The 72,089-nt window shown below is 38.0% G+C and overlaps 1 pseudogene; it reads right to left on the bottom strand.

The window, feature by feature from the left end:
* Positions 1 to 22,301: 22,301 nt before the first annotated feature.
* On the bottom strand, positions 22,302 to 23,636 carry LOC134361520 (decreased expression in renal and prostate cancer protein-like; annotated as a pseudogene).
* Positions 23,637 to 72,089: the final 48,453 nt, after the last annotated feature.

The following is a 72,089-nucleotide window of genomic DNA, read 5'->3' as shown; positions in this document are numbered from 1 at the left end:
GACTGCTTGTTCCCTTCTTTGTTCTTCACACATGCTCAGGATGGCGCCTGGAGGATGTAAAGGGGGAGTGACTATGGGGTCGGGTAAAACCTCACCCCATTTACGAGGCTTAGCATCACTGGTGCAGAGAGCCTTCCTGGCTCGTGGACACTTCATGATCTTTACTACAAGCATAGGCAGGAGCCATGCGTGCACGCGTGACCTAGAGGGTGATTGGCTTGTTAGGTGGAGACCCCCGCCAGAATCCCCCGCCCATGTAGCCCATTTATGCATAAATATGTAGGCTTTGAGTTGAATAAACGGAACTGCTTGACAGAACCCCCAGCGCCTCTGAGTGTTCCTTTGTGAGCCCGGTTGGGGCCGGTGGCTGCACTTACCTGTCTCCTGGGCTCTCCCGCCCCGCGCCCTCTTGCACAGGGAGGTGGAGGCAGGGGGTCATCTTCAGTCTCGTTCCCTGGAGCCAGCACGGTTTAGCTAGTTGTCGGGGCGCCTGCACAGACACCGACTCCCCCCCACCCCGACAATCAACCAGGAAACAAATGAAAGCATAATATCGAACTAGGACCATAACCACAAAAAAAAAATCAATTTTTTTTTTAATTATGAAAATGATTACACCTACTGGATGAATTTGGGGATGAGAATGAAAAAGGAATTTGACATTTTAATTTATAAACTTCTCCACTATTGAGATTTTCAATGCCATCTGAGTTTTGGAATAAATAAACAAATCTACACATGTATAAACAAATACTTCTAAAATGAGTTAAAATGGGTTAGTATTCCAAATCCCAGTTATCACTGCAATGCTGTAACACAGTGGTCAGCAACGTCTTTCTGTACAAACCCAAACGGTAAGTATTTTAGGCTTTCTGATCACACTGTCTCTGTGGAAACCACTCAGCTCCATTGCTGTGGGGTAAAAGCAGCTGTAGAGAACACATGAGGGGACAGGGCTTGTTCCAGTAAAATTTTATTTATGAACACTCAAACTTCAATGTCATATAACTTTCATGCATCCAGAAATTTTTTTCAAATTTTATTTTCAATGATTGAAAAATGTAAAACCCACCCAAACTGAGCTCACAAGCCATACAAAAACAGGCAGTGAGCTGGATTTGATGCACGTGCTGCCATTTGCACTAATATGTGATGGGAGGTACTTTTCACCAGTCCAGCACTCTTTTCTATTTCTCTCCTCTGGGACTAGACCCTTTTTGATGAGGAAAACATTCCCTTTAAGTTATGATAGTTGCAACTGACCACTCCTCTCTGTAACCGCAAAAGAAAAGTGAAGACAGCCTTCCCAGTAAGTCAACCTCAGCCCCCAAACCCAGGTATTGATTTAGACATGTGAGTCACATTAAACCAGGAACTCTGGTATATCAGAAGAGAGGCATTCTCTTTCTCTGGGATTGTTAAACTATAAGGACAATGTAAGCCTAAAGCTACCTGTCACAATCTATGTTATGAAGAATGACTTTCCCAAAAAGGATAATGTGATGGTTAATTTTATGTGTCAACTTGGTTGGTACCCATGGTACCCAGTTTTTGGTCAAATACCAGTCTAGAAGTTGCCATGAAGGTATTTTTTAGATGTGATTAACATTTATCTCAGTAAACTCTGAGTGAAGGACTCTCTAACGTGGATGGGTGGGCCTCATCCAATCAGTTGAAGGCCTTGAGAAAAAAAGACTGAGATTCCCTAAGGAAGAGGGAATCCCACCTCCACACCACCTTCCACTCAAGCTACAGCATCAACTCTTCCCTGGGTCTCTAACCTGTCAGCATGCTTTGCAGATTCCATCTCTCTCTATATATATTTGCATGTGTGTATAAAAATATATATATATGTATGTAAATATATGTGTGTATAAATATATATGTATGTATGTGTATATATATATATACACACACACAAATATATAGAGAGAGATTGAATCTGCAGAGCATGCTGACAGGTTAGCATATATATACATATATATTTATACACACATACACACAGGTACTAAAGATAACACAAATATTTCCATGAACTTTTCAAAGACCCCTCGTACCATATTTGATCTGTTTCTCAGACCAGAATCAAGAGTAGAGGGGAAAGTCTACTTTTGATCACTTTGAATCAGATCACACGACATCTAAAACTGTCATCCTTGAATGCGCCAGTTGGAAAGCCCATAAATTTTCTTTTTAAGAAAAATAGCTTTAGTTTGATTTTCTTTACATACCATTGAAGGGTTTTTGATTGATTTCCTAAATAATCCAAGCCAAAAAACAAATTGCTGATGATATTTTGCTCCTCCATAAATATTCTTAAAAGCACTGAAGGTATATAAGTCAGAAAACCATTCATAAGGGCAAAAAAAACCACTCATATACACATACACCTATATAAACACTATTTCTATATCTGAAACTGTCAAAAATTCCAATCAAATAGGACAGGTACCCCTAGGCTTTAATGCACCAGAATTGTTTCAATTGGTTGCTTCTCATAAGAAAGATTTTATTTCCCCAGTTGATCAGAGAGCACACTTGGAGAAAAATCTGTTGATATTCCCCTTGCTGAGTTTTAAATAGCCTCAGTATGTGTGATATATCTTTTGTAGTGAGTACTTTAAAGAAAAAGCATTGCTTTTAAATCTCATGCATGCCCCAAATGTAATGTGAAATAAATTCCACCATGAATGAGCTCCTGCCATGTCTAAAAACTGAATTGTGATATGCAAGGTTTCTCTAAGACAGGCCATTTTTTGTGATCTTAAAAGCAGCAAAGCTAAGAAGATTGATGAAATTTAAATCTCTCCAGCAGGTTTCATGTAAAGCAATGAGTTTATGTCTCCATGTAATTTTAGTAGCAGAAAACCTGAATAATTCACTGTGATATTTCTCAGGAACTCAATTCAGATCAATTAACAAGATGCATTTTATTCAACACACTAAAGTTGTAAGTAATAATAACAGTGATACCAACAGCCTCGGGACTGTCCTCCAGGAGTTTGTATTTAGTCTTTGAGGTGAACCCAGTTCCAGAAAGAGGTCTCTGAATTTTTCCAATATGTTTTCAGCATGCCTCCAAAACTATCAGGGTTGTCATTAAAAGCTCCTAATCAATCAATCAAATTCAGCTGCTGACTACCGCAGAGAGTAAAGAGACAAAGTTTCCTTTCTGATTCTCTCATCCCTCAGTGTTGATGGGTCTCTTGTGAATTCTAAAAGAACATCTTGCCTGCCTCACAAATACTTCTCAAACTCAATATGAATAAAATTAAAATGTCAATATCATCTTTCATTTGTTGAGCACGTACTACATGCCAGGCCCTTCACCAGCTTTGTACATTGTCCCCTGTAATTCACACCATCATCTCAGGAGTAGAGTCTTATTATTTTCGGTTGAAAGATAAAGAGGCTGAAGGTCAGCCAGATCAATGAGCTGAACTAAGGTCACAAAGCATAAAGGAGCAAAATTCAGACCCAGAGCTGTCTGCTCACCAAAGCCCCTTCTCTTTCCACTATGCAACAATTGCCTAAAAGACCACCTCCAGCAACTAATATTGATGCTGTGAAGTAGTCCATTATAATAAATGCAGTTATACAAGCTCTGGCTTGCTTTCTTCTTCCATTCCTCAGATCCCTCCATGAAATCCTAAAGGTTACTCTGTAACCTTAGAGTCTGCCCAGAGACACTTCCACTGCCATCAACTGAAGATAAGAAAGAACTCCATACACCATGCCACTCTTCACTCAACCCACAGAGCCCACCCATTCACCTTTACCAGGGTTTCATGGCTGAGCAGAATGGTAACCAGTGGACCAAAGGGACATTTGTGTGAACAGGTAAGACTTGTAGATACTGGCCCTGAGTAACAGTCGTATGCAATGAACCAGCTGCTCTGCATGCCCAATATGAACTGAAATATGCAAAATAAATAGCTGAACATACAAATTGTTTTTCAGGAAAAAATCCATTTGCAAATGCAAATTGAAGCTACACAGGTATGAATTACACAAATAAGGCCTAGGACATTCACGATCCATCTCTTCGGTTCCAAGAATTTTAGAGCTGCTCTTAATGTATGCATGAATATTTATGTGTGCATTTTAAAGGAGGTAACATATTACCTTTCTTAAAACTCTCTATGAATGACAGATTACAGCAGGAATTTTTTCTCAAATGCATAAGCTTTCCTGAAATGTTGAACCTTATTCTCAGTGCCCAGTGTGTTAAGAATGAAGTAACCCAGTGTCATTTCTCTTAAGGGTTTTTCTGTTTTCCTTTCAAATCATTTTTTTTTTAACATTTATTTGAATCATTAGATTTTATAGGTTTTTCTGTTTTCTTTTCCAAGTTCTTACTAATTACATGCCATTGAAACTGACTGGGTAGTTTTATTAGTTAAAATGACAGGAGAAGATTGCATTATAATGCTAAATTCCACTATATTGAGCTATGTTTCTTTTACTTTTTAAGTGTGGAAAATACACATATCATAAAATTTATCATCTTATTTTTAATTGTACAGTTTGGTGTATTAAGTACATTCACATTGTACTTAATCACCATTGTCCATCTCCAAAAATTTTCATCTTCCCAAACTTAAACTCTGTATCCATCACACACTAATCCCATTCCTCTCTTCCTCCAACTCCTGACAGTCATCATTTCACTTTCTGTCTCTACAAATTTGATTATTTTATGTACCTCATATAATTGAAATCACACAATATTCAATTTCTTGTGACTTAGCACAATGTCCTCAAGATTCATCCATGTTGCAGCATGTGTCAGAATTTCTTTCTTTTATAAGGACAAATAATATTCTATTGATGTATACACACATTTTGTTTACACGTTTATTCATCAATGGACACTTGATGTCCACCTTTTGGCTATTGTGAATAATGCTGCTATGAACATGGGTACAAATATTTCTTCAAGAGCTTGCTCTCAATTCTTTTGGATATATACTGAGAAGTGGAATTACTAGATCCTATGGTAATTCTATTTTTAATTTTTTGAGACAATGCCACGTTATTTTACACAGAGGCTGCACCATTTTACATTGCCACCAATAGTGCACAGGTGTTCATATTTCTCCACCTTCTTGCCAGAAACTTATTTTCTGTTTTTTTGTGTGTGTTGTTTTGTTTTGTTTTTAATAGCAGCCATCCTAATGGGTATAAGTGGAACCTCATTGTGGTTTTGGTTTGCATTTCCTTAATAACTAGTGATGCCAAGCATCTTTGTATGTGTGTACTGGCCATTTGTATATCTTCTTTGGATAGTATCTATTCAAGTCCTTTGCCAATTTTTTAATTGTTTGGGGTTTTCTGTTGTTAAATGTGTAGGAGTTCTTTATAGATTCTGGATATCAACCCCTTATCAGATATATGATTTACAAATATTTTCTCCCATTCTGTGGGTTGCCTTTTTACTGTTTGATAGTATCCTTTGATGCACAAAAGTTTTTAATCTTGATATAGTCCAATTATTTATTTTTTCTTTTGTTGTCTCTGCTTTTAGTGTCATATCCAAGATATCATTGCCAAATCCAATGTCATGAAGCTTTTCTCCTAGGTTTTCTTCTAACAGTTTTACAGTCTCAGCTTTTATGCTTAGGTCTGTGATCCATTTTAAGTTAATTTTTGATATATGGTGTAAGGTAAGAGTCCAACTTCATTTTTTTGCATGTGGAGATATATATATGCAGGGGGTGTATGTATGTATGTGTATGTGTGTGTATATATATTTATTGCACACTGTTGATTCATTAACACTGAAGTAACAGCCAACATCCCTGTAACTCATACCTGACTGAAGCTTATCTCACACACTGTTTTCTCCATAAGGCAAACTACAGCCTGCTTACACTTAGGAACACTAGAGAGAACTTCAGCACTATGCTTGCAGGCCATTTTAAAGAGTGAAATCACCAGCAAAACACACAGAAATGAGAAAAACATTGTGCTAAATAGAGTGTGAAAGGGCACTTGCTGCTGGGAGGGGAGCAAACACAAGAAGGCAGAGTATCGCCTTGTTTGACTTCAGCTGGGAACACGTGTGTGGATCGGCTCGAATTTTTTGCCACTGTGCACGTGCCCACGATGGCTGTGAAAGCACCACAAGTGATTTTGAGATCACAAACACATTGTAGCGAGTAGGTGAATTTGCAAAAATCGAATTCAAGAATAATGAGAATCCAACATACAGATATACGAGGGTACTTCAAAGAGTTCGTGAAGCAATGGAATTAAAAGATAATACAAATCTTTCCATGAACTTTTTGAAATACCCTTGTTTGTGTGTATGTATGAGGGTTGTTCAAAAAGTTTGTGGAAAATAGAATTAAAAGATAATACAAATCCTTCCGTGACCTTTTTGAAGATTCCATGTACATATTCTACTTGGCTTCATGTATCCTTGTCTCTCCGACATCCATTGAGACAGAGAGAACTTAACATGCAGAAGCTGTTGAGAGTAAAGATGTACCTGCTTAGTCTTGGTCCCCCTGTCAGGGCCTTGGATATAATTTATTTGGACCTGTCCCCCAAAACTAACTGGTTCTCTCTCACCCACAGACATAATTTCAGGAAGCAATGAGAAAAAGATGTTTATTCTAATACTAAAATTATAATCTGCATGGTTATTTGGTTTAAATGATTGAATTTTTCAAAGTGAGGTCAGGTTGATTCATGTATTTGAACCTCTTAACAAATATGTGCTTATTGTGGAGAGAGATGCACTTGACTAGCAAAATCCAATGTCCCTAAACATTCACAACACATAACTTCAGTACTCTGGGATGTAGTTTACTATGGGATGAGGCTGTTGGAACAACTATTGCGAGTTCTGGTCAGCTTGGCCATACAGTGTGTCACTGGAAATTGACAGGATGCTGCATCACCATCTTCATTGGTTTTGAACTGCACTAACTTGAGAGTGTGTACATGAGCTGCAGAAATTCTGAAATATTAATAAGAGCCCAGTCTCTCAGTACTCAAGGCTGAGGGCAGATATGGGCCTGTGGTGAACCCAAGTGAAAAATAACCTTGTGGAGGCTCCCAGAATTTTCAAACTTATTTCTCCTGTTGAGACCTCCCTTGTGCCTTTCCAAGCAAATGATTTTATTTAAAACTAAAATAGGGCTTCATGTGTGTTTGATTTTGTATTTCTAGCATGCACAACAAATGCTAGATATGTCTATGTATGTGTTCACACCTTTGTTATTGAAAAGATACAAATTATATTCATATTGTTTTTCCATCTTTCTTCTATGTCTGTATCTCAGAACTATTGCACTACTTTCTTTGAGACTTGTGGCTCCTTCAACAGAAAGGGATTGTGCTCTCAAGTGTAGTTGTGGGTTGAATTGTGCCTCTTCCCACCAAAAAAAAAAAAGAATGTTTAGTCTTAACCTCCTGAACCTGTGAATGTGACCTTATCTGCAAATAGGGTCTTTGCAGATGTAACCAACTCAAGATGAGGTCATGCTGGATTTTGGTGGCCCTAATCTAATATGACTAGAGTCCTTATAATAAGAGGAAAATTAGGACATAGACACACAGGAGAGAAGACCACATGAAGATGGAGGCAGAGATTAGAATGCTCACCCACAAGCCAAGGAACACAAAGGATTGCCAGCAACCATCAAAGGCTTTAGAGAGGGCATGGCCCTGCCTACAACCTGATTTCTGACTTCCAGCCTTCAGAACTGTATGAGAGAATCAATTTCTGTGGTTTGAAGCCACCCAATTTGTGGTTATTTGTTACATCAGCCCTAGGAAACTAACACAGATGTCTTTTCCGGAAATGTTACTAGTTACACAAAGCTTTGTCTCTTCCATTCCAGAGAATATTTTTTTAATTAAATGTATCATAGTGAATATCTATATAACTTTCTCACTTTATGGAAAAGGAAACAGATCCAATGGCATTATTTGTAGTAGATCACAGAGATATAAAAGGGATGAGTCAGAAAAATAATGCAATCTCCTATTTGTCTTGTGATTTTTTTCAATGCACACTCTTGCAAAGGAATTTAGAACTAATGGTTGAAAGATCAAGCAAACATGAGATTCTTTATATCCTCTCAAACTGTACTCACAGATTTAGCTGCCATCAAGCATATTCAGGGCTATCAGAGCTATCATCTTACTGTTCCAAATGTAGTTTGTTTAATTTTTGCTTGGCTCCATAAATTTTTTTTTAAATGCAACCTATAATATTGTCTTGGATTTTGTTCATATTATAATAATATTTGCAACTAGTTTCAGACCTGCATCATTTAATTCATGACTCTAATAAATGAAGCATTTTTCAACTTCCCTTGTCCAAATGCACACCTCACACACACACATAGGACACGTACAAACCCACATCAATGTTTAGACTTTGATCGGACTGTTCGATAAGTATGAAAAATCCATACATTGATGTATTTTCCAGTGACTGAGATATATTTTATTAGACCTATGTCCAATGTGCAAATAATAATGGAAGGCTCGGTGTCAAAGATGAAAGGTGGAGAGGACGTTGTCCCTAGTGATGGTGAGAAGCCACACGCCACACACCAAAGACAGGAATTTGAGCTTACTTGTCATTTTACTCTTTTTCAAATTAAACAAAAAAATCTTGCTTTACAGGTTGATCAGAGATAAAATTTGAGTTATTTTATTTACATTTTAGATTAAAATATGTAACTATCATAACCCACAGGTTAAAGGTCATAGAGTTATTAACACTTGTTCACCTATTAGGAGTTATAATCAATGATATATTTACTTCTCTGAATGTCAGAGCATGACACTGAACTTTCTTTAAAATTATTACTTTGATGCATACTTCCTGTGGCTTTTTGATGAATTAATTGTCATTATGAATCGTGGTTAGCTTAAAAGGAATTCAATCAAATTTATTTTACACTACCTTATTTGTTAGTTACCAGAATTCACTGAAATGTAGTACCATTTTTGCTTTTTGGTACCCCCTGTATGGTGGGACTTATTTTACCATTCAGTTTGTTGTGTTTTATTGCTAGATACATACCAATATTCTCTGGTTCCTGACAACAACATGTTTCTTAGCCATGCAATTTTTCAGTTTTTGCATAAAATTACTATACAAACAGATCTTATGAACTCCTACATACATATGTATAGAAATATATATACACACATGTATGTGTATAAATATATAGATATTCGTATATATTTATTATGCCATACCACTTTAAAACTACTATAAAATCACTACAATGTATGTACAATGACAAGTACTTAATATATTTTCAAAAAATTTTCCATCTGTAATTTAAAAATATCTTACCCACTTTAGCTTGTCTTAAACACTGTCAAATAGATACTCTGAATAGTCTGTAGCATTGCTAATATGGTAGTCATTAACCACATATGGCTATTTAAACTTAAGTGATTTAAAACTAAATAAAAACAAAAATTCAGTTCCTCAGTTGCACTAGCCACATTTCTAGTGTTCAATAACCACATATGGCTAGTGGTTACCTTATTAGACCATGTAGATAAGGAGGTGTCTGTCTCTCCAGAAAGTTCTAGTGGACAGTGCTGGTCTACAGCATTAAATATTGAAATAGAAGTTTTTTTAAAAAATGGATTCTTTAAGAAGCATATGAATGTGGCCATTTATGTATTTCAAAAGAATAGATTTTAAATCTTTCTATAACAAATGCGAAAAGAAAATTAAAACTAAAGGATCTAGACATTTTTTGTATAAAATACTAACTCTCCAGATGTCCTACACCAAATTCCTTCTGTTTCTTCAGTTTGGGCTCACTAAATTCTCAGTTGAATTCATGTGTACCTAACAGCTATACTGTCCATTGTCTTTTCCACTTATTTCAAAAATGTGCATGATTTCTATCACATACCCAGCCTGTGTGCCATAGTGTGATAAGCCTTAGTTACATTGCTTAGAGTGTTCAATTAGGGATTTAGTAGCTTTCTGCAAACATCCAGATCTAATTCTAAATCTCATGGTACATAAAATAGTAGCATATAAACATTAAATATAGGTCTCTATTTATTCATGTTACAGATAAATGCTAGGTGAAAATATGAATAAAATATACATAATTTGTATGGTATCTGCAGCAGTACATCTCTAAATATATATATACAAGTTTTAAATTAATGCTTTATTGTTATTGTATGTTAATTCAAGGTGCACATTAATTTTTATAGGAAATTCATATCTGCACTTTGGAGAGAGGAAGGGAAGAGTAAGAAAATTCATGCAAAATGACACTTTTGGTAATGAAAAAGAAATTATTGAAACTGAGAGTGAAAAGAGATAAACTTGGGCCCTAATTTAAATTTCCCCTTCCTGTCATTCATAATTTCTAGCTTTTAGTTTCGAGATGACTGTCAGATAAAAAAAATAACCAAAGCACGCCTTTACTGTTTAATAATTCTTTAATAATATGTCACATACATTGTTCAGGGGTCAGTGCTCAAACACTATAGGGAAGGCTGGTGGCTGTCCAGGGAGCATCTGCCTACAAAACAAAATAACAATTTCAAAGATGCAGGGGTACCCGAACCAACAACGGGAAGAAAGTTGTTGTTGGTGGTGGTTTTTTTCCTACAGATATTAGTATTTAAAAGTTACATGCTCCTTGGAAAGAATCTCACTTCAGTAATGCAACAAATCTGTCAAAAACACACAGCAACATACCAAGGCATCTGGCAGGAGACATGAACTCTGTCTAGCAGTGGAGAAGACATTCCCATCTCTTTTTCCAGTCACTGAAATGAAGAGTTTCATTTCACTATTTCTCAGCAGACAGTTCTTTCTCATAAAAATTTAAAACAGTACATAAAACAGGATCAAATTGTTAAATTCATTAAAGTTATGTTCGTGTAAGAGGACACACAATGAAATTGCCTAAATACAAGAATGCCATTCAACTATCACACAGCAAGTTACCAGGGAAGAATTCTAATGTTCGTTGTTGCACAAGTAAAGGCCAATTGATGAAAATAATAAGAGAAGAGAGACTAGGTGGGTACCAATTATCAATACCTTTTTTTAGTTCTGTTTCTTTCTTTTTAATCTCTTCTGATTTCCTTGACTTCTTCAGCTATTTCCTCTGTATCTGTAAGATTCAGAAAAGAAAAAGATGAGCAAGATAATTAAAAAGAAGGTATGTGTGTATGAGAAAGAGAGAAGTTGATATTAGTGTAAGTTTTACATAATCAATAAATTGTACATGTGTGTATTAATATTTTACCATATCCCCAGTACCATACTGTGCCCTAAAAGAGACACTGATCTTAGCAGATTAAATCTAATTTCAGTGTGCATGTATATGACATATCTTAAATAACTTCTGGAGTCTAATAGGGTATTAATTAATTAGAACACATCAATAATTACATAACAAAATGTATACACAGCATCAGATTGTCTAACGTAGACATGTCTTTATCATGCAATAATAGTTCAATTATAGGTCAAAGAAGGGAGAAAGCCACAATTAGCTACATTCACCTTGACTGATTATTCAAATACATAAAGGAAGAAAAAAAGAAGAATGGTCATCCGGGGCTAGAAACAAACTGAGTCAGAAGTGAGTGTCTCAGTTCAGAAGGCAGTTCAGGCTTGATTAGAGAACAGAATTTTGCACATGCACTGTATAGTTATGGAAAATCAGGTCACAAAGATCAGACATCTTAAGGACTCAACAACACTTAAGAAAGCAGACAACACTTTCTAAGTTGCGTGGCAGATTAGACATATGCATTTGCCCCCTATTTGTTTTCTGGCCTTGATGAAATAAAGCCTAGAAGTACAGTAAGGAATGAGCCAAACTCAAAGACAACAATGTGGATGAGGGCTCACCACCAGCTGAGGAGTGATTTCGACAGATCTCTCAGAGTCAGTGAGGGGCGGGGGCCTGCAGAGCCTGCTGTCCTGCTACTCTGTTGAGAGCCTATAGAGGAGGTGACAGCCAGCCCACCTGTGAAGTCCTCAAGGGGCTCTGGGCTCAGAGTCTGCAGTACTGCTGAGGGCTGACGTTGAGACACGTGAAGCTGAAGAGAGAGAGATTAACTGAAGCAGCACTTACATCCCTCAATCCTTACCTCAAATAGAAAGCAAATACAAGCTGATACTGCCTCAGTGCCAAACCCCAGAAGTTCTTTCCTAAAGAAATTGAAGAGAATGTTTGGGGGAAAGCTGATGTTCCTAACCTGGATGTTGACATTCCAGAATAAATCTTTCTTTGTTCTACTATCTGGAGGATTTGCATCTGACAGCTAGCTCCTCATCCACTAAAATAAAGAGAATCTTCTGGTTCTCTTATTTATTTATTTAAAATAAGTAAAGAGAATCTCCTGATCAGCACTGCACCCCTCCCTTTAACATACCTCCCCATCCTATCTTTTAGTAGGGTAGGAGACCTAGCCAGAAAAGAACCATACCTGCACAGCAGCAAATGAAACTCACACCCAATCCTCCCCCTTCTATTTTGAACATGCATTAATCAGCAGTTGTGTAGAATCGTCTGTTAGCGTCTCAGCAACAAGTCTGCTTCTTTTTACACCTAGGCGGGAAGCCTGGAAACGACATTTCCTAGACTGACTCAATGGGAGGCATTTGCACAGGTTCTGGACGTCATACTTCAGGGGCCAAAAGAACACAGCTCCTCCAAGGGTTTGGCAAGCTTCCGATTCCCTGTGTTCACTTACTTCCTGCAAAGAAATACCTAGTTGTTTCTCTTTTTCTGAATGATGTTTGACCCATTCAGTAGATATTTAAAGAGACTTAACAAATAAAACAAGTTTTAAAAAACCAATATCAAAGTATTCTTGGCACTGGAAAAAAGAGAACTAATTTAGAGGAGAAACAATAACTGAAAAAATTAACTAAAAAGTTGAATTACTGTGATTCAACAAATTTAAAAATACAGAAAATCCATTAAACACAAACAAGTTACTGTGCAAAATAAATAGAGAACGAAGATTTTTCAAATAATTAAATACAGTATCTGAGAGAAATGACTCAATGGAAGAATTTAAGAAAAATTTAAGGAAATCTAAAACAAAAAGTGAAAAGACAGTAAGATTGGAAAATATGTAAGAAAACAAAAAATTTTTAAAGATGTAAAATTACCAAGGAAGTTATAAAATAAAATGTCCAAGAACTAAGAAAATACATAAGTATTTAGAACAAAAGAGAAAACTAATTTCCCAGTGCAGTATATAAAAAAAAAAAAAAAAAAATGTTAATAGGGTATGAAACATAGTGTTTGATTTATAAAAGACAGACTTTTAAAAATCTACAGATAGACTGTGTTATAGAATGAACCATGGAAATATTTAAGCAAAATCAAGTTACACAAGATTCAGAACTCTTTTTTATATTGTAAGTTAACACACGGAAAAGTCTCAATGCTTTAAAAATATCGAAATATACTCTCAATGGAAGAGAAAATGATTCATAATTAAGGCTTGGGCACGAATTCAATCTGTCGCTCTTTACTTAGTAGTGAAATGGAGCCTATGTTTTAGAACAAGGTCAGTGAACCAAAGACAAAGGAAATGAATGCTCTTTACCACAAGGGTCAACTGCTAGGAGGAGGAACGCTCAGTTGAGGATGGCATGTAAGTTTCATTGCACATGCCGACACCAGACTACTGGTTGTGACAGTTTGGAAGGCTTTGCTGAGAAGGATGTTAAGGTTTAGTCTCGGCTCAGTGAGAAAGTGTCATTATCAGTTAGCAATTTCTCCTTCATATTATAAAATGGGAAATAGCTGCATGTATTGGCCACCTTGCCCTTAACCTTCTTGATAGATATACACTGTTCTCAAAATTCCTTCTATATTTTCATGTTAGACATATGCTAACATAATGAGAGAATAGCATTGGAAACGTATGTATATCATCTACATGTCATTTTTTTTTTCTGTCTTTTTGTGACCGGTAAGGGGATCGCAACCCTTGGCTTGGTGTCGTCCGCACCGCGCTCAGCGGGTGAGCACACAGGCCATTCCTATATAGGATCCCAACCCGCAGCAGCGGGAGCGCCGCTGCGCTCCCAAGTACTGCACTCTCCCGAGTGCGCCACGGGGCCGGCCCTACATGTCATTTTTTCAGGAGGCTTTAGATCTTTTGAGGGTAGTTAACAGGCAACATGGACCTCATCCATTAAACAAAACAAAACGAAAGCCCTGAATGTATGGATCTGGGACTGTGCTAAGTAATAGAGATATCAGCACAAATAAAACATGGTCCTTGTCCTCAAGGAGGTGGCAGTCTATCTCTAGAGAGAGAGAAATAAATAAAAAGTAAGAATGCAGCGTGAGAAATATTTCCATTTATGTTGCGCACAATGCTACACGATCACAATGAAGGGCAACTAACCTTGGTGAGGGAAGGGGAAGGGATCTCTGTAAGAGGGAAAACTTTAGAAAGGAGGCTTGAATGATAAGTCAATATTTGTGAAACGGACAAAGACATTGGGTGATGGAAGGTGGCATTCTTTTGTATAAACAAGGAGATAGCATGTATAAAAGTGCAAATGTGCTAAAGAATACAGAATGTTCTTATCTGGCAGGTGTGAGGGTAGATGGAATGAGTAATAAAAAAGTGAGAGAAATAAGCCAGAAAACAACAAGTTGATTCAGACTGTGGAAGGTCTATGCTCTGCTAGGGAGTTGGGGCTTTCTCAAATAGTAGCACGGAACTTTGAAATCATACAGTCTCTTGGAGTCCTAGTTTGTATGAGCTGGCTTCCATAGCATCGGAGGAGATGAACATCTCTGAAGTTCTTGGTGTAGCACACAGAGCTGTTATCTTGCGCATTCCACTCACATGTTTTATCCCCAGGTATCCACTACTCCAATTCATAAACTGTCCAGTAATGTCACTTTTAGTAGATGGCAACATCACTAGGAGACCTGTACATTTTTTCTTTCACTTGTTCTTGACCACCTAAAGGTGATCTTTCATTCTTTCCATAGCCTCTTCCCCCAACACACGTTGCCCCATAACAATGATGGTTAATATCTACTATTCCCAGTATGTTGATTCTTCAATGTCATCAAAACTTTAGTCTCTCAACATCTCTGCTGTGTCTATCTAATCGCGATTAAATGTAATCACATCACATCAAATACTCTCTTAGCAATATTCTTACCTCTCTTGTCCCTTTTTTGTACCATTCACTGCACCAAACCACAAGCTTGGGCAAATCTAAGAACTCTCCCTGTGTTCCTGCACTGTGCTGAGGAGGAAATCACACGAGCACATGCAGCGTAGAGATGCACTGGAGTCAGATCATTTTTTTCCTGAGAGCATGTGGTTAAACATTCAGAAGTTTTTCAAGCCAGTCATTAAACCATCAGTAGCTTGACATCAGCCATGTTGGGAGTGTTTGCACCAACAAAATTGGCAAACACCCCAAATCAGGGCACTTGATTATTTTTCCCCCAAACAGCCAATTTACTAACTTAATGCTACCATTTTTTTCTGTTCTCCAAACTCACCTGGGCTCTCATCTCCCCCAGGAAATCTCTCAGAGTTTTATTATGCACCTTTCCCTCTATTCTCTACGATACTTATTTTTCAAAACTTCGTTCACCTCAAAGCTCTTATTTCACTTCCTCCTTCACTCTCCTCAACTTCACAAGGAAAATACATATATCAGCCAAAAATTCTCTCAGCATTCTGCCACTCCTCCTACCCTGCAATTTCTCCACATTCCTCCATTCTTAGCCTTTCCTCCTTCCCTCTTGTTACAAACTTGTCCCTTCACCTGGATTTCACTGCCTTCTACCTCCTAAGAGACTTCTGTTTAACTATCTTGTTTCTATCCTGTAGATACACTAGTTCTTGTTATTAGCTTGCAAACTCTCAAATCTTTCTAGTAAAAAAAAAATGTCCCTTGGCCCCCTGTATCCTTCCAACGATTACACTCTCTTTTCCTTAGGACAAAGCCAGCCTTTCTGAAGGATTTCTCTCTACCCACTGCCTCCTCTGCAATCCTGTGGTAGCATTGGACCCTGGCTGCTGCGGTTGAGACCCACTGTCTATCACTTAGTATCTCCATGACCTTGGACCCTCTTTGCCTCAGTGTCCTTATCTTGCTACTAAGGAATATAATTATACTTAACTTAATAAAAGAGTTGATACAGCTAGAGCACTCAGATAAGTGTCAGACACATAGCGAACAGCAATTATTAGCTACCGACTGTGAACCCTTACTTCTGTTACTCACTGCCCTCCACCCACCCAGGTCATCATGAGCCTCATAGTGCTAAATCTAATGTGCACATTTCAGTCGTTATGTCATCAAACTTTTTGCAGCATCTGATACCCCCACATCCCTGCAATGCCCACCTTCCTTGGCTTTCATGCCACACTATTCTCATTTTCTCTCGACCTCTTATGATGTATCTGGTAATGCCATGTTCCTCCTTGACTCTGAACTCATTGAAAATGTCCCAAGTCAATGGGTCACAAACAAATATTAGGGTCTTTTTAAATCATTAATGACAATTATTACCTATAGATAGAGGTAGGTGAGTGACAGTCAGCCAACAGGTTCAAAACATCCTTATTATGTGTTATGTCAGCTGATGTGAAGTCCCAGTTTCCTGTTCTGCTTGGTGTTACTATATCGTGCATGGAAGTTCACTGGAGACAGAATGACCACATGCTACAGGAGAGATCCAGCTAATATTATAGTTGGTATTTTTTGACATAGTAATTGGATACAGAATAATTAATGGGTCAGGTCTCAGACATGATCCCAAAGGGATCAGGTTATATGGACTGCATTATTCTTTCACTATGTTCTTACAAGGATTGGAATGTCTCCAAAATACTTTTGCCAATCCATAATTCTTGAACACCACTAATTTTATCAATGGATGCCTGTTTCTAACATCCACTATTTCAACCTGCAAACCTCTAATTTCACCAATTGCTATGAAATGAAAGTTTGTGTTCTCCCCAAATTTATATGTTGAATCCTAATCCCCAAGGTAATGGTATTAAGAGGTAGGACCTCTGGGAGGTGACCAAGTCACAAAGGTGAATCCCTTATGAATGGTATTAGTGCTCTTATAAAAGAGATCCCAGAGAGCTGCCTTGCCTATAACACCATGTGAGGACACAGCAAGAAGCCATCTCTGAACCAGAAAGTGAGAATTACCAAACACAGAATCTGCTGGCACCTTGATCTTGGAATTCTCAGCCTCCAGAACTGTGAGAAATAAATGAATGTCGTTTGTAAGCCACCCAGAGTGTGGTATTTTGTTATAGCAGCTTGAACAGACGAAGACATCTATGAACACTCATTTCTAAGACTGATTATTGTAAGTAACAGGCCTCTTTGGTGTTGATGTAAGATATAAAACCCGAAACACCTGTAGGAGCTGCCACTGCAGAATTAGCTACCTCATTCTACACTAGCTGAATACTCTTAAAGTGTGTGTGCCTGGTTAGAGCAACCGTCTACCCCAATGTGACATAGATAATATCACACTATCTCCAGTGAGGTTTTATAAAGTAAATTATATGCATCATAACCTGATCTTGTCATATCTCTCTCCAAAGTAAGCCATTCTTTTTCCTGTCCCCCTTCCCTTCCTTCTTCTCTTGGCCAACCTGCATAAGCCTGGCACATCTCCACAGGGATGTTGCCTCCTCTGAGATGCCTCCTCACCTCCAAACAAATCTAGTAAGTGCCTCAACTGTGAGCCCCTGCAGCACTTTGCAGTAGTATTGTCACGTTTTATTGAAATTGTTTGTACACTTATCTTTCTCTCTCTCACAAGACTATAAGTTTTTTAAGAGCAGGGGTTGGATCATTATTCACCATTTTATTCCCCGTGGTCTGCCTTACACCTGGTACAGAGTAGGTGCTGAATGAGTGATCTTGGAATTGATGAAAAGGAACAGGCAGCTTATATCGGAAAGCTGCTACTTTATTCACACTGAACAAACATTTTGAGTGCCTATGATGTGTAGGAAATGTGCTACAATCTGGAAACAGGAAGGAAAATAAATCTGAGTCCCTGCTCTTATGAATCACACTATAGGTAGGTAAACAGACACACAAGATAGGCGATTTTCATAGAACATGGGTACACCCCTACTTCCAGGGATAAAAACGGACTGGTCGAATCAATCTGGGTAATACCATCCTCTTGTTCTTAAAATTGATTCCATTATTCACACCTAAGTCAATCGGGTTTAACCATAGCCTGCGGATGTAGTTTGGATGTGTTTGTTCCCCCAAAGCTCATGTTGAAATCCGATCCCCAGCATGACAGGGCTGGAAGGTGCTTGGGCCACAGGAGTAGATCCCTCCTGAATAGATTAATGCCCTCCCTTAGGTGGGGGAGGGGAATAGTGAGTGACTTCTCACTCCGTTAGTTCCCACAAGAGCTGGTTGTTTAAAGGAGCCTGGCACTTCCCCTCCCTTTCTCTTGCTTCCTCTCACCATGTGATAAGCAGTGCCAGCTGCCCTGCTGTTTTCTGTCATGAGTAGAAGCAGCCTGAGGGCTGTGCCAGATGCAGCTGCCCCAGAATCGTAAGCCAGATAAACTTCTGTTCTTTATATATTACCCAGTCTCAGATATTCTGTTGCAGCAACACAAAAATGGATTAACACACCTGGTTAGATTGTTTCAGAAATGAGCACATGACACATATCAGGGTCAATGAGACACAAGGGAAGTTTTAATGGGATCTCTGGAAAATAAACTTTCTCACCATTTTAGAACCACCAAAAAAACATTTTCTCCTTTTCTAGTCTGTGTAATGTACAGATCAAAGTCTGGTACTGCAGCATTTTGCTGTCATGGAAGCAGTGAGTATTAAAACCAATCTAACCATGGAAGACAGAGAAGAGAGCTAGAAAGAACCAATTCCTTTGTACACAAGAATGAGCTGCTGAATCAAACCAACACTGAAGCTGTGTCTTATGTAGGCTTTCCATTATAATTGAACTGTTCTTTATCTCAATTTCCTTCTTATATTCCATTATTTATATAGGAAGGCCATTAATTATAAATATGAAATCCAGATTACAAAATTTGTACTTCATTTATTCCCCTGTATGTACTGGGTAATAAAGTAACTGTTTTGACTAATATGGCCAGTCATTTAAATTGGATTAATTGTAATAAGTACACACAGATACTAGAGGTTATTTGGTGGAATTTATCAAACCACCAATATTTTTAGCATCAGGTAAACACTTAATGTAGTTTGAACTACTAGATGTTCTCTTATAAGATATTTAGCTGTAGAAGATGAAATCAATGGGGGAAAAATAATGCTACATAAATCCTGAAGAGGAAATTGTAATGGAATAACCAACCCTCATAGGCAGAATGTTGCCTTCTATAAAAAAAAGAAAAGAAAAAGAAAGTCTACAAAATTCATATAATGGAGCAGAAAAATTCAAGAATACCTGTAAAATCAATGCAAGATGATTAGAAGGGAAATCTATTTAAGGCAGAATTCAAACATATCTACTACAAAATGACCTATTCTCAAGCTCACGAGCTTTAGCTGAACTCCTTATATGACTCAACATCAAATAAAATGAGTTTTCAAGTACTTTGAGAAGTTTGAGCAAATGTCCTCATGCTTGTTTGGAAAATTTAACACAGCAGCAGCATTCAGAAGTAAATCCCAGCTCTACAACATGCATAGAAAAAAGAAGTAAACTGAATTTCATTATTTCTACTGCTTCTGTTTTTACCCAGTCACAGTAACTGAAAAGAATTAAATTAATATAATTCTTACAGTTCTTCAATAAATTTCCAGAACATTTGTATGTGGTTATTTTAGAATATTAGTGTTTGGCAATTACTTCACCTGTAATAAAGTTGGAAGGAGGGGTGTTCAGACAAGATGTTCTGGAGAAAGACTTGAGGGGTCAATTGAAATTGACCAGACTAATGCAGATCAAGATGGGGTTTAGAGGTGACATGAAAAATGAAGAGCATTGCGTGGAGTGGACACAGTAGTTACAAGTGCCAGGAGTTAAAAGAGAACATCATGGCTAGAGAAGAATGAAGGGAAAAATTGATCATGCTTCTGAGTGTGTCTTAGAACAAAATGATGAGCTGGAAACAACATCAGTTATTTTCCAGGTCACTCATCACATGTTGGAAAAAGCTGTAGTCTATCTTCAAAAAGTTGGCTGTGGTCTACATTACTGGTGCTTCCAAGGAAATCCTGGACTGCATAAATGGACCAGCAATGGGATTTGTTTGGTAATAGGAATAATGCTGTGTTCTTGATTAAGCACTTAAAAAGGAATAATCATAAAAATACTAGTCTGAGATCATCTCAACCTGTTGAAAATAGGAAATACTAAGGACTCGCTAAATGTTAATATTATTCATTTTATTTTAGTAATGTTTTACTTATCTCCATATGACCCTGATTTTTTCAGAATATTCACACACACATACTCATCTAATGAAAAAACATGCAATTTCATCAAACCACAAAGGGTGTCTGAACTGTGTGTTGCTCATATTATTAAATAAGAGACATGAGGGCGCTCAGAGGTTTATCTAGAACCTGAGGGTCTCTGTTACTGGGATTGGTTTAAGTAAATTGTACTGAGAAGGCAGACCTTTGTAAAAGCATGCAAGTACAGACTGTTCTTTATGGTGCACTTCATGTGGAAGAGATTGTATGTGTGTTTCATGAGCATACTTTGTATATATTTAAAGTAATTTCCTTCATATGAGAACAAAGAAAACATCTAACTGGATCTCAAGATGTAAATGAGCCAAACCTTCTCTTTGATGAGTCAAACCTTCTGTGTCTTCAAGTTGTACTTTCAAGCTACAAACTTTATGATTATACTTAATGGATTCAGGAGACAAGGGAGATGTAGTATGGTTAAAAAAAAATACACTGGCATGACAGGAGATCTGGATCTCTTGATACTTTATAAATAGCAAGATTGACATTGTGTTGCCATAGATAAGTCACATGAACTGATAGGCAAGACAACCTCACCAGATTGTCGTGGGGAAAAAAATTCATATAAATGTGCTTTAAAAAGTGGGATGAGTAATGAAAATATCTTTGCATGTGATGTTTGAACTTTATGCTTCCAAATTCTAAGCATCTATATGTGAAACATTTCCAAGGTCCCCTTTGCTTCTTTGAGAGAAAGAGACCACAGGAATAGTCTTCCACTAGGACCATGAAGGAAACTGATTCTCTTCTAGGCGTCTCTGGATCCTTCACCCAATCTCTTTCTCAGGAATTGGCCAACATTTTTCGTAGTGGTTCTCACCCTCACTCAACCTCCTTCCTCTCTACAAGATTAAAACCTTCATAATTCCAATAACTATAATTTCTCCTCTATTTAAAAAAATAAAAAACAAAAATGAAAACAAAAACCCTTCTTTGACTCTACTTTTTCCTTCAGCTATGAATATTTTTTTCTCCTTTACAGCCAAATACCTTTTTTTTTTCCTTTCATCCCATTTATTAAAGAAAAAGTAAGAAAAGGTACAATGCAGGGAAAACACCAACCAACCTTTCACATCTTCCCTTCACCACCACCCCAATTTACATATTCCCATCCACATCCATTTAAATTGTGAGGTTCTTTGATTGGGAACACCACTGGAGATGGAGTTGGATGAGCAGAGGAGCCTTAAATCTGACCACCTCTAAGTCCAAGGAGAAGGGAGCCATAGGCCCAGTCAGTCAAGCAGAAATTGTACTTGGTGGGTCTCTGAAGTAGTTGTCCACCTCCCTGTTCTGTGTTCAAGCTCCCAGGGAAAGGGATGGCAGCAGAGGATGACCAGGTCCAAGCTGCCCAGGTCAAAGCTATTGAAGTATGGTCCATTCACCAATGCAACATTTACAGAGCGCAATGAACTGATTTCTCCAGTGGTGAGCAGGGAACTACATGTGAATTGGGACCTGAGGGCCAATGTATTCCTGAGGAAAAGTCCACAAGAACAATTCAAGAAACTTGTAAGAAACAAGGGGCAGAAAGCTGTGGAACCAAAGCACAGCAGGCTTTTGGAAGGCTGGAGATCCTTTCTCTCAAGGCCAGGATTTTTCCCACCTGCTATTGTCCATGACCTACAAATAACACTTACCTTCAGTCAAAAAAAAAGCAGAGGAAAAAGATCACTCATTTGAACTTGAGCCCAGCTACATTCTTTGGACTGTAGCTCCATTTCTGCCCTTTTACTTAAGATATCCTCTGCCCAGAACCACAGTGCCCAGAAAGCAAGGTAGTCCTGGAGGGAAAACGGTGCTTAAGGAGGTAAAATTCCATTTGGGTACATTGCAGCCATTGGACACCCTGGTCTGGGGAAAGCAACTGAGTTTGTGTTAGAGAGGCTCCACACGCTTGGAAATGGGAACAAACTCTTGCCTGCAGGGCTGTTTATCTTTGAAAAGGAAGCTGGGTTTAAGCCCAGGGCCCCAGTTGGCCTTGTAGAAGGAGCTGGGTTAATACCCACAGGGCCTTCTGAAAAAGAGCTGAGGTGTGCAGCAGCTGACCAGGAAAGCAACTTGACCAGGGTCTAATAGGCCAATGAACCTTGGGAAGGTAGCTGGACTTGGACCCTGCAGGCCAGTAGTCCTTGGGAAGTAAGCTGGATTGGGGCCTAGTGGCCCAGAGGCTTTTGGGAAAATTGCTGTACTTGGGCCCTGGAGGACAGCAGATCTTCGGAAGGTAGCTGGGTTTGAAGCCAATGTGCCAGAAGACTGTGAGAAGGCAGTTGGGTTCAGTCCCTGTGAACCTGTATGCTTTGGAAAGAGATTGGCGTTTACCCCCCTGGGGCCACCTGGCCTTGAGAAATGAGCTGAATTGGGGCCTAAGGGGCCAGGAACCCTTGACATGAGAGATGAATTTGGCCTTGAAAGACCAATTTCCTGAGAGCCAGGACCTGAGTTTGGTCCTATGGGGCCAGGTATTCTTGCCATGGAGTATGGGCTTGTGCCCATGTTAGAAGCCTGTGAGAAGGAGCCAAATTTCCTCCTAAAAGAACTGCTGCTCTTAAAATGGGGTCAAGATCCAGGCCTTAAGGTCCAGTCATTCTTAAGACCAGATCTTGTGCCCAAGAGGCCACCCATTCTGGCATCCAGATTAGGGCCTGGGCCCAACCCACCTGTCCTTGGGTTGAACAGATGACCTGGTCCTGGGAGACCCCATAACCCAGGATTAAGCAGAGGTCCTAGGCCTGTAAGAGCTCCTGTTCTAGGAGTTAAAGCTGGACCTGGGCCTGGACCCAAGAGGCCACATTGCCTTGGGTAAGAAAACTGCATCTATGCAAGTGGGATTCATCCCTCTTGGAGAAGTCATGCTTGGGTCACAAGTACCAGCAGCGAAAGGTGTGGGGTTTAAAGCCAATGAGCCTGATGAAGTTGGAAAAGAAGATAAGTTCCTTTGAAACGGGGCCAAACTTCCACCAAGAGAACCAGCTGTCATAAGGTAGGGACTGGAGTTCACACCCAGTGGTTGAGGGGGGGTTCAGAACAGGACCCCCTTGTGGTCCCAGGAATCCATTGAGCCATCCTAGAGGCAGCAGCAGAGCACGAATCCAAGGAGTTGGCTACTCTCTAGGGAAAATCTGGGGTTCTTTCATACTTTTTTGGGGACATTGGTGATAATGGGCTGAGGGCAGGTTTTGAAAAGGATCTCATTTTTGATGAGTGTTGTCACCAGCTACTGGATGCACATCTCACAGCTGAGTTCATCACACTCCTACTCCCCAGAAGTGTGTTTGACAAGGGCTACAAAAGCTTTCTCTAGGTGGATGATTTTCCCATACAGGATGTGATGCCCTACAATGAGCACAAGGATTCCCTGGCAGTAACAATTTTCACCATGAGCTTTCTGTCTTTAAAAAGCAACTGAAAATAAGCTGCAATGGCGGCCACCAAGCATAGCCCTGCGGGCCCACGGGTGACCAGCCAGATAGCTTTTACAAGTGATTTATATAAGTGGTCTCTGTTTCCTCCTCTCCCATTAATTTGTCAACCCTCTGCAATCTGCAAAGGCTGTCCCTAGATTTATTACCCATGTCACTAAACACCAAGGGTGTTTTCCACTCCTCAACTAGCTTGACCTGACTTTGGTCATTGTTGCTGCCCACACTCTTCTTCTAGAAAAGCCTCCTTCCCTGGCCTTCCACTGAACTTCCCTCCTACCTCTCTGGCTGCTCCTTCTCAATTTTCCTTGCAGCTCATGCTCTATACTTGACCACTAATTTTTTGAATTGAAGGTTCTTATACTTACCCAGATTCTCTTTTTATTATACAATCTTTCCCAAATGGATGTCATTGGTGACTACAGTTCCAGTGACCTCTCTGGCAGACTGCTCATTGACCCCCACAGATGTTTTCTTCTCTCTCAGCAGCCTATATATTTCCTTCATAATACATGCCACAGTTTGCAATTATATATGACGGTACTTCAAAAGGTTCATGGAAAAATAGAATTCAAAGATCATACAAATCTTCCCATAAACTTTTTGAAGTACCCTCATATCTCAGTAATCTATGAATTAACAAAGGCGATCCTCATTGAATTCCAAAACAAATGTAAGAAGGGACACACATGTTTTATTCACTCTTAAGTTCCCAATGCCTAGCACAGAGCTTGGCACCTAATAAGCATTCATAAAAATGAATTAACTGAATGACTAAAGGACAGAATATAGGAAGGAATACATGATTAAATTTTCAGAGATGGTAAGCTACAGTAGGACACCCACACTCTAATTTTTTTCTATATTTTTCTGATTATAAAAACAGTGCATGCTTCCTCAATTTATTCTGGTCTCTATTTTTATGTCACCTTTTAGAGAGGCCTTCATTGATTGCCCTGCTTGAAAAAAAAAAAAAAAGTGTCCCTTCCCATCTTCTGCTGTCTCCTTAGATACTGCTTTTTTTTTTTTTTTTCAGAACTTATCACTACCTGACATAACTACGTGTGGACGTGTGTGTGTTTATTTTCTATATTTTTTATATCTCTGAACTAACCTTGGTGCACCAGTATAAGCACAATGAAAACAGACTTCTGTTTTGTTCATGACTTTTTTCCATATTAAATAAATGAAAGATCAATATCAGCATTCTGAAAAATATATATTAACATATAAATAATAGGAAAAAAGATAATTCCTTCACCCCAAAATTTAATTTTTTTAACCATTTTCTTCCTCTTTTTTCTATGTATTTTTTAACAAAACTTGGGTCCTAAAATGTGTTCACCTATCTGCAATTTCAATTTTTCCCTTAATGTTTTCCAAGTAGCTAAGTGGTTACAATTTGTGCACATACTGTCATAGTTCCAATCCCTGATTAGCTACCTGTGAGCTTTTAAGCCAGATACTTAACATCTTCGAGCCAAAGCTTTTCATTTTAAAAATAGGATAATCATATTAATTGACTCTGCATTGTTATGAAGATTAAATGAGATCTTCTGTGTGCCTGTCTTGCTGTAAATGTTAGTTTTGGAGGTGTGCTGCCTCTAAAATGGTCCGCAATGAACCTCCCCATCCTTGTGTAATCTCCTCTTTCGGTGAAGGCTGAAACTAGTGACTCACTGCTGGGGAATAAAATAAGGCAAAAGTAATAGGGATGTCACTTATGAGATCTGGTTACAAAGCAACTACGGTTTCTATCCTGCACATCCTCTCTTGTGCTCTCGAGTACTCACTCTGAGGGAAGCCAGCTGCCACATTGTGAGCTCTCCTGTGAAAAGGCCCAGAGGCACAGAGCTGAGGAAGGCCTTGGGCCAACAGCCAACAAGAAACTTAATTCTGCCAAAAACAACATGAAAGAGCTTGGAAATGAATTCTCCCCCTATCAGGCTTTCAGATGAGACCACAGCCCTGGCCCAAATGAGACTGCAACCTCTTGAGAGAACTTGAAATAGGTACACTCAGCTAAGCCATGCTTGGATTCCTGACCTACAAGACTGTGAGATAATAAATGCATGTTGATGTAAGATTACTTTTGCATTTTGAGGTAAGTTGTTATGTAGTTTTTATTAATGCACAGTTTCAAAGGTTGACTTTCCTATAGAGTCCTTTAGAATATAACACTTTTTTCCCACCAAGCCTTTGAAAAAGAGATAGAAAACAGGAAGATGGGAAATCAGTATACCACTTTTACTGATACAGGCTAAGCTGGAGTATGTGGCTTTGTGTGATAGCCTAATAATCTTTCTGACTGAATCTCAGAAGTAGGCAGCCTTAGGCCCTGTATTGGGCAATACTGGACAGAACTGACTTTCTCATATGGGAGGAAAGAACACGTTTCTGGAGAAAGTATCAGTCACTGAGAAGAAGCAAAAAACAGAAGCTCTCTTCAAGCAGCTAGACTCCCTAAAGAAAAAGGATAGAGCAGATCATATTCAGTTTTCCATCCCAAATTTACCAGTCATACCAGGGGCAGCATGGGTAACAGGACAGAGTAAGGACAGAAGGCCACACCTATGGACTTCCCTGCACCTACAGGTAACTTGGTCAGTGCTAGTTAAGTAATGTTCCCAGACTTACCTTTGAGTCATTACAAACTACTTATCAGCAGCACAGTAAGGGTTGTACAATATCCATCATGTGATTGTACTCTCATTTATTGAACTAATCACCTATTGTTAGAAATTTAGATTATTTCAAATTTCTAGTGTTATAAATATTGCTGCCATGAATGTCCTTCCTTTATTGCCTTAGCATAACTCTTGGAAAAGAGCTACTAACTCAAAGGTCCTAAGCTTTTATGTGTTTTTTCCATATATTGCTAACTTGCTTTCGAAGAATTTGACTAATTTGCACTCCCATCAGCTGTGCATATGAATGTTCTTCTGACCCTTGAAACCTTGGGATTTAGCCTTTATTTTATAACCTTTGCTAATTTGATAAGTGAACCACATCTTATCTTTACCTTAATTTGCAATTTCTTGATTACCAGTAAAGTTGAGAACTTTTCATTGTTAATTGGCCATCTATATGTCCTTTTCTCTAAATTATCTGCTTCTGTCCAATGCTTGTGAGTCTGCTGGAATTGCTCACCTCAATCCATGGAGCAATACTCAACTGCCCTCTCATCTGGAGCAGTGAAATCACACACAGAAAAAGTCCTAGGGAAAATGCCAAGGGATGTTTCAGGTTATTTTTAATCTTTCCACATAATTCTTCTTTTTTGAACTTAGTTTTTCCAGAGTGTTTCATGCTTTGTAGCTCAGAATAACACCTAACATAGCATTACAGAGTGCTCATGGTGTACCAGGCATCTTTGTAAGGACTGTGCATAGTAATGCATTGAGAACTCACAACAACTCTAAGAGTTAGCTAGTATTTTTTTACCACCATTTACAGAAGAGGAAACTGAGGACACTGAGTAATTCTCTCAAGATAAAACAGGTAACAAGCAGCAGAGCTGGTGTCTGGTCTCAAGCACTCCCATGTCAGGGTCTAGGAGCTCATCCGCCAAACCACCCACCTAACCCTAGAGGACCGTGGGCTGGATTTTTCCTAACAGGTTATTCATGTCGACCCATGAGCAATGTGCCTACGACATTAAACAGGGTAAGGATTTTCCCTCACTCTGATAAGGTTTCAATAATAAAATAACTGTTTTCAAAATAAGAGAGCTTTATTTCTTTCTGATTATAAATGATATGAATATTTCCATGTTTAAAAAGTTCAGAGAGTACACAACACAGAACACAAAGATTATATAATCTTATCCCCCAGAAGTAGAAAAAGCACAGTGTAAGAAAAATGAGAGTGATTTGGAAATTCCATTTTCATCCTGTTACAACTAAATCTGATGGGGTGAGGGAAATGATTACAAGCATGAAATTCTACATCTTTAATAGATTTTTGTACCACACTTTGACTGTATATATTACACTGCAACATTTAGATGTTACAAAAGAAACATGTACATTGGAGGGTAATTTAATTATTCAAATACAACTATTTTAATTTAATTATAGAAAGGAGATTTAACTTAATTAAAGGGAAGGAACAAAGCTTTTAAAAACAGCCCAGATAATCTAGGATATTTGTGTTTGTCCCTCTATTCTATTTCCCCTTCTATTTAGAGCACTAATTTGTTCCATTTATGTTAACAAGAAAGAGCTTACCAAGCATTTTAAGTTAATCAAACTTATGCAGTAAATCGTGAGTGAGTACAATTTAAGTGTTTGCTGAATCTCCAAAGCTATACTTTTAAAAACAGAAGATTCCCACTTTACTAAATGCTCTTAAAAGTATGGCAAATATTTGAGATAAATTGAGATTGGGTTTTAGTTAATGGGGGCATTCAAAAATAATGCAATACAAAAGTAAAAGGAAAATTATACTGTTTTAAATGTCATATTTAATTTTTAAAAATTTAAACAACAATAATTGTTAAAGCCTAAAATAGTCTTTATTTGAAAACTCTTTTAAACTAAACATTGATTATTCCTCTACAGTCATTAATTATCTTATGCCTTAATTGTTAGTGTTACAAAGTGAGATTTGATCTGAAATACATATTTTCTAGTCTTAAATTAATACCTATTTCACCAGTCTCAAAATACTGTGAAAAATTATACTTCACAATATATGGACCTATTATATTCAAGTAACGGCAGGCACCATATCTTTCCTCTCATGTTAACAATGTACATGTTACATCCAACCCATAATTGCTGCTTATTTATTTATTTATTTAATGGTAAATAGATTTAAAAGGGAATATTTTCTGTCTTCATGCCAGTAAATCACCAAACTTCTTTCTAAGTATTTAAAATGACAGCCTTAACCGAACTGAGGTTAGCAGAGGTGGGAAAGGGAGTTTGGGGGTAAGGGAGGAATTGGTAAAGGGCCATGCAAATCGATTACAGTGCGTAATGTTGACTATTCTTCTTATCTTGATTTGAGCATCACAAAAAAATAAATGAAACATAAAATCTTTGTAACAGTTTAAAAATTTAAAAATGCATAAATAAGCTTTTAAAAGCAAATAGATAAATAAAATGATAGCCTTAATAAAAAACAAAAAACGTGATCAATGATTTTGACCACAATCAAATAGCTCCTCTACACTTGACCCCTTTTGACCCTCTTTGATTAAAACTCAAAATCAGCTAATTGGTTACATTTAAACTGTAGGGGGTTTTTTTGCTTTTGTTTTTTTACTTTTTCTGTTTTTATTCTCTCTATGTCCCACCCGATGTGGTAAGCATTGAACTATAGTAGCATCACATGATATAGAGAAAAAGGGATGATCTAGAAAAAGGGCAGAATTAAATTACATCACAACTTCACCTCTTAAATGTCATGTAACTTTGAAGAAATTACCCATTTACAAAATAATAGGACCTAATATTGTTACCTCATAATACTACCTAACAAAATCATAACACTGCGTAGCATAATATTTAATACTGACACAGTTCCTGTTTATTCTTGGGTACTGTGTAATTTTTTTTGACATTATCTTTATTTATAATTATTAAAGATAATGAAAGATGTGCTATTCAAAAACAGACTTCACAAAAAATAGAAAACAATTCTAAAAATATTGATTGGAAAAAATCTAAAAAGATAGACATTTTGGAGAAAGTTGAAGAAGACTTGAAATGTCCCGAAACAGATAATATAATGAGATTCTATGAGGCAATGAGCAAGACCCACCTTTTCTGTTTCTTATTTTGTTCAGGCCCAACCAAGAAATATAAGGGTATCAACAGCTAATGTGATATCATATTTCTAGCTCTGTTCCTGGGTCTAAAGGTCCTTTGATATGTTTCTAGATACTTAGAGAAGCTGTGTTTGAGCCAGCGTTAGGCTAACCTGTAGCACGGTGTGGGGAGTGCTTTGGGTTGTAAAGTCAACCTGTCAGTTCATGGAGAACACTCTGTGCTGAAGCCTGAGCCATGGTGCCTAGAGAGCAGCCCTTCCAGGCCTATCCTGGGGAATAATGAGAGACAAGGGTGCTGCGTATACCCAACTCTGCTGCTCAGGTTTTCCTTATTTACCCTCTGTTACATCCATACCCTGTGTTGCTTAGTGGTGGTGCTGAAATGAGGTGCAAGTCCTCTGAGTCATTGATTTTTTTTTTAAATGTCAGAACATTGTCACAAATCATAATACTTTGCTGGACAAAAGTAAACCCTGGTCAATATATATGTCTTACCAATTTACAAACTAAATCAAGGCATTTAAAAAATAATAATAATATACCCAGAAAATAATTCAAACAGAAGCAAAACTACTTATGTTCTAAATCTATTAGTTATCAAAATATTCCTCAAAATGAAGCCAAATTAAACCTATGCTGCCTCTGCTCTCCATCCCCGGATAATCCCACGATAGTGTATCAGGAAGAGCTTTGTGGGAGAAGCAGCTTTGTGCAAGCCTGCAGTCTTGAGTGAAAAGCGCCACATTTTCATATATTGTATTTGTTTTCCTCCTCATTACCCTGAGGCTTGAACTATTACTCACACCTGGGGGAAAGGATCTGCTCCCTCAACATGAAATTCTGCCATACCCTTTCCAGTCTCTCCATGTTCAAAGACTGAAAGCCACGAATGTCCCATGGGATTGAAGTCTTCTGTTGCTTTGCCTCCCACGGATTTGTCACCCCTTTTCCCCTGGGTGACAGAGCCGCCAAAGATTACTCAAAGCCCATCTCTCTGAGCAGTGAGAAGCCCCAGAAAGGGGCTAATCTCCCAGACCTCTCAAGAGTGAGGCATTCCTTCCATTTGGGAAATTAACCCCAAATTGGGGTTCTCTTCCTGCATTTATTCTCCAACCCAGGAAGTTACAGGAAGAGACATAGTTTTAACAAGTTTAACAATAGAAGCTGGTAACATTCAGTAAAAACAAGTCAGATGACATTCTATTAGGCAATTAATTGGTCCACCAACAAAGGCTTGATCTTAGCAAACATTCCTTCTCCCTCCAGAAGTTTCCCAGTAACTTTACATATCAATCAGTAACTAGTCTGTCTTTGAACCAGCAGCCTTGCTGTGTTACAACTCTTTATCTTACAACAGAGACTAAATGGCCTGAGGAAAATTTCCTGGTTTTTGTAAAGTCAATATTTGAAACTGCAAGGCTTTAGAAAACCAGGCCCTGTGAAGTACATTTGCTTTGTGCATACTCCACAGTCTTCCATGATTTTCTCAATTGGAATTCTCTCTCCTATTTGGGAACTTATCTAAATATCTTATGAATATCACTTGTGACACACTTCATACTATACTAAAACAATATTAAAAACAAGCAGTAATTAACAGTCATCCGTGAAGCCCTACTAAGTGCAGGGTTCAGCTGAAAATACAAGTATGTCCTAACAATGGTCCTGAAATGAGATAGGTTTTCCCACCATGAAACAGTAATTCTGGCAGTGCTGGTACTTCTCCTGGTCTTGTCTTCTCAATCACTAGACAGGTGGAGCAATCCCATGCATCATGTTCTCATGCAACAGTGTTCATAGGCAGGATGCAGACACCAGCACGGGAAGAGTGTTTTCCTGCTCTTTCCCTCTTTGTAGGGAGGCAAAACTTCCCAGAAGCTTCTGCAAGACTTCTCCTTATATCTCATTGCACAATTAAGGTCATGGCTACCTCCAGAACATACCTCTAGAAGAGGTGCTGGGCCCAATTACCAGATCAAAGTACCTGGACCAAATCAGAGTTCTGGTGAGAAAGAAGGAGAGGATCAGGGGTAAGATACTGAGGGTAGGCAATATCTAACTTAGAATTAACTTCTGTAGTACTCACAACAAATCTTGAGGTACACGATGATTTTAACCTTTTGGCAAAGAAAACAGTCAAATAGAATAAGATTCAAATACAACGAGTAACTTGTCCTAGACCATGCAACTAGTTAGTAATGGAGCAAGATTAAAATTCAAGTTCCTTTCACTCTAAGTAGTGAAATAAGTCCATGTATTATTTCCCCTTCTGACCATCAAATAATTTAACTGAAGTGGATATGTTTGCTTCACCTTCATATGTATACATATTTATTGTATAAATTTTAAAAACGTCCTCAACTCCTTTTAGTAAGACATTAATTTTCATAATGATATTGAAAGACTTAAGTAGAATTTATAGTAGAAATAGGAAAGGGACATCAAGAAATAATAGAATTGTGTATGGGGTGGATAGGGAGCAGTGGAATTTATGTTTTGATATACAAGGCTAACCACTAGCTATATGGCAAGAAAACGATTACTATTAATAATGTATGACAATCATACACAATGGTAGTTACTGCAATTCCCACAAAGAGTCTTTTTCTTTTGCCTAATGATGTAGGAAACAAGATATAGTTGATTTTAGCTTTGCTGTTGACTTCTGCACTTCACTAGTGATGTGTCTAATAGCTTTTATGATCATCTGTGATAACTAAAGACACCAACATATTCCTAAAGCAGTGGGTGATTCACCATCCTTTTACAAAAGAATATTTTTGAGGTAGACTTGTTTTGCTTAGGCTGATGTTAAAAGAGGTTTGCTTTCTTTGAGCACATTTCAGCTGAATACAGGAGAGTCCCCGAAGGAAGCCGCCATTAATTTCTTTTCCAGAAAAGCCACAGATATGATCATCTCCTCATGAAAATTGACTCTCCTTTGTATAGTTTAAAATACATTGATTACTTCATTTTGCAATTTTTCTTTCTTAATTTTTAACTTGATTTTGCAAGGAGTTGGGTGCACTAAACTATTATGTTCAAAATTGGAGCTGCTATAAATAACTGCAAGCATTTACCCAACAATTATTTGTGCAATGATTTATATATTTTTAAATAAGATCAGTCTCTCTGTTGAATGAGTACTAATGACTTTGACTTCCATATTAGAATTAATTAAACATCAAGAAAAAGCAGTATGCATTCATGAAGAATCGGTGTCTTTTTTCACTTACATCAAGTCTCATGTTCAAAGCTAGGATTTATGTAGAGTCTCTTTTAGAAATATATCTATAATCACTGTTTTTCTACCTTTAAACTGAGCACAAAGCTTCAGACTGTGAAATCTTACACCCATACATTACAGCTGCCGTAGTTCCCCCATCTCCTTTTTATTCTCTCCTTACCTTTAATTAAAATGCATTAAAGAAAGAAAAAAGAAACAAATGGTTGTAGAAAGCAGTACTTAAATGGAAACGATTGCTCTAAATGTTGCTGTTTAGGAAATCTGTGCCACGGTGTGCAGCTTTACAAGACGTCAAAGAGCACACATGAGATAACGTCCACATTATTTATTATACTTTTGGATGGAGTAAAAGGACGGTTCCTGAGATCTGACTTTCAGATGGAGCTCTTGAATTTTTCACTTTTTGAAATCATTTGAGTTTTCATAAAATTTAAAAGTGCCTATGCTGTTGTATTGGTTTTCTATTGCTGCTGTAAAAATTACCACAAACTTAGTGGTTTAAGCAGTACAAATATATTATCTGGCAGCTTTAGGGGTCAGAAGTCTGAAATGCTTCCATTGGACTAAAATAAAGGTGTCAGCAGGATTTCATTCCTTTCTGGAGGCTCTAGGAGACAATCCATCTCTTGTTTTTTCCAGCTTCTAGAGGCTTCCCTCACACTTTGGCTTCTATCTCCAAAGCCAGCAAGGGCTAACCATGTCTTTCTCACATCATACCACTCTGACACTGACTCCTTAGCTTTCCTCTTCCTCATTTAAAGAACTTTTAATTACATTGGGCCCACCTACATAATTCAGGATAATCTCCCTATCTTAAAATCAGCAAAATAGCAAATTTCGTTTTGTCTGCTACATTAATTCCCATTTGCTTTATAATCAAATTTATTCACAGGTTGCAGAAATTAGGACATGGACATTTTGGGGAAGCCATTGTTCTTCCAACTATAAGCATAGATATACCGCATTCTGATACAAATGCAAAACAGAAATATTTACTGGCCACTTTCACTTATAGATGTAGACGCATTTAAAGATCTAGAAATGAGGCATATTTGAGCACCTATATGACCTATGATATGCCAATAAACATCACTTTGATAACAGAGGGTCAGGGACATTGAGCTTTAATAAAACGGGTCATGTGCTATATGCCCAAGAGTAAACCTAAGCTCTGCAGCCTCTCTGCCCCAAGTTTTGCCTTACTCCATATGAGGGGTTGACCAGCAACCTCGCTTCCAAAAAGCAAAGGCATATATCACATTTGTGTACACACAATCCACTTACAGGCACACACCCACACACCTAATCAGTTTCTGAATCAATCCCATCTGAAGGAGGGCAAGCTTTTTCATCCTGATTTCATTTTTAGTTGCTGCTGCTGCTGATGCTGCTGCTAAATCCACTCCATGTTGTTTGTTAGGTTCAAGCCCTTCCAATCCCAGTGATGCTTAATTCTGATAAGAAGGTTATGGCTGTACCCGTATTTCTAAGTCTGAGTACCCTTCCTCCCTCCAACATGTGCATAAACCGTGCACCCCCATTCAAATCCCATTGCTGGTCACATGCTGAGGATCTAGTGCCTCCATCAGCCTCCATATAGTGGGACCTGATTGGCCCTTATGGGCTTGAAATCTTGTCACCTCTTCTTTCTGGGAGCTAGATTCACATGCTCTTGCTCCTAAGCTCCAGAAATGGGGACTCTTTTTCCAATTAATACAACTCTCTACTGCTCATGCCTGTTTGGACTGTAAAATATCACTAGCTAAACACCCCATAACTTTTCCTGACTTTGCTGAGGACCATCTGTCACAACTTCTACTTTTGAGGGCCTTGGAAATGACAGAGTGACAGGAAAGCAGGGCTTGGGACCTGCTCTGATGTTGCATTGTCTAACAAGTGCATTGTTTTTATTTAGATTATTTAGAGTGACTTGGGAAAAGGCCAACGCCATTAGACAGCCCCATCACAGCCTCTGTCTCCTTATACCATCATAAACTACAGGTGCCAACTATTGGCTGAAATGGCATTTTGTCTTTTTGGTCCACCAAAAATTCATGATGAGCACCCTGTATCTTTCCTCTCAGACTTCAGGGCATTCTAATGATAATGGGAATCATCATTACAACAATGATAAGGATAATTTATAACATAACAATAGTTCTATGTACACTAAGAAGTTATCCTAACACTTCACCTATGATATCTTGTTCAATCCTCACAAAACCCCATGAAATATGTACTGTTTTTATCTCTATACTGCAGATGAGCAAACTGAGATTTAAAGAGATTAATTTGCCCAAATTGCCCAGTGAATTTGCTGAACTAGAAAATAATAGAGTTAATATTTGAGACCTGATCATCAGATTTTAGAATAGCAAGTTCTAAATTGCTATTGCTACCTTCAATGTCAACTACAGTCCCATTGGAAATAATCAGCCAAACCCCCGTGAGTTATAATGGGTGACTACCTGGATTATTCGAGGAATCAGAATGTGTATGAGAAGGAGCCTTTAAAGAGTTTGTTTCAAGCACAGGCATGAGCACACACTCACGCTAGTGTGTCTGGGGATAATCATTTCACGTCTCTGGGCTTCTCTTTGTGGGCAGGAGGATTGAAACTCCTGATATTTGAAGTTATTAGCATTAACATTTTATAATATAACAAATCCTTTTGATCAACAAATAATGACTGCCTAAATTCTCCCTTTCATAAATTTAGAATTTGTGCTTTGATACCATAAGGCTTTAAAGGAAACTCTCATATGCCCCAAACAGGGTGGCAGTACTCATGAAGCATAAAGCCTCTCATCTTCCCAGCATCGTGTTGGGTATGTTCACCTTGTAGCTGCCACAGATCCTTGGCACAACCAAGCAGACCAAGGATACCTGTATTTATGTCTGTATGCATGATGAGATTGATTTCTTCTTTATCTCAAAGACAACTGTTCTGAGATCTCAAAACATACTTCATATTCTGATTCGGGGAGGATTTTAAAGTCCTTACTGCATTTTTAGTACACTGGTTTTAGCACGTAAAATCTTGCATACATAGATGAATTTCTAGTATGGCTATTGAGAAGAAAACCATATTTATTACACAATGAGTTTTGAACTGTTGATAATGAAAAGAAAGTTACACTAGCAGAATTCACTGTCTTAAATAACACACTTATCTTAAAACAGCTGAAGAATGTCAAACTACTTAGGCAGCTAAATCCATGAAAAATTTTATTCTTCTGGGAATTTAAGTCACTGCAATAAATATTTACTAAATGCAAATTGTGTATACCAGGCTTAGCTCTGGGCACATGGGATATATAAGTGTACAAAGGAAAAAAATGATCCTTGTCTAATAAGTTTTATGTTTCAGTCCAGAGCAGTGCATTCAGGTAACCTCAGATCACGGACTTTGTTCTAAGGATTTATTGTGCAGGGAGGAAAGAACAGCAGGCCACCTTTCTCACAGTCTTGCTCTTCCCTAGGCCTGCTTTCCCTGCAACTTCTATTGTATTTCATAATTTAACTTTTTGTGTGTTTGTTATCAGTCACCCCACACTAGAATGTATGTTCCAAGAAGGCAGGTAATTTTTTCTGTATTGATCACTTATGCATCTTAATGGCCCGGAACAGTAACCTCCATGTAGTAGATGTTCAATAATTATCTGTTGAAGAAATGAATAAATGAATTCTGCCTCTTTATCTACTCCTGACTGCTCTATTTTTTTATTCTTATGGTCCTTATGTGTTGTAAGCAAATGATTATTAGTAGCTTATAAATTCAGAGTCAGGAATGATGGTGATGCCAAACAATCACGGATTGTCTGCGGTTGGCTGAGATAGTGGTGTCTTTGCTTTCTGATAGTCCTATGTACATGAACTTTGTTGCATGCACAGAATTATTGAAATATTATATAAAATTATTTTCAGTCTATGTATTTATAGTATATCTAAAACATAAATAAATTCTGTGTTTAAACTTGGATCCCATCCAAATATTCCAAAATGTGAAAACATCTAAACTCCAAAACACCTTTGGCCCCAAACATTTTGGATAAAAGATACCCAACTTCTAAAAGGTTTGTATTATCTATCTACTGCCAGGTAATAAATGGCCCCAAAATATAGTAGCTGAAAACAATAAATATTTGTTATTTCATATCATTTCTGTGGGTCAGGAATCTGGGAGCAGCTTAGTTCTGGTTCCACTAGAACCAAGGTCTACTAGGTAGGTTCTGTCTGACTTCGCAGAGAGGAAATCAGCTAGAGCAGAAGCCATCTGAAGGCTTAACTGGGACAGGAGAATTTGTTTCCAGGAGGCTTGCTCACATGCTTGGCAAGTTAGTGCAGGCTGGTGACAGGAGGCCTTGATTCCTTAACACATGGTCCTCTTCTTAGAACTACTTGAGTGTCCTAATAACATGGCAACTAGCTTCCTCCTGAGAGAGTTATCCAAGAGAAAGCAAGGCAAAAGCCATAATGGCTTTTATGACCTAGCCGCAAAAGTCATACTTATTTCTACGGTATCCTACCGGTTATATAAGTCAGACCTATTTACTATGACAGGAGACAACACAAAGGCACAAATACCAGGAGGTGGGGATCGCTGGGAGTCATCTTCAACTCTGCCTACGATGAGATACTTATTAGGATGACTGTTGGTATTTAAATAAATATCATATTAAAATACCTAGCATGGTGCCGGGCACACAACACGCAACAAGGAAATGTCAGCTCCTTTTACTTGCTCAGGAATTTTTGAGCTTCTCTCATAGTGGTAAAAGATTATCTCTCGGTGCTATCTGTAGAAGTCTGTGTTTATCCATGGAATCAGTATAGCTTTCTCATTCATTCATTCATTCATTCCACAAGTCTGCTGTCCTCAGATACTGTGGAATTATGACAACCTTATCCACCTAAAATGTAAGTTTTTGGCAATAACCACATGGTAAAATGACGACCCCCCCATTCCCCCCCCCCACTTTCTGGCCTACGCTTGTAGTGTCAGAATGCCCTATTTCTCTGCACCTGTGCAATGATATCATCTGGCTTTCCAGAGTACATCTGGGGTTTGTCAATGGTAAATAAGCTGGCCATCTTCTCCAACCCACCCTAACAACTTTGACCCTTTCAGCATTACTTTCCATGCCTTCAACCTTCCCACACACAAAGAAAAATCTATGATGCCCTTAGCCTGGGTGTAGTGAAAGCAATACGCTACAGAACAGGCAGGTGGCCCACAGTGAAACTGCTCTGAGCATGACTAACACAACCTGCATAGAAGTGAAAGAGATAAAGAAGAGGATGTGATCCAGACTGTAACAGAGGACTGAAGAACAAGCTTGGGACATAGGGAGGGGAAAAATGCCTTTCCTAAAAGGAATTTTTCATGCAACCTCAATCAATTAGTAGGAAAAGAAGAAATTTTGTAAACCTCATGCCTTTCTATTTCTTCAAATTTTAAGCTTTTTAAGAGACTCTTTCCTTTAAGCATTATTTTGCACATTTGAAGAAACTAATCATAAGCTTCCCCTAAAGCTGGCACCTGTTCAGTTCTGTATTGCCAGCAAGGGATGCCACAGGAATAAAGGTCTCACTCCAGGGAGTTAGTAGATTAAACTTCAGCTGGCATATTGAGAGAAGGTTTTATGCTGAGTCAATATTGAGTAGTAGGTTTAATTTGATGTTTTCCACACACGATCAAAATTGTGATTTTTTTCAGACTGTAAGGCTATTGCCTCCTCTCCTTTCTTTTATGGGTTCTCTGTAGGGCGTATGTTATGCTCTGATATTTGAAATTGATGGTGCAGGTTCTATTTCAAGGGTGATAATAAACCTGGTGCAAAAGTTGGGGTTAGTGAAGGTGACTGTTAACCTTTCTTCTAATATGGTCTATTTATTTTGCCTTGTGGCACAAACTGATTCCCAGTATGATTGGCTGATAACTTCAATTTGGATGAAAAATATAAAAGTGGAAGAGAAATTATTGTCTGAATTTTTGCAAGGAGATATCCCTCATTATGTCCAGATTACTAATACAACTTTCTCTGATACATAATGTATAAGTAAATAAATACTTTTTATTATCTCCCATTTAGGAATTAACACATATAGAATACCACACTTTTTATTTGCTTATGAAGGTAAACATGCTAAAAAAAATCTGAAGCAATTTTAATATCAAAATATTTCTTTCCGTGGTAAGATGAAAAGAACTTAAGCTTTGAAATTAGATAAACCAGATTTACTGTCCTGTCTTGGGCAGGTAATTTAACTTCAGCCTCAGTTTCTCTGCCTGCAAAGAGAGATGAGAACTCTTGCCATTTAGTTATGTGAAGGGTCAATGAGTTAATATTCACAGCACCTAGAACAGTACTAGGAGGACATTGAATAAAATGAGAATTCTTTTCTCTTTCTTTTCTTACAACATACTTACAGTTTTGTTGTAGTAGTTCATTTTTAATTTTTTCAATTCTGAATCCACAGAAGTCCGGATTTGTCATTTGCTACAACAGATTTCCTTCACATGATGCATTGGCAAGGTGACAGGTGAGTGGTCGGGTTGGGAAATAGATCTCTGAACGTCTTATCATCATCTTAAAATGTGGTTGTAAATTGGATCTCGCCTGGTTTGGCATTGATAAAAATATATACAACAATTATAAGTGTTCTTTATATGGCAATTTTTACTGAGTGTCTCATGACCTGTTTATGACCTCAAGTGGAAGTTGAAGTAAATTTCATTATTGTAGTAAGAAAGTCTTTGTTTCCAGCATAATTGGCTAGCCAGAAAAACTATGAACTACCTACCGTAAGATTTTGAAAAGATGGATTGTAAATTTCCCACTGCAAACAAAAAACATTTATATGATGTAAGAATCAAGTCTGGATAAGTGTTACCCATTCTTAGTCATTTTATGCCTCGTTTTAAGAGTTCAAAATTAAGATTTAAAATGTTCCCAGCAGGGGCCAGATAGGAACATGAGGCATCAGGGCAGCTTGTCCTTACAGTTACTTAGACATCACTATCTGAAGGACACTTTTCTTTTCATGGATGGAAAATAAGTATACATCTAAATAGTCTGGAGTAACATTGCAAAAGTGGACAGATGCTGTACCAGTACTTTTTTTGTCCAAGTGGAAAATCAGATGTCTTATTTCTTCATATTATGCTTCTTGGGGCAGGGGGAAGCCATTCATTTAAAGATTAAAAAAACAATATTGGAAACAACTCAAAGCTCCAGGAAGCCCAGGAGTTGATTATAATGGTCCCTCCACAAGGAAGAAGAAAAACTACTGTTTTTTAGTGAAAACCACTAAGGTGGATAACAATTGTAAAAAGACCTAAGCTTCGGAACACTTAATTGGCTTAAAAAACGTGAAAGACAGACCCAATGAGGGTTTTATTGAGCAGTCTGTCTTGCGATAAAGACTATTGTCTCTATACATTCAGGGCTATAGCATATGTATGATGTGTTTGGAAATATCTTGATGAGTTTAAGGCAAATTCTTAAAGTAATGTATTCAAAGTATTGTAGGTATCACATCCACGGTACATATTTGGATTAAGCAGTAAAAAAGAAGGCCTGAAACAGAAATAAAACATTTAATTTTAACAATAAATAAATGAGTAAAAACTGCTGATGAACTCAGCTCGGTAAAATGTCATTGTACACTAATCTTGTGCAGTCACTCTCCAGGAATTTGATGTACTTATGAATGATTGGAATTGGATAGAAAACGATTGCCTTCTTTATGGATATATCTGAGCCCTGGCATGGAGAGCTGACTTGGGTTTGACTTCCCACCCTATTCCCTTGCTAAGCTGATTCTGTAACATGCTTTTCTACCTAGATTTTCTGTCTTTCCTACTCTTTGAAACATTTTTTCTCCCTAGATATAAAATTTTATGACTGAAAAATATCTTGACAGTACAAAGATAGTATTTTTATTGAAGGAATGGCTTAGGGGGCTGCAGATACACTTAGCAAAATGTTTGCATAAGTTAAAGAAATGTTTTCTTATTAGAAACTGGTTTGACAACCCAAAGGTCTGGGTACACATAGAAAGATTTTATAAACTCAGGATTGGGACTGTGAGAGAGGAGAATTTTGCTGCTGTAGACTTGTTTTTATTAAGAACTTCCTAGATTTTTTATTGCATGAAAATTTCACAATTATCTGTGAGTTAAGAACATAGACTCACTGATTCTTTAGGAGCCAGACCTGACACTGATTCCTGATTCTGCCACATAGTGCGTGACCTCAGATACCTTCCCTTGTTCAGCCTTAGTTTCCTCACCTGGAAAACCAAGTCATAATAGTACCTATTCCTCATGCTGTGAGGACTGGGGTAAATTAACTTGTACAGTGCAAAGCACAGTGACTGGTGCATACTAAGTGTGCACAGCTTCTTAGCTCTTTTCCTATTTGTCTTAGTCCATTCTGACTGTTGTAACAAAATACCTTAGACTGGGTAATTTATAAACCACAGAATTTTATTGCTCACCATTCTGGAGGCTGAGAAGTTCAAGATCAGGCTTCCAGCATATCTGGTGTCTAGTAAGGATCCATTCCTCACATATGGCACCTTCTACGTGTCTTCACATGGCAAAAGAGGCACACAAGTCCCTCAGGCCTCTTTTATAAGGGCACTAATTCCATTCACAAGGGCTCTGCCCTCATGACCTAGTCACCTCTCAAAGACTCCACTTCTTAATACTAGCACATTGGTGATTAGATTTCAACATATAAATTTTGGAGGAACACAAACAATCAGAACATACCATTGTTATTCTCATTAGGTGCCTATTTTATTCAGTTCTTTCTTGAAGAGCTTTGAGAGTATTCCTGACATTTTATCAGCATAACAGCTCTTCCAAACACTTGTAAAAAACTCAACAAATAAGATCTATGACTTCCTAGAGAGTTCCCTCTCTAGTGGGGGTAGAGCCACACAAACATAACTTCAAAACAATGGTGAGGATGAGAACTGTCGAAGCAGACATGTAAAATTTTTTACTTTTTTTTAAATTTATTTTTATTAGCATATTCCTTGTTACAAATCATACTTATTCTTCATGCCCCTTATCCAATCCCCCTCCCCCTCCCCCTTTCTCCTACTCCTCACCCTCTAATAACCATAGATTTGTTCTCTCCATCTGATAGGTTAACTGCTCCTTTATTGGTTTGTTGCCAAGATGATCTGTCTGGTACTGAGACAGGTGTGATCAAGTCCTCCCCTATTATTGTAAGTCAGATGCTTCTTCTATTACTCTGGAGTGTACTTTGTGAAGAGAGAGGACCACTACTTTTTTTTTTTTTTTTTTTTTTTTTTGGCCTCCGCTGGTGCCTTTCCTTGTGTCAATGCAGTTGAGAGTCTGGCATGCCATCTGCACGGTGGCTGTGACTGCTGCTATAGAGACTAGCCGCTTTTGTGGCAGCCGTGGCAATTGCAGTGGCTATGGAGGGCTACCCATGTGGAAATGGTGTTTTTGGTGTGCGCTTTACCTGGTTGTGGCTGGATTCGGCGTCCCCCAGCTCCATGCCTCATTCTAAGATGTTGTTGCAGAGCAGTTGGAGGAGAGGGGGAGAGGGGAGGGGGAGGGAAATAGAGGGGGAAGAGAAGAAAGGGGGGTGTGGATGAGGCCCATGGCACCTCCCTCATTCCAGCAGGGGAGACCAGGGAGCTTCCAGAGGTGGCTTGGTCATCACTGGGCTGCATGCAGATGTCAGAGGGATGTGGCTGAAGTCTTCAATCCCCCACTGCCCCAGCTCAGGAGCCCAGGGTGCTTCCTGCAGCCGCTCAGTGGTCATCACTGGGTTGGTTGCAGGTGTTGTGGGGCCTGGCTGAGGCCCTCAGCCCTCCCTCCTCCTTGGCTTGGGAGCCAATGGGGCTTCCAGTCCTTCTAGGTTTCATAGTTGTTTTTTGGTGGTGTTAGACCTTTACTAGTTAATATGAAACTTTGATCTGTGGGAATTTTTTGTTTTTTCTTTCAGATCTGTGTTGGATTATTTGCTGTTCCCACCACTTAAACTCTGCACTGGAACTAATTTGTTGTCTTTTGCTTACTTCTAAAATGGGAGAACTTCCTATGGGGACCAGCACTTGACCCCTGTAGTTGAGCTAAGGTAAATTGCTTCTTTGCTGCTGATTCTCTGGGGAAGGCTTTTTGTGCTGCTGAGGTTTTAATTATTGACCTCACATTTACTTCTGCATCTTGTGAGGTCTGGTCCACCTGGGTTGTGTGGAAACTCTGGTTTGGGCCTGAGTCTTTTCAGCAAACTGCACCCCCTGCAGTTCTATATTCCTGACAAGTCTCCTCTGAGTGGTCCTGTTCTGACTGGAGGGCAGATCAGCTGTCCTTGCTGTGTCCCAGTGTTCCCCAGATAGGCCCGTCTCCCCCACCACCTGCATCCCAAACACTTCCCATGGGATGGGCCACGTTCTGGTCCCCTGTGATGACTCACTGGCCTCTGAGTGGCTCCTTTTTTCTGTTGTCTGTGGCCCCTCACTCCTATGTGGGTTCATGGGAACCCTGTTAGTGGTCTTGCTAGCCTGATGGCCACCAACGCCCTCTTCTCCCCTGCCACCTCCAAGCATCTTCATCCAAAGGGCACAGCTGTAGCTTTTGCCAGCTGTTGCTCTGTGCGCTCACCAGGGCCAGCCTTGAAGCTGCCAGGATTCGAAATGGTGGAAGTGGTTCTTTCTTTCTCTCATCGTAGCTTCTCCTGCCTTCATGCACTCTGTTGGTCTTTCCTTCTCTTCCCCTGAGGTCTAGTGGCCCCAGCTTGGCTGTCATTGCTTTTTAATAGTTGTAAATTTGTTGATTTGTGGGAGAGAGTGATACTGGGGACCATCTATTCTGCCATCTTGACTGGAAGCCTAAAATTGTTAACTTTAGAAGTAATGGGAAAGGACTGGCTGTAGAGTTTGCAGGTCCAGTGAGAAATGAAAATGCTGGGCCCCTTGTTCAAATTTCAAGATGGCAACAGCAGAGTATTAACCAAGGGTGTTGTCCTTCTGAGCATGCCAAGCCCTGTGCAACTGCAGGTCACACACCCATGCAGCTGGTCCAGACTGGAGAGACACATTAATTCCATGCAAGAAAATTAGAGAAGTTTTACTGTTGGAAGATGTAAGAGTTTGCACTACACGTTGAAGGGTAGAAAGAACTTTGAAAGCATGGATAGAGCAGCCCAGGCAAAAGATAAAACTTGTGCCAAGCCCCTACAGAATTTTTTTAAAATTGTTTTAACTGAGACTTGTTGGGGCAAAGTGATTTGACAATCAGGAAGGAAAGGAAGATAGAAACACAGTAGTACTGAATTTGAATTATCTATTAACAAGAAGCAATCCAAAGGATTTGGGGAGTAGAAAGAAGATTAGATCAATTTAGGAAGATGTTGGTGGTGACAGAGAGACAGATAGATTGACTGTTATGAAGAAGCCACAGGCAGCAGGAGCTATGGTGGGTAAAAGCCATGCATTCCTTAACTGGGGAGTGGTAACGATGTACTTTTCTATTCCTCTGTACTCCATGAATGCTTTTTTTTCTTTTTCCCACATGAAGCAGCAGTCTGTTTCTGTTTTAAAGACACCTTCAATTATCCAAAAGGGGCCAAAGAAAAACATAATGGAATTTTAACCAGGTTGCTTTTTTCTCTGTAGACAGCTTTTCAGGAACATCTCCATTCTGTTTACAGGAGACCTTCAAGGTGCCTAAGTGTGCATTAAAAACTTATCACCTTTTCTTGGCCTTTGAAACAGAATTGTATTCCAGAAAAATCATGTCATTTTGCATTCCAGGCAATGCTTTGAAGACAGTGTGGATGAAACACTTGCCCTGTTCATCCCTGAATAGAAGCACAAGTCTGCGCACGTTCCCTGTCTGTCTCTCATCCTGACAATGTCTTCAACAGTGGGAAATTAAAACCTTCTTCCTTCCTTTTCTGTTTTTCTTATAATAACTCAGCCTTGAGTCACAGGTACATGTTCAGCTTCCCAAAAGTGCTGCTGTCATGCAGAGGGAGTTCCTTTTGTTCCCTGATTTATCATGTCTTAAAGAAAGCTAAAAAGTTCAGGATGACTAGGATAGAATCAGCCATCCACTTAAAGAGGAGAATGCACACAGGGAAACGGATTTCAACACCTGTAAAATAGAGACGTAGAATTTTATCCATGTTGTAGATTCTGACAAAACAGGAGAAAATGATGAATATATTTTAATGCCAGTAAAAAGCACAAAAACTTAAATTTTTAAGGAACAACTCTTCTTAAGGTAAACATTTAGACCTTTTTTTTTTTTTTTTTGGCCCCTCCATTAAATGTTTATGATCTGTGTTAAATTACGTAAATGACATAAACTTTTCCAAGCCTCAGATTCCTCACCTTTGACAAGAATAGATGCTTGATAAGGTCCCTTCCGCATTAGGGCGTCAGCATTAGCACCTTCTGGCTCAGTGAATCTACATCTCAGACACCTACATAGGGGCAAGACAGGAGGATCCGCATTCCTGGTCAAATATGGGTCCACAACATGCCCATACTTTTGAGTGTGACCCTTACATCTCTAAATGTCTACATGTCTCAAACGAAGGTAGTTACCCTTCTATCTTCTCCAGGATACTGTGGAGATTACAGCCAATAATTAACATTCCTCTAACCAGGTGGAACCAGGTGGAACATAGTTAGCAGCTGCCAGGTCAAGTACAATCAGAGGGTGAGAGCAGCCTGCTCAGAGACATCATGACATACATGTGTTTCCAGGGCTCCACCAATGAGCCTGAGCAGTCCTTTTAGAATTTCCTCTGTAGGTCCTTTTAATGTCTAAACAGATTTTAATATTCTTTTCTCATTTTAGGAACTTTTTAAAAAATATGAGCATTTACTTCTTAAGTTTCTTATGCAACACACACACAAACACACAAATATCTCATATCTGCAAAGAAAAGATTTTTCCATTTGGAACACACACCGCAAAGGAGCATAGTTGGGTGACCCCCTGGGAAATCCCTGTTATCTAGGGTCTGGATTGTGGAAAAGGATCGATATCAAAATCTGTTATGCCAGAGAGTGGAAAGAATAATGTAGCAGGGACTCTCACATGGTCCAGGAAGCAAAGCCCTCATTGGTGACCCAGGCCAAGCAGGTGCAGGTTGTGAGAGTGAGAACAAGCGTGAGAGCTGGTGGCATTTCCCGGAGAAGAGTTATGGGGAGAGGATGAGCAGTTTCCTTAGAGCACTTCCCACCAAGTGTATTTTTTGAAATTACCTGCAAGAAGGTGCAGTAACCTCCAGCTTCTGTCACCGAGCTGCAGGGAAGAAGCAAGAAGTTGCATTGTGAAGGGGAAAAAAATGCTGTAACTAGTTGTTTAAAGATGTTAATAATCATGGTGCCAGTCAATCAATTTCTGTGAAGTTTCTGGTCATGGGAATATGGGAGTTCAAATATCTATTGATAAACAATAATAATAGAACTGCACATAAATAATGTGCCTCACAGTCTATACTCTCACATATATTATTTCCTTCCTTTTTAAATCCAAACAACCCTCAAAGAGGTTTGGTGCTTTGTCCCACATCACTGAGATAGAAAAGGGAAGAACTAATAGACTCCATGGCTTAGACTATAGGAGTCTTGCTGCTTCCAGTCACTTCTCAAGTAGGTGTGCTTTTCTTAGAGGACCCATCTTTCTATTTTCTGCAAACCACTTACCCCGCTGTTACTGTATTCCTAAAAATAGTATATGTCCTTTTTAATATGTTTTAATTAGAATATTGGGCACAAATAAGAACACGATGGAAAGAAAGTTCTCAGTTGCTTCCACTCTTTGAAATTTCCCTTGAAGATAATAATACATCTGGATTTGTAACTCTTTTTCTTTTATTGTTCCTCCTACTATTTCTGGCATGGCTGTGTGGTACTGCAAAAAAAATAGACAGACAGGCAGACAGACAGAGAGAGAGAGAGAGAGAGAGAGAGAGAGAGAGAGAGAGAGAGAGAGAGAGAGAGAGAGAGAGAGAAAGAAAGAAAGAAAGAAAGAAAGAAAGAAAGAAAGAAAGAAAGAAAGAAGAAATGCAAAGGTTTTTGTAATTCAAGAATTTGCAGTAGAAGGGATAAAGAAATTCAATCCAAACTGTCACTGATGTTTGGTGAACTGAGCAGAATGCAAAAACACTAGTCATAAATATTAATTCCAACTTTCTGGTCAATTCAATATGACAATCATACTTTTACTAGAGCCATTGTGTAAATCTGAATTGAAGAATAATCTAGATTTCTTAAGTTTTGTGTTCTGTTGTGTTGTTTTCTTATATTGTCATATACCTGTGCACTCCCATTTTTTTAAAAAGCTTATACATACAGGCATCTTTTTTCTCATTTGAAATTTGCATTCATTTCAAAAGCCTGAGCTGCCTAGCATACATCTCTTTTTTATCCTACCATCTTGCTGTAGAATGTCATACTTCTTAACAGTGTTTACATCTCTCTCTCACAATTTGCTTCTGACTGAGTAGCAGGGCTGAGCTGAGCTCAGTGTGTCCTACAAAGATCTTGACCGTGAAAGGCTGCAGATACTGGCAGAGTCAGAAAAGCACTGGACTCTTCTTCATTGGCATGCTTTAGCTGATAAATGCTCCTTGGATTTCTTGCTTCTTTTCTGATGCAGCACTTTGTAATCATTTCAATTTCTTGAACTGCAGGGGCTCATTCAGTCTTGGTGTGGGGAGAACTGAGAGACATGCAGATACATCTGTGGTCAAGTCCAGGGAAAGAGTTTTAGAAGAAACTGTGCTGCATCCATCTGTTTCTTTTGTGGTTTCTGAGACTCTGCTACATCAAAGAGAAAAAAAATTTTTGATGATCAATAAATTTCAAACATATAGAAGAATTTCAGTGATATGAAAAGAGCTCCCTTGGTCCTAGGTCCCCTACGAGGGGTCTTCAAAAAGTTCATAGACAAAAATTGTATTATCTTTTAATTCTATTTTTCCATGAACCTTTTGATGTACCCTCATATTTACTAACACTGAGACAAGGACCAAATGCCAAAACTGCTCTGAATCAGTCTTTTCTTATGTAAAATACAGACTGACAAGAATTCCCCAGCAAGATTATATAATAATTTTATAATATGACACATAAAATTTGGGACACATATTAAAGTACTGGAATATTATTACAGTATCAGGATATTAAGCACTTTTTAAAGTAACCAACCACATTAAAAAAAATTTTTTTTAATTTAACTATGTTGACTTTGACATCATCTGAAAACTTTCAAAATAATACCATAACAAAAGGCATGTTATACAAAAATGAAGTTAATAGCAGATTTTTTTTTTAAAGCCATTTCTTTTCCTCTTAGATGATTTCTTTACTCTGTTGCTTAAATTATTTTGTTTTCTCTTTTGATGATATATATGGAGAGAAGATTAATTTTTTTTGTCTAATTAAAATATACAAAACCAAAACTACGCAAAATCAAGCTAATATTAATTAGTTTGATTGTGGTGATCATTTCACAATATATACATATTTCAAAATGTTCCATTGTGTACCTTAAATATATACAATTTTCATTTGTCAATTACACCTCGATAAAGTTTAAAAGTGATTTCAAATGGGAAAAAAATAATGTAAAATATAGAAAACCATGGTGTTTGAGGAGGGTCAGTCAGGTGTTTTTTTAAGACCAGTTTTGTGGTTTTTTTTAATCCTTACTGTTATCAGAAAACTCATAACAGAAACAACCCCAGGAGTAGACATTCAGATTGATCCCTAATTGGTCACTAATGAGTAGCTCCCATTAGTGATCTGAAGTCTGTAAAATATGTATTAAAAAGTTTCCCAATGCTTTACTCACCCCTTCGTGACCTTTGGTCAAGCAGCGTGCAAGAGCTGGCCACCCTGAGGACCAAGCAGTTAAGCTCCATAAAGAAAGCATTTTTTGAGAAGGGCAAAAACAAGCTATGGCACTCAGGCCCTCGGTGATCTGCTATCTCATGCCAAGACTGCGGTACTCAGGAAGTGGACAAAATACAGTCCTCCCTCTCTTCTTGACTCTATAGGCACCAATGATAATAACCTCACAAGAACTGCTTTTTTTTTTACCACAGAAAATAACACAGTGATCCAGAAAAGTTAGAAGTCAGAGGGATCAGACTGGATGCCAGAACGGTTCCCTCTGTGACAGGAGCTATTCTCTGTTCTCAGCCAGCATTGGCTGTGTTCCCTTCTTCACAGTGATGGCATACAGGGAGGACAGATAAGGTAAAGAGTCAAATCAGGAAGACAAAAGGTTATTTTACTACTCTGGCCTGTTACTAATTGGTGCAAAATAGCTACTGAAACCATCACTTTGATGTGCAAGGAAAAAACAAAGCAAAAAACCCAGCACATAGGCTTATATTGGATACTAAAATGATGTTTTACACACACACACACATCCAAATACAATTGATTAGTGCTCTTCAGTTTCTCGTGTTTTAAATGCTCAAACTGACCTTTGTTTAACCCTTAGAAGCTCAATTCATTTCCCAAGCACAACATTTGGAAATTTGTATTCCACGAGGTACTTCACAAAGATCATGGAAAAATGGAATTAAAAGATAATACAAATCTTTTCATGAACTTTGTGAAGTAACTTCATACATACAGCTATAACTTACTTCCTGCTCCTGTGCATATTAAAATAAAGAAACAGAAAAAGAAGAAAGTAAAAAGAGAAAGGGAAGGAAGAAAGGAAAAGGGAAGAAGAAAAAAAAAAAAAAAGAAAGGCATTCTTAGAACCAAATGCAATCTTAATGTCAAGTAGAGTAAATCTACTTTGGGGTAGTCCCGGGTTGGGGGAGGGTATGAAGTAGAAGGAAACAAGAAGAAAAACAAAAACCATAAGGATGTTAGAATGTGATTTTTCAATCTAGGTAAAACATAGTATTTGAAAACTAATATATGTCATTATATGACACTACAGTCAAAATCTTTAGAGAGTTCTCCATGTTTTTCGATCCCCAAACCCACAAAATTTTAATGTACAGAGAGAAGCAATGTAGACAAAACTATCTCCCTTATTAAAACCTTACTTTTGGAGAGGTCTACATGACGACCCCTATACAAATATCTGGAATTAGGTGATTAAATGAATATTTTGTATTTTATTCCAAATGCACAGGCTCTTGTGGTTATCCAAAAGTATATATTGGCAAAAGCTCTTCATCACAGAAAGCATATTTCCTCTTTGGAAGGTATGTTATCTTGTTCTTTATTTTTAGAGACCCAAGCTACAGAACTTGTTTATGACCATGACTTGGAAAAGTTCATCAAGACAGTAACAGCCTTGTTACTACAGCCAGGTATGGCACAAAGTACATTGTTGAAACTTTACCCTAAGATTGATAAGATTCATTCAGCATTGCAGGGCTAAAAACTGGAAAGACCAAGATATTGGGCATATCCATGAGGCCTGACATGATGGGTCCAGGATGGGTCCAGGATGTCTGGCAAGGACCTGGAACAGACCTGAGCAGAGTTTGCTTTGACTTGGAGAGTTTGCTTTGAATGCCCACTGTGTAAAACACACACCCCACACAGGGCGTGGGATGCTTCCAGGGAAGACAAAATATGTACCTTCCTAAGCGCTTACTTTACTATGGAGGAATGACTTGGCTTCTGGAAGTAACTTAGTTCAGTAGATAGGGGATGATGATTAGGACAAAGATAGTATGTAATCTGGGGTTCAACTCCACTACCCAACATAGCAATTCCTCTGTAACTTATCATTTTTGCTTCCAATCTTGAACTGGATAGAGTACAAGGCTAAGAAAAAAAATGACCTTTTTGTTCCTTCCAACATTCTAAATATTTCATCTGGATTTGGGTACATTTTGGAATTTTCATGTTTTAGGAAAGATAATATTATCTTAAATCACTTCTCTGTCTCTATGCCTAGTCATCAGATATGCACACAGTCTTCACATTTTAATTTCTTTTTATAAATTTATCACATGCATACATATACATGAATTATTTACATTTATTTAGCAGTCATATTGACTATTGCAACATATTTAAAGCTTAAAAACTTTATATTTTTATACTTATTTCATTAAATATGAAAAAGATATATACCCTCAATAAACAGTGTTTTTATTTTTGCTAAAGAGAATATAAAAAAGTCAAGTTAATCTTTGATAGGTACAATAGAGTTTTACTTATGAACACAAAATGACTTCGTAAAATCATCCAGGGTTCAGAGAGCAAAAGGTTGTGTTATTGCTATTCATAGTCTTACTTAACATACTGAAAACTTTTTATCATGATATTAAGTATACATAAAGTTATATTGCAAATCTTTAGAAAACGCTAAATTGCAGAATAATAATAATGCATGAATTTATATATTCTTTTAGGTTTAGAACAGAAGTAAAATGTACAATTTGTGACAGCCATCTGCAAATCTGCCAAGCCACCACACCGTCATAAAATGTGATAAACTAACTGAGAAAAATCACTTCAAAGATTAAAGGCAAAACTAAGGCAGGTATGTTCTTTTCCAAGAAAAAAGATAAACTGAAGTGGGTTTTATGTATTTGTATTGTAGAATAACACTGACCTCTTTTCCACACAGTATGAATGACTTGTTGAGATTAATAACACTTTTCCTCAAGCCCCCAAAACACACACACACGCGCGCACACACACACACACACACACAATTTTCCTGGAGAAATGCATGGGGCTGTGAGGATTTTTCTTAATTTATATGGAGATGCTAAAATATATACAATTCACGTTCTCTCACCATTCACTTATAAACCTTTACATTTTGTAAAGTTAGCAGTTTTGTTGATCAAGTTGTCAGTGTAATAAAACAGCTGGATTATTGAGCATTTCAGGTAATAAAGCCATCACTAACTGTACCAGGGAAGGAAAACATAGATTACAAATTCCCATTACTGTATATATTTGAGAAAACAGGTGTTTTTAAGCTATAATTTTTCATGGTAAATGCAGTATCAAATGCAATCATGAAAGTATTACTGTGGCATAGTATTACGGTATTGGAAAGAAATGCAAAATTTGTAACAGTTATCCTCTTTATTTCAGAAAGAACTCCAACCAAGATAATTTCTGCAAGTCTTTAATGAAGGAAGATTAACATTTTTCCTGATAATTATCTATAAAGTCTAACAATATCTCTATGCAAGAGCTCTGGTTATATGTAATAATAAAAAAAAAAGTCCAATCTTTACCAGTTTCTTCCAGAAGATAAATAATTTGATTTCCATTCTTCGAATGACTTAAAAGGCTATCAAGTAAGTGTGGCTGTCTTGTAAGTGTGTGGATAATCTAAGACTATGGCCTGTTCTCCAAGAAGAAGCTCAAACAGGACATATTTGTTAGTCTATGGCAGTGGGGAAAGGAGAAAGAGGGAAGGATCTCATATAAGTTGCTAATCTTCATTAAATTAGTCACATGTAATGTGAAACAATTTGATAGATGAAAATTTTAATGGATTGTGTATCAGTCTAGTTATTTTGGTTCTATAGCTGCATCAACATATATAAAAATATAACCAAGTATATTTTTGTTGCTGGCCTCATTAATAGGGGAGCATTTAAAGCTTTAGACAGTGGCTTCAAAAGCAATATGATGTTATTTTGTCCAGAGTTCTAAGGGACACCTGAATCTTGTCTTGGCACAACTATCCCTTCTCTGATGGAGTACTTAAGGGATACAGATGAAAGAGAAATCCAAATGACATTTAATTAATACTTGGGCTAGACCTCAAATTGGGATTTATTTGCTAAACCAATCTGGAACAGGTTGCATAGAATAGACCTGAGTAGAATCTATTTCTTCTCCCAAGAGTGAATCTTACCACCAGATGACCATAAGCAATGAAAGCAGCTAGCATCCACATGTAAAGAAAAGAAGAGAGTAAAGATAGACATCCTCTGGCTTTCTCATCTTCCTGGCTGCATGAAGCAGAAATCTAATGTGACTCACTTATTTAATAAGTAAATGTAACTAGTCTTGTACTGCATCTGAGCCAATCAGGTTAGCATTCCATCCACTTGAAGGAAAACAAAATAGTGAGTAGAGAGGCAGAAACATTCCCTCAATCTTTTCAGGACTGTTGAGTGTTGGAAAAATCAGACCTATTTTCTTACCCTGAATATAGAGTACTCTGCAAAAGCAGATGGAAGATTCAGCTCTCGTCTAGGATATCCTTCCACAGCCCATTTCACATGTCTTTTCCACACAAACTAAAGGGGAATTAGGAAGCTTGACCCAAGAAGTCCCAACCATCTGGGGATGATCTCCAATGAAGTACCTCCAGGGCATTGATCTAGAGTTGGAATCCTTTGCTCTGTAGACAAAAGTTCTATCCTATTGCTGTCTGTTGGACTCCACATTCTTTGGGAAAAAAAGATCTATTCTTACTGATATCTGTATGCCTGACAAAGATCTATTCTTACTGGTATCTGGATGAATGAATGGAGCAGTCAGAGCAGATATATAATTCTCACAGTAAGGGTCATGGTGGGGAGAGTCATTTGAAGAAAGTCATACAACCAAACACATTAAATATAACAAATATTCATTCTGAATTGCAAGTGGTAAGATAATGACACAAAAACATTTGCGTATTTTGTTAATTACATATACATGGCTGTTATTCAACTCAATGTCATAAAGCAATATGAGAAGATGCAAAATAGGAGCATCCATCAAGTAGAATTCCAAGGGGTTATGCATTTTAAGATTTTTTTTTTAAGTTTCCAGGCTAAATAATTAGAGGAATAATTTTAAGAGGAGACATCAAGGTTTCACATTTAACATGAATACTACAGGTATTCATTCTGTCATTCAATAAAATGTAAAGCGTACTACAGTTCAGACACTGTATTGGACATCAAGGGTTTAGAGATAAAGCACAATGCTTTGCCTCACGGAGACCCCATTCTCGCCAGTTATGCAAACATGGAAAAGAACAGTAAGCAAATCTATGAAAATGTGGGAAAGAAAGTATTGGTTTTCATATGCATCTAGATGAGTGGCTGGAGAAAGCATTTTTACAAGATCTGAAAGATGACCAGAATACTTTCACATGTGCACTTTGGGTGTAGAAATGGATAATAGGCAAAGGTGGGTGCTATTATCTGAATGCTAGTGCTCCTCCAAACTTTATATGTCAGAAACTAATACTCAATGTGGTAGTATTAAGAGGCAAGGACTTTGAGAAATGATTAAGTCATGAGGGCTCTACCCTTATGAATGGGAATAGTGCCCTCATAAAAGAGGCTCATTGGAGAGCCCTTGCCCCATCCACCGGGTAAGGATGCCACAAGAAGTCACCATTTCTAAGGAACAGGCTCTCTCTCCAGACACCAAATCTGCTGGTGCTTTGATTTTGGACTTTCTGGTCTCCAGAACTGTGAGCAATAAATGTCTGTTGCTCGTAAATTACAGTCTAAAGTATCTTCTTATAGCAGCCCAAGTGGACTAAGACATAGTGTAAGGGTACAGATCTGAGGAAAGGAAAAGTTAAGGGAAAAGAAGGTAAAGAACATGGCATAATTAACGCAAGAACATGTGTGGTGTTTTTTGAAGACTCAGTTCTCTGGTGGTTAAAGCAGAATGTGCAGGTGAAGAAAGAAGTGAGAATTTGTGGAGAACAGAGTGGTGGGAAGTGAGACTCTAGGACAAACTGGGGACAGATTGTAAATGTTCTTGGCTGTCAACTGTGTCATTCAGGTGACCTTCATTCCAGTGTCCAAATAATGGGTTGAGAGAAAATCAGAATAAAACACAAATGTAAAATCCAAAGCATTAGGCTAGTATAATATGCTTATTCCTGTGTGGAATCTTGTGTGTACACCAGAGGGGAAAAAATCTAATAAAACATTTTCTTTTTTGTTTGTTTGTTTTGTTTTGTTTTGTTTTTTATTTATTTTTATTGTAACATAGTTAGTTGTACATAGCTGTGGGGTACAGAGTTGAATATCAATACCTGTGTGCAATATGTGATGCTCAAATCAGCATCATTAGTATATTCAACATTATATAATGTAATCATTTTTCACAGCCCTTTACAGGTTCCTTCTTTACCCTCCCTCCTCCCCCGCTTTACCCACCTCTAGTGGTCTCAGTTCTGTTCTCTCCTTCTGGAAGTTCAATGTGTTATTGTGATTGTTGCATCTTTCTTTTTTTTTTACTTTTTTTTTTTTTTAGCTCCCACTTGTGAGTGAGGACGTGCAGTATTTCTCTTTCTGTGCCTGGACAATTTCACTTAACATGATTTTCTCTAAGTGCATCTATGTTGCTGCAAATAGCAGTATTTCATTCTTTTTTATGGGAGAGTAGTATTCCATTATGTGTATATACCACATTTTCCTTATTCAGTCATCTGATGATGGACATTTTGTTGGTTCCAACTCTTGGCTATTGTAAATAGAGCTGCAATAAGCATGAGAGTTCAGGTATCCCTTCGACATGATGATTTCCATTCCTTTGGGTACATACCCAGCCATGGGATTGCTGGATCGTGTGGCGGTTCTATCTGCAGTTGTTTGAGGAACCTCCATACTGTTTTCCATAATGGTGGCACCAATTTACAGTCCCACCAACAGTGTAGGAGGGGTCCCCTTTCTCTGAACCCTTGCCAGCATTTGTTATTCTCTGTCTTTTTGATAATAGCCAGTCCAACTGGGATGAAATGATATCTCAATGTGATTTTGATTTGCATTTCCCTGATGCTGAGTGATGTTGAGCATTATTTACTAATAGAACCAGATTCTGAAAAGAGAATTTCATGAAGTTTCAGGATGTGATCCATAAAGATTCTCTGAGTGTGCAGATATATAGAAATACAGCATAATGAGTAAGGGCAAAAGATCTGAGGTCAGAGTGGCTTGCTCAAATATTTCCTCTACAGCAAGTTTCTTAACATCTCTGAGCTTCGTCTTCCCCAATTGTAAAATGAGAATAATGACTGAGTTAGTCAAGACTGTATGGGATGCAACTTTCAGAAATGCAATTTGAATTACATTAGGTGCAAAAAGGAACTACTTACCACAGGTTGGTGAAAAGTGGCAAAGACAGTGAGGGCTCGCTTCACTCAAGCAGTGGCCATGAGCTCAAACGATGGCATGCTCCCTATGTCACTCCTGTCTCTTTCCCCAGGCTGGTTTCTTTCCCAGGCAGGGTCTATATATATCATACATAGCTCTAGGTGCTGGAATACAGTGGTGAAACTAAACAAATGAGGCTCCCACTCTTGTGTACTTGTGTGAGCAAAATAATTTCAGATATGAATACAGCCTCCTAGAAAAGTAATGCAGAGTATGAATATTAAAACTTAAGACTGAATTACTTTCACTTAGGTGGTCTGTAGAAGCCTTGGCAGGAAGGTGATAAGGCAATGATAGAAGACAGCCAGTACCTATTAGCTAGAATGTAGTGACTGAGAGGGAGAACAGTAGAGATAAAGATGGGGAGAAAATAGGGGTCTTGTCAGGCATGATACAAAAATTCAATTCGATCCATTTGAATCTAAAGCCAATAGAAGCTACTGAAAGATTTTGAGCAGGGACATAACGTCATGTGATGTGCCTTAGGCCATTAGAAGGATCATGCTACCTTGTAAAAACATTAAAATTAAAAATGAAACAGATTAATGAGGGTGAGAGTGGGGACAAGGCACCAATGAGGAAGCATTTGCATTTCATGTGATGATGGTGACGTGGAACATTGCAGAATGCCATAGAGATGAAAGGAAAAGTGAACCAATTCCAGATATATCTTGGTGGTATTATTAGCAAAACTCCATGTTGGGTTGGATGTGGACACTGAGGGTAAAAGAAATCAGCGATAGTTTATAGATTTCAGTCTTAAGCAACTGGGTAGATGGAAAGATAGACAGAGAAATAAATTTGAGTTTAAAAGAAGCAACAAGAATTTCCTGTCAGCCTAGTTAATGTTGAGCCATTGTCTACTAGACATCTAAGTGATGATGTCAAATATAGGCAAGTGGCCACATGAGCCTGAAAAGGTTAGGCTGAAGATATAAATGTTAGAGTCATCAGCATATAGATAGTATTAAAATCTCAATATTGGATGAAACATCCTAGGGAAAGAGTGTGGATACAGAGAGTTTGGATACAGAACCTAGAACTAAACTTTGAGACCCAAATATTAAGGTGCTCTGCACAAAAGGAAGGGACAATAATTTAGACTTAGAAGAACACAGTGATCAGCGAAATAAGGGGAAAAAAGCTTGAAATGATGGTGTGGTGGTGCAGAGAGCTTCCACTAAGGAGTCGTCAATGATGTCAATTACATCTGAGAGGTAAAGCAGGACCAGGACAGAGAAGTGACTGCTGCATTGGCCAACATGAGGCGCACTTTTGGCACCTTTGGTACCTTTAGTGACCTGGACAAGAATAGTTTCAGTAGAGTGGTGGCAATGCAAGCCCAAATGGAGTGGTTTGTAAAGAAAATGTGAAATGGAGAATTGGAGAAATGGGGCAGTGGTACAGGAAGACATGGGTCGGTGCGCTCAACAGAGGGTTTTCTTAAGCCGTGAATTATTAGAGCAAGCTGCTGATAGCCATTCAGAAAACAATGGGAAACTGAGATGCAGGAGAAAAGCATTATTTGCTGGGTATCAGTCTTAAGAAAGAAGTGGAAGAGGGTGACATCCAGAACGCGAGTGAGGAATTTCCTTTGATGGGAGCTGGAGACCTTCATCCACTCTCACAGGAGGGAAGATAAAGTGTGTGGCTAGAGAAAGAAGTATTTAGACCTACTCGACGGTGGGAAAAGGAGAAAGTTCCATTCTGAGAACTCTATTTTCTCAGTTACATTTGTGACAAGGTCATTTGCTGAAATTTTAAGCCATCGGGTATTTAAACCATTGGAGATGCCTGAGAGAGGAAAAAGCATAAAATCGTTTCAGAAAGTGAAAGAGCAAACTGCATGGGCAAAGGAACTAGCAGGAAGGGTCATGTGGACTGTCGTTCAAGATTTGTGGGCATGGTTTTGGACAGAGCTCTGGCTGCCAGTTTTTGTGTTGTTCTCCAGACACTTTAAGTACACAGTTGGGTTTAATCAAGTTAGGGATTTTGTTGGTTAAAAACAACACTGAGGGTCTCTCTGCTCTCTCTGCTTCCTCCGTCTTTCAATGTGAGACCCCTGGGTCACTGATGCCACCATCAGATGGACTTTGGACTTCCCAGCCTCAGAAACTGTAAGCAATAAATTTTATTTTCTTTATAAATTACCCAGTTTCAGGTATTTTTGTTATAAGCAACATAAACAGACTAATACAGAAAATTGGTACCAGAGAAGTGGAGTCTTGCTTATAACAAATACTTGAAAATGTGGAAGCAGCTTTGGAACTGGGTGTTGAGGAGAGGCTGGAGGAATTGTGAGGAACAGGCTAGAAAAAGCCTAGATGCTGGTGAAAGTTTAGAAGACAAGAAAACCAGGGAAAGTTTTAGAGACTGGTTAAAGGGTGGTGAACAGAATGCTTATGGAAATATCGACTGTAAAGACCTTCCTAACGAGGTCTTAGACAGAATTAAGAAGGTGTTTCTCAGAAACTGGGGCAAAGATCACCCTTGCTGTGAACTGGCAAGAAATTTGGCTGCATTCAGTCCGTGCCCTAGAACTCTGTGGAAGTTGGAACTTAAGAGTTGTGGACCAGAATGTTTGGCAGAAGAAATTTCTAAGCAGCAAAACATTAACGAAACTGCATGGCTTCTTGCAACAGCCTATGCTGAGTTATGGCAGCAAAGGCATGACATAAAGCCAGCATTTAAAAGGGAGACAGAGCATAAAGATTTGGAAAATTTGCAGCCTGGCCATGTGGTAGAGAAGCAGAGAGCATTATCAGAAGAAAATTTCAATGGTACTAAAAAGATTTACACAAAAGAATGGGATTATCAGGAGAAGGGGGGAAAGGTCCTGAAGGCATTGCAGAAGCCTCTGGGACCAACCCTTCCACTTCAGGCTCAGAGGCCTAGGGAGACAGAATTGTCTTGGGGAACAGGGCTGAAGCACCCTCCATGGGCTCACTGCCCAGGGCCAACTAAAGAAGCTGCTTCCAGCACCAGCACCATGGCTGCTTTGGCTGCTCCAGCTGTGAGTAAATTGGCCCCGGGCATGGCTGGACATGCAGCTTTGGAAAATACAAGCCAGAAGCCTTGGTGGCATCCACATGGTGTTAGGTCTACAGGCTTGCAGAATGCTAGAGCTGTGGAGGCTTGGGAGCCTCCATCCTGATTTCAAAGGATGTATGGAAAAGTCTGGGGGCCCAAGAAGAGATCTGTCACAGGGGCAGAGTCACCACAGACAGCCTTTGCTAGAGCAATGCCAAGCAGAAATGTGGGGTCAGAGTTGCAGCAGAGAAACCCCAAAAGCACCATGCCTATTGGAGCCATGAGAGCAGGACCACCATGGAGACTCCAGGCTGGCGTTGCACCAGTGTGCAACGCCAGCCTGGGAGAGCTGAGGTATGGCCTGAGACCAGGAAAGCCATAGGAGTGGAGATGCTCAAGAACTTGGGGACCCAACCCCCACACCAGCATACAGAGGAGGTCAAACATGGAGTCAAGGCACCTGATTCACCAGCCTTGAGATTTAATGCCTGCCCTGCTGGGTTTTGGACTTGTTTGGGACCTGTTACCCCTTTCTTTTGGCCTATTTCTCCCTTTTGGAACTGGAATATATACCCTATGTTTGTCCCACCATTGTATCTTGGAAGTAGATAACTTGTTTTGAATTTCACAGATGGGACTTTGAACTTTGGACTCTTGAGTTGAAACAAGTTAAGACTTTGGGGATGAAATGAATTCATTTGCATGTGAAAAGGACATGAATTTTGGGGGTCAGGAGTGGAATGCAGTGGATTAAATTATGTCCCCCCAAAACTCCCTGAAGCTTTATTTGTGTCCCCCAAGTTTTATGTATTAGAAACTTAGCCCCCACTGTGACTGTTAAGAGGGTGAGAAATCCTATTATGGTAATTGAAAGGTGGAGCCTTAAAGAGATTGGATTGTAGGACCATGCAGTAGTGAATGGATTAAAAATGGTGGTCAAGGGCTTGGTTCTGAGGGCTTTAAAAGAAGAGGAGAGTCTGTCTTTCTGTCTCTCTGCTCTCACTTCTTCCACCATCTTGCAATGTGAGACCCCTGGGTCACTGTTGCCACCATCAGATGGACTTTGGACTTCCCAGCCTCAGAAACTGTAAGCAATAAATTTCGTTTTCTTTATAAATCAAAAAAACAAAAACAAAAACACAACACCGAGAAAGAATGGCAAGGGAGATAAGGGTGTTTGCAAGGGATTAGTTATATTTATGGTCCATGTACACTGAAATAAGGAAGGAGATGAAGTAGACATGTTGAGGATTATGGATAATTTTAAAAAGCACTGAGATCAATGAAAACTCCTGGTACAAAGGGAAATAATATATTCTGAAGATTTAATGGGAGGAAAGATCAGAGTCAGTGTGGGCTGGATTTGGTGAGTTTGGAAAAGTTTGGAGAGATCTAGGTGACGGTTCTATATGTGAGAAATGTGAAAAACTAGAATAAACAAGTGTGAGGGTACTTCGAAAAGTTCATGGAAAGATTCATATTATCTTTTCACTCTGTTTTTCCATGAACTTTTTGAAGTACCTTCATATTTTTATGAGGGCTTGTTTATTATAAATGGGTATGTTTCTCGGCATTTTGGGGGACACCTCTGCAAAGTTCTCCTTTATGATGTGTTTTGGTGTGGAACTGGCATTTCTTTGAACATGACCCTACTCTGAGAATAGGCCTGCCTAAACTGTATAGGGGATCTTGATTCTTTATAACCATCATATCTACATAACAGTCAGGGGAATCAGTTAGAAGATGTTTAATAATAAAATCTCCAATTTATTATTCCGGTAAATAAATTTGTACTGAAACACAACCACGCACATTTATTTATATATTGTCTATGGCTGTTTTCACACTCAGCTGCAGAGCTAAGTAGTCACCACAGAGACCATCCAGTCCACAAAGCCTAAAACGTCTACTATCCAGCCCCTTACAAAAAAGTTTGCCTACCTCTGATTTAGGACATAAATCAAATCATGTTGCCCCTTCTCTAAAACCCTCCCGTAGCTTCTGATCACAGTAAAAGCCCACCTCTCCATACTCATCTTCCTCTCTTTTCTTCAAGCTAGCTGGTGCCTTTCTACAACAGCGCCTTGGCCCTAGCTGTTCCTTGGGCCATGAATACTCTTGCCCTAGATCTTCATGAGACCAGCTTGCCTCACCAATCAGCCTCTACATCTCCTCCCAAAGACCAGATCTCTGGCACAATATACCACACTTTCTTTCAGAGCACCTGTCACTATTGTATGCACTTGCTTATTATGTGCTTATTGTTTGCTTCTCTCTAGAAGGTGGTCAGAGAACACTGGTTGAATGAATGAAAGCAAGAGGAGGAATGATAAGGTGCCAAGCACTTTAGAATATTACACATGGGGGTACTTCAAAAGTTCATGGAAAGATCTGTATTATCTTTTAATTCTATTTTTCCATGAACTTTTTGAAGTACCCTCATATTTTTATTCATGATACTCCTTTGAGGAGTTTGCTAACTAATAAAAACATGGAGAAACACATTGGATACCGTGCAGTAGACTAACCACACTTAAAAAATTACCACACAGGAAAAATGGTACGGGAATACTGCAGCTAATTCAAATGCTTCACATGTGCTTTGGAAGTATATCTTGAAAACTGATTTCTGTGGCTATAATTGCTCTTCGTGAATCACTGGGTTTTAGCTGGACCGTATAGAACATTAATAATAAATGCACATGTGAAAAGAAGGGAATTGGATCGATTATCTAAGCGCTATAATTCAATCAAAAATAGGATTTATTTGTAAGGAATAACAAGAGTTTTCACATAACTGACGCTTGAGCTTAAGTGTGACTGCTTATTACATTCACTGGTCCATGTTTTGCTGTTTACTTTGCCTTTTGGAATAAGAACTAATTTGTACAAGTATTTACATTGCACTTTAACCAGTGGCTTATAAGACAGCATATGTTATTCAGAATCACAAGCCTGGGTTTAATTTACAGAACTGTTATTTCAATGGAAACTTTATGCAATTTATTTAATAATTATTTCAAATTTTAATTTTTTCTATGTTATCATTGACTCATCCATAAAAACATTCTTACACAATTTGGGGAAGCCTAAATTAGGAGCATTTATACAAAAGAAAATTTGTAAAGTGCATTGCATTTTCGAAAGACAGTCATCATCATTATTATTAATCAATGATTAATGTTTAGAAATATAGTGATCACTGATATTACAAATGTTCACTATTGTCAATCCTACCACTTCTAGATCTTGTCAACTCCATAGAGAACATATAAAAACTGTCTCAGTAGTATTTTAAGTCACCTGAGAATGATTTATTTTTACTGTTAGTGACAGATTTCTGTGCAATCAATTTTAGGTTATGTGAGGATAATGTGGCATGGGGCTAAGAAGTGAGTTTGGGAGTCAAACAGATCCACGTTCTAGTTTTGATTATAGTAGATAGTCATGGTATTAACCATATTGGGTAGATTACTTAACTTCTTTATGCCTCAGTTCTCTCCTTTGTAAAATAGGCATTGAAACTAGAACCTACTCTATCAGATTATCCTAAGGGCTAAGTGGTACAAGTAAAACACAAAGCGTTTATCACCATGCCTGACTCATAGTGAGAGCTCAGCAAGGATTAGCTATTATCAATAATTTTTTTAAATTAGGCAAGTCTCTAATGTGCGTATAAAAAAGAAAGAAAAATAAAAGGAAAGGGGAAAAAGTAGTTTTGCAGGGGAGAGCTGGTATACAGCCTTGGGGTTGGGTACTCATCCCATGATATTATCTCCATCTCTAGCCTCCGCTCCTGTCGCATGTGAGCTTCGTTCTCTGGGACAAGTTTCCTCAGCTTGGCAGGAAAGATGGCCTTACAGTGACTGTGGCTAACTTCTGTTATTGTGCTCATCAGAAATAATACTTCATCATTTTCTCCAAGTTCTGTTTGAAAATTCCAGGAGGTAGCTCCTGTTGGCCTGGCTTGTGTCACTGCCCAAAGATGGACCAACAACTGGACTGTGATTGCCCTAATTTAATGCCTTCTATGTCGCGTATCGACTCTGGAGCCACACTGAATTACAGCCCTGCCCCTTACCAGATGTGTGATGATGAAAAAATACTTAACCTCTCTATTCGAGTCTCTTTATTTGGAAAATGGAGTTATTTTCCATCGCTATCCCAAAGCATTGTTGTACAGGTTAAACTCATATATACTAAGAGCTTCAAAGACTGTGGCTTATGGTAAGCACTCAGCATGTTTTGGCTTCTTGATCATCACCCTGAATATAATATCATCAATATCCATAAACCAATCAGCTACCGCCAGGGAGGCAGGGTCCCATAAGAACATGGAAGCGTCTGCCACGCCTGACTCCAGATCACAACGCTCGGGTGGGATTTGTTCAGAGAAGGCATGGTGCGTGATTACGTTTTTTTGGTTTTTTTCTTTGTTTGTTTTTTTGGCAGCTGGCCAGTAAGGGAATCCAAACCCTTGACCTTGGTGTTATCTGTACTATGCTCTCCCAAGTGAGCTAACCAGCCACCCCCATGATGTTTAATCTTATGTGAATGCTAAAATGGTATAAATTCAGCAGAGACAACAACATTCCATACAGCACATTTTAAATATCGACGTGGATTTAGGCACACCATTTTGCTTATTTTAATCTTAATTTTCTTATATATAAAATAGTTTCTAAGATCTTTACACTTCTAAAATTTTATTATTCTTTTGTAACTACAAATCCTCACGTAATACAAACAAGAAAAAGCTTTGAAAATCTGATTTTCTACTTAAGTTTCAACACATTCTAACTTTTTAAGGTCTAAGACATGAGCCAGTTTTTATTTTCATCTTAATTCATATTATCGATATTTTAGGGTCTCAAAAAATTCTTGTGCTGTAAATTAAGTAATATTGTCTGCCATTTCATGACTAGGGAAAAGGATGTTAAATGATTTTTTCCACAGTTGTAAAAATTATTTTAGGAAGATCTAAATATGATTTTATTAAAATAAAATCATATAGTCTAAGTCTCTTGTCATCTTTCTGCGTGAGCTTTCATTCTTTTGCTGGCACTCATAGAGCAGTTAACTTGGTAATATTCACCTTTTAAGAAGTGAAATCCTGGATGGAATAACCGTATGTCATCCCAAAGAGTTTTAAGATAACAAGAACACTTTCTGGATTATAAATTCTTAGGAGAGTTTATTTCATATAAACCACAAAGTAGATTCAAATTAGCTAATAAAGAGTCAAAAGTTATTTTCTCACTAGGAATTAGACAGATGTCAAAGGGGAATTATAAAACATGAACATTGCAGAAGCTTCTTACTTTACGATCAATGACTATTGCTGCTCTCTGTGCAATTCATCATGTAGATAATGATTTAAAAGGCTGTAAACACTTGTCTTAAGATAACTACTCCAGACTTTTTTTTTTTGGTTTATTTTCTCCTTTAGATTGCTATTAACATCTACAGAACAGATATTTAAACACAGCTAGCAAAAGATTATGTTCATAAGCCAGAAATCACTTATATAAAAGTGATATTTATTGAATATATTTATGTTGCATTCAAAAAAATTTTTTAATAGCTAACTTTTTATAATTTCTTTTCAATCACTAAAAAAAGGACTAAGACAAAGGGTAAAGATTTTCAGTTATAATAAATGAGTTCTGGAGGCCTACTATACTGTATAGCATGATCACTATAGTTAGTAATAATGTATCATATGCTTGAAATTTTCTAAGACAGTAAATCTTAAATGTCCTACCACACACAAAAAAGGTAAAACTATATGAGGTGGTAGATATGTAAATTACCTTAATTGTGTAATTATTTCACAATATGTACAAATACCAAAACATTGCACCGTACACCTTAAATATACATAATTTTTATTTCTCGATCATACCTCAATAAAGCTGGAAGAAATATATTGTGTAAGTTTTAAACAAAGGACTAAAAATGACACTTATTCACATATGAGGATACTTCAAAAAGTTCATGAAAAAATAGAATTGAAATGTAATGCAAATCTTTCCTTGAACTTTTTGAAGTACTCCTGTATACATATGAATATCTTTCTAATTGGTATTTTAAAAAATTTTTTTATTGAAACATAATTCATTCTGCGTATCTGTGGAGTACTCTGCTAATTGGCATTATTTTTAATTTGCAATGAGGAGGAGGAGGAGGATGAAGAATAGCATCAATATGTGAATTATTTTCATGAGCTTTACTCTCTTTTGATGAAAATAAGAATAATATTGAACTTAAAAGTAAAGTGAAGTTTATTATTACCATTTCTTGACTGGTGTTGGTTTTGTCTCCCTGATACTGGGGGAGAAAAAAAAGGGGAAATCCTCCTTGGATTGTATATATCACTCATGTGTCAGAGACACCAATAGTTTTAAGGCCCAGATAATTTATGGAACGTTACACTTGGTTTGACAACCCCCCATTTCCAATGGAATCCACTGATTTCTTTTTCTCCTTTAAGAAAACCAAATCAAAACAAAACACTACACTTTCCAATTTTGCAGCCGGAATGTATCAAAGGGACATTTTCTTAGAAGAAAAAAAAAAAGATCAATAGTCATATATTCTGCAGCATAAGAATCACAAAACCCTGAATTCCCAGTTTTCCACCATTTCTCAATGTCCTGCGAGGGATATTTGTCACAGTCACAGTTACCAGGCTCTTTGAATAGAGAAAAGTTCTAGAATCCTCCAGAAGACAAATTTCAATAGCAGTTTATGAAGTTCATGCAACCCACCCAGCTGGGAAAAAGCCATCAGCTCTTTCGGGGATTGCTAAAGGAAAGGGGCATGCTGGATCTTTTTGTAGCCAAATTGACTTCTGCTTTGCCTTACCCAGAATATCCTTTCTCTGTGTCCATTCTTTTCTTTTTTGTCTCTGTTTTTTCCCCCTCATTTTTTTGTTTCCTTTCTTCCTACATTTATTCTCTCCCCTTTCATTCATTCAGCAAAAGATAAGAGGATATGATTTAGAGAGGGTGAATTAGAATTGCCAAAGAATAGTATTCAAATGCCTTTCTTTTTCCCAGCTTCTGACTGGATCATCTCTCTGAGAAGGGCCTAATCCAACAGAAGTTGTATGGGGGGTGTGCGGTATAGATAGGAAAGTTTATGCTTCAATAAAGTTAATGTCACCGTTCGGGGAATTTGTAAAATAAGAGGATTGTCTTCTGTTAGTTTCCAAGGGAAAACCCACAGTTTACTTACCATGGTAAGATTAAGACTAAAAAGACAAAATTATACCTTTTATATTTTAACTATATATATTATAAGCTATATGAGCTCATTTGAAAGGGCAAAATTTGGATTAAGCAATGGTGTCCATATTGGAATGCAAAAATCTAGGAGGAGGGGGGGATGCAAAAGAATCCATTAGGAATGCAGACTATGTTTTACTTTATAATTTTCACTTTCTTTTTTGTATATGTTTAATAAATAAATCATGGATAAAATGTATAAGCCTATGTATAAACATATACATGGAATGTGCAGTTGAAGTTTTTGAAGACCACTGGGATCAATGTACCTTCTGTATCTAGAATATTATTTTTAGCCATATTAAATTAAGATCTTCTATAATCTTCTCTTTCCAAGATTTTTGAATTGTGATTGGTAATTTAGGGTGAGCTTGACTACTTAGGGGATCTTCATCATTAACCTTTGAGTTTGATCAGAGTCACCCTTCTAAAGCTGTAGCTAGATCCCCACAGATGACTGTGGATTATGGTGAGGTTAATAGTCTAACTACAAAATAGAGGGTATTTTCATTTGTTTTAATCTAAATTCACATAATTCTCCCCAGAACTGGTTATCCAGGTGATTGATACCCACAAACTGCTGGTCTCTGGGATTTATGAAGGACATAAAAAAGCATTTTCTGAACAGTATTTGTGTGGGAATTCAGAGAAACCCCCTCGAGGTGTTCAGGAGAACTACATGAGGAAAGGTAGATTAGAAAGCTTAAGAGTCTGTTTCCCCCTTCTGTGAGTACCAAGACTTGGATTTTCCTTGTTTTAACTTCTTGGTGAGATGTTTGATAAAAGATTTTTGGATCTTCAAATCTCTCTTTGTACAAAGTAAAGCTACTGATTTCAAAATCATTTCAGCAGTCACCATTATGACACATCATAGACAAAAAATCTTAACACAGTAATTGCAACACCAAAGGCCAATATGAGGAGAGACTACTACATATAACTAAGACCAATAAGATATAAAAATGTTAACCAAAGATGGGCAAGTTTTAAAATATTAATTTAACACAGTCACTTAATAGCAGTAAGACGTTGGGTGAATTTCTTAACCATGCTATACCATATTTTTCTCATCTGAAAATCTTGATTAATCACAACCTGCCCAACAAGGTTTTTGTATGAATGAAATCCTAGGATATATTTCACAATGAGTAAAGTGTGACTGCCATTATCACTGTCATCATTATTATTATGTTGGCTATGTAGATATTTAACCAGAATGACAAGTCATTACCTAACAGTAAGATCATCTGGATGTAGACGTACACTGTAGGAACAGTTTTCACTTACATTTCTGATGTTCTCCTTGCCCTAAAAATGCTCCTTCATGTTAATATAGAAAAAAAGAGTTTTGGTTTCCATAAAATCTGCAAAGTCTAGAGGAGATAAAGGCACAGGAGCTTGAATGTCTCTGATCTTCCATGTCAAGGTAGAGAAAGGAAAACTATCAGGCACCATATGACAAGCAATAACAGAAGAAATGCTGATGAATGACCAAAGCTGAGCCAATTTAGAATAAATAAAATAGTGTATTGCCTTTTCACAATGACTGTGTGCTTTAGGGCCAGACCAAACCAGATTGTAGGGTTGAGAACCCAACTAAGTTTGAACACAGTTTACCCCTAGATATGGGATGCTGAGGATGTAACTTCAACAAGCCTGTTTTCTTCTTACAAAACACATCCCCTTATATCCATTCTTGAAGGGCTATTAGGAGGACCCCGATGAGATAACATCAGTGATGGTGCCCAGCAAAGTCTCAACAGACTCAGCAAATGTTTACTATCAGTTTTTCCTTTTTCCCCTAGAAATGTTTGTGAATTACTATACAGGTTCATAAATAGCACACTTCAAAAAAGTGAGGTGAAAATACAAAGAATGAAAATAAGCAGTTGTGCCTGGGGGATATGCCCATTTAGCAAAAGATTCTTCAATAATTAGGGAGGAAATTAAAATTCCATATTTAGCTAACAGACATTAAAGGAAGATAATAGTACTATCGGGCAGCCCTCAGAATGTGTTGTCTATTCCTCCTTTCCTACTCAAACTAGTCACTAAGGACAACAAACCATTTTGTTAATTCACATTAATGATGAGGAGTCCCACTGCAAATTACTGAATATCCCAGATTAGTCACTAAATAAGTAAGTACCATAAAAAAAAAAGAAACATAACTGTGCTGAGATACAGGAGGCAATGTGTTTATTCTATAATTGCAGCTGAATTTTAATTATTTTGGATAATCCTTTATCCCATATGCATGGATGTTTTTCAACACATTTGAGGCAACATCAGATCTCCCTACATTTCCATATCTGACTGGGATCATTACCCAAATACTCAAAAAGTCAACTAAGGAATTTGGATAACTTATTTACATTAACATATGCCAAATTCTTATTCTAACTATTATCTTATCAATTTTCTTTTAAGTTTTGATTATTTCTCGAACATCTGAGTGCCAAAATTACCATTCAGTAAGGTCACGTGAGTTCAGCAAGCAAGAACATAGCCACGACTTTGGTTCCCACAGATTGTATTTTCAATCAGTAATGAGCACAGTAGCTGGGGCAATCATGTGATAGTCTTCTGTGTCTGTTAAATTGGCTGCAATAAGCAGTTCAGCTGTTCTTAGAGTGCTCAGTTTCATATGAAAAGACATTCACTACCCAGCAGACCAAGGGTGTTCAAGTGAGGTAGTCAGAAATGAAAGCCAAGTTTACAGGAAGAAGCAAACCATTATTCTAGAGCTCAGAAAACTCTAATACACCTCACAAGGTTATAATAGAAACACCTTATCCATGTCCGATCTACTAACGTGAACTTATTTGATAACAAATAACTTATTCTTGAAGAAAGAGCCCAAAATTCAATTTATATCTCACAGTCCAAGTAAATAAAAAAAGACTGACAAATCTCCCTTCATAAATCCCTACAATTTCACGTTCCCTTTGGTGATATTGGGAAAAGGCTGAGCAGAAAATGAAGTTTTCGTACTGCTAATAGGCTACATAAGCAGAAAGTTTGTTTTTGAATTACTGCAGGAGATCAAATATGCCAAGGAGACAAGTATGACAGACAAAAACAATATTTGCGGGAAATTAAAGGGAATTAAAGGGAAAAGAGAGTAGATTTCATAAAACTATTTTCAACAGGAGAATTATTATGTAGTCGTTAATAGCACATGGAATAAGGGTTCCTGTTTTGAGGTTCTTTGGGTTTGAAGAAAATAAGAACTGTCCTTCTGAGGGTAGACGTGCTTCTGGAGGGTAAAGACAAACTGATGCTATTTGTTTCTGAGCACCTTGTATATTTATTTCCTAGTTCGGAGTAAAATTAGTTGCACAGAAAGGCACTTACTACCACTGAAACTGTAGAGGCTCTAAAGTTTTGGTCAGCATCTGCAGGCCTATGCATGTCACGGACAAAATTATCTGTCATTACCAGTTGTTGACACTGGCTGGAGCAACTACTGGAGGATAGAACGACTCACCTTTTCCCCATTTTCTAAAACGACTCCTGAAGTGGTACTTTATCCAGATGGGCTATGGAAGCATCAAATACTGTACTTATTCTTCATAAAAGGACCTTGGTTTCAAGTTGTAACACACAATATCTTTACTTTGGGTTCCTGCTTTTGATTACAACCTCAAAGTTTGTAATCTTCATTTCTTAAGAATAGGGCTGGAATTCATGCATTCCTCCATTTATCTACATATTCTAAATTTTACTCTAAGGCTGGCTGACCAACCAAATAATGTATGTTTATGCTGTTTTTGTGGCCTCTTGTAAAAACACTCACAAATAAAGCTTCAGCACTCTGCCACTGACTCATATTGAGAGATGTTATATATTGAGAGTAAGCCCACAGATCACTGTTTATTCACGTCTGTGATGGCATTAAAGAATCGCCTAGTCCATCACTTTAAGAAGACTGATGGGAAACATTTCTTCCAGCTCCAAAATGAAGAAAACCTATGAGTCTCCTGAACAATGCAGTTTATCTCCTGGACACTGTTTTTTGTAATTGGTGGTGTCTCTCTTTGTTTTGGCTCTCCATTAACTTAGAGACAAGATTTTGACTTGCTTCTAGCAATTGTGTATCAACCACACAATGCCAATATATATTTTGATGCATTGATTCTAACCTGATTGTATCAGTTATCTATTGCTGCATAACAAATTACTCAAAACACAAAGGCTTAAAAGCAGCAAACATTTATGTTCTCACATTGCAACTGAGCTGGTTGTGAGATACAGCTTAGCTGGTTGCCTCTGTCACAAGGACTCTCACAAGGTTGCAGTCACACTTTTGTCGAGTCTGTGTTCTCATCTGAAGGCTTGATAAAGGGAAGATCCCCCTCACAGCTCACTCCTGTGGTTGCTGATGGGATCCAGCATCTCACAGGTTGAGGTTGTCAGTTTCTCAGCATTGGCCAAAGGCTCCCCCAGTTCCTTCCCAAGTGGGCCTCTCCTTAGATTGAGCAGGCAAGTGACAAAGCAGTAGAGGGTGAGCAGATGCAAATCCCTGTCTTTTTTGTAACCTATTCTTGGAGTGGCATTTGTTCACTTTTGGAGTACTCAATTCATTAAAAGCAAGTCACCAGGTCCAGTTTACATGCAAGGAGAGAGACTGCACAAAGGCATGGATGCCAAGAGCTGGGGTCGCCAGGGGCCACCCTAGAGGCTGTCTTTTTCACTTCCTTATACATAATTCCTCTTTGCCTAAATCTTCAATTATTTTTATCCTTTGCATTATACATATGTTCAAACTTCACTTAAAATGCATACATATATCATATGATAACATATGGTGTATGTTTAATAAATGTCTTTTGTGTTAGGTTGAACAGCCTTTGTTATTCACTTTAACAACTATAGTAAATTGCAATAATTACTTCAATAATTCATCCACTATGGAAATAGATCTGTTTTGAGCATTAGGGACACTATGATTCAAAAAAATAATAATAATCATGCCCTCAAGAGTGAGTGTGGGAAGTCAGTATATAATGTGAGACTCTAATGATCACCCATTCAATCTCCTAAAAATCACTGATTCAGTGTTCACTGTCAGGAAATTTTCCAGCCATAAGGCATTTTGATCCTTAGGGATAAAGAATGTCTTGGGGAGAGACTGGAGTTCAGGTTCCAGGTGAAAATCAAAGATCAGAGGAGGCTATATGTCACACACGGCAATTGGTGAAATGCTTAAATTAAAGAGTTAATGATATGCTATTTTTCATCTTGAAATAAGTGTTTCAAAATATGTACTTCACCAAAACAGTAGTGTGCAAATGACCCTAGGGTCAAAACATGCACACCAATGGAGGCACAACTGAATGACCGTGCCAGAGTGTCACATGCTCAGAAGAGGGGGACTCCCAGAGCCTCTTGGACTCTGTGTCATGATTGCTGGAGGATTAAATTGTTGGAATTACATGTCGTTAGACAGCTGATGCCACACAATTCATCAAAATGATAGAAGATCTATTCAGCAAATTCATTAAAGTACAAAAAATGAACACAAAAACATGTGTAAGTAATAAGTATAAAAGATTATATTTCTCTAACCTAAAGAAAACCAAAACTCTAAGCAAGTGAAAGAATTATCAAGATTTTATGATCCAAATTCTCCATTTTGTATTTTAGAAAACTATGGTGCAAGAAAGTACAAAGATCACTTAGCTT

This window comes from Cynocephalus volans, chromosome 13 (genome assembly GCF_027409185.1).
Source record: "Cynocephalus volans isolate mCynVol1 chromosome 13, mCynVol1.pri, whole genome shotgun sequence".
In the NCBI taxonomy this organism is placed as follows: Eukaryota; Metazoa; Chordata; class Mammalia; order Dermoptera; family Cynocephalidae; genus Cynocephalus; species Cynocephalus volans.
This window is presented reverse-complemented; position numbering and strand designations above follow the sequence as displayed.